Source organism: Vitis riparia, chromosome 15 (genome assembly GCF_004353265.1).
Source record: "Vitis riparia cultivar Riparia Gloire de Montpellier isolate 1030 chromosome 15, EGFV_Vit.rip_1.0, whole genome shotgun sequence".
Taxonomy (NCBI): Eukaryota; Viridiplantae; Streptophyta; class Magnoliopsida; order Vitales; family Vitaceae; genus Vitis; species Vitis riparia.
The window spans coordinates 3,844,797-3,914,895 of NC_048445.1; the positions used below are offsets into that span (position 1 = coordinate 3,844,797).

The following is a 70,099-nucleotide window of genomic DNA, read 5'->3' on the forward strand; positions in this document are numbered from 1 at the left end:
GATGAAATAGTTCAATCATTGATTCGGTGTTCAATTATTGATTTGGTAGAATGTCAAGGTCGGTTTGATTATATTTGAAGCTGTCTCAAGAAATTTGTTTGTTTTATAATGAGGTTGAGAACTTGAGAGAAGGTTCTTTGAAATTTTAATTTATTTTAGAATGATTTTGAAGGACTTTTAGACTTTTAAATAATATTAAAATGATTGTTAGAAGGAATAATTAAATCCAAATCTTCAGGATCGGGTCTTGTGTTGTTTCTCTCGTGTGTTCTTTGAATAAATGTTTTCTGCCTACTAGTTACATACAAGCTAAAGGATTAAGCATATTGGTTGGTAAATGTGTAAAGAAGTTTCCTAAGTGGGGTGATTTGCAATAGTTTTAGGCCTACATACCCGATTAAAATATGTTGAAAAACTTGAAATTATGGGAAGTGGCATTTGATTAATTGGCTTCTGACAAATTTCACAAGCCCTTATTATATGATCTGCTGTACTGACCATAAACATAGTATGAAACAACGCCTTCGTAAAAATTATACCCACTGATGCATAAATTCCCTCGTAAATGCCATAGTTTATATGCTAATTACACAGCAATGCAGGCTGAATTTCATATGAATGAATATTGGGGTGGAGCATGTGACAAATCACCTGGCCTTTTGTCGACAGTGAGAATATGTGGCATTTGCTTTTTAAGCATAGGACTTCCATTCATATACGTTATTCATATAGGAGGATTAGACTGTTTTGGAAATGAATATTGAAAACGTATGAGAAAAAAAAAGGTGTTTTTCCAACTACATGTATATGCGTATTCTTAACAACATTTAGTTTTCTATTCATATGAGACAATTGTTCAAATTCCAAAAAACAAGATACTTTCATTCCCTTTGCTTCTACATGTTAGTTTCATTTCCATTTTCTGTCCTTATGCATAGGTTATGGCGAGCAAAACAAAGATCTACATTGTCGTTGAGTTTGTTGATGGAGGAGAGCTCTTTGACAGAATTGTAAGGCTTGTTCTTTGGACTTATCTTATTCGTAAACCTCTTGTCTCAATTCCATGTAGTAAAATTATGAAGTGTGCTGACTGCTAGCGTGAGCAAGTGACCACACGTCTCATGTATGTTAACTGGTTGGCATTTGGTCTTGTACACACGCATAAGACTCTCTCTTATTGGCTTGTTGTTCTCTAGGCCAAGAATGGGAGACTTAAAGAGGATGAAGCCAGGAGATACTTCCAGCAGCTCATTAATGCTGTAGATTATTGCCACAGTAGAGGCGTGTACCATAGAGATTTGAAGGTTTATAAGATGTTTTCTCAATCTTTTCTTTTGTCAAGAGAAACCAAAGATTCTGTATTCCTTTATTTCCATTGATTAATGTACTAATTGGCATTTTTGCAGCCCGAGAATTTACTTCTGGATTCATACGGTGTTCTTAAAATATCAGACTTTGGATTGAGTGCCCTTTCACAGCAAGTGAGGGTAAATATTTAGTAATAACTGCAATAGTGCTTAAGGTTTATTTCAAGATTTGCAATTGAAATCTCTTTGCCATAATAGGGAAGCTCTTTCCAAGTTTATAATCTCTCATATTTTTGTCAAAATAATGGCCATTTGAGGTATCTTTTTGACTATTATATGCAATGAAGGTAGATCTCATTATCATTCTCCTTACTGTAGGAAGATGGGCTGTTTCACACTGCCTGTGGGACGCCAAATTATGTTGCTCCTGAGGTACCTCCCTATTGATTTATGGAAAGCAGAGGTTGTGGTGATGCAACTATTTCTATTGATTTCTTCCTCTTGATATTTCTCTTATCAGGTTCTCAATAATAAAGGATATGATGGTGCATCAGCTGATATATGGTCTTGTGGGGTCATTCTATTTGTACTTCTGGCTGGGTACTTGCCTTTTGATGAAGTAAGCCTCATGGCTTTGTATAAAAAGGTTAGGTGCTTCTGAGTTCTATCTCCTCTTTTCTGATGGTGGGAATATCATCCAGAACATTTATACATAGTCTACCCAAATTTCAGATCTGCAAGGCTGATTTCTCATGTCCATCATGGTTATCACCTGGTGCAAAGAAGCTGATAAACCGTATTCTTGATCCCAATCCTGTAACTGTAAGCTCCCAAACCTTTGTTCTGGTTTGGAACTCATCAATTCATCTGAAATCTTTAACCATATCCATTCACTTGTTTAATGCATGCATTTGGTTGTCAATTGTTTTTGTGCAGCGGATAACAATTCCTGAAATCTTGGAAGATGGATGGTTCAAGAAAGGGTACCAGCCAACATGTTTTCAGCAGGAAGAGGATGTGAATGTTGATGATGTGGATGCTGCTTTCAATAATTCAGAGGTAAGGCATTTTATTCACCTTCATGTTTCCATTTCCCTGATCTGAGGAAGTGGTGCTTGAGACATTGATGTTCTTTGTTTTTTCACGTATGTTCTTTAATTTCTTTTACAAATGCATTGTGTTGTGGAAGAGATTGAATGTCTGTTTCCCAGTGCTCAAATCTACATGCAGGGAGTCATCTAGTTTGATTTATGCCTGTGGCATTATAAAATGATTACATGGTCAACCTAAAAAATGAATAAGATGATTCTTGGTTGAAGTTTATTTATTTGTTTTACAGGAAAATCTTGTGACAGAAAGGAAAGAAAAACCTGTCTCCATGAATGCCTTCGAGCTTATTTCTAGGTCTCAGAGTTTCAATCTTGAAAACTTGTTCGGGAAGCAGGTGGTATGTTTCACTAGGTTTATTTCCTTTCAGTCATGTTAGTATGGAGCATTATGTGTATTATATACAAATGAAAGGTTTTGTGGGATCCTAGAATAGCTTGGAAGATTGGACAGTGAAGGGGTATGCCATAACTGTGTAATGGGATTGGAAGCTGATTTTGTTCAATTAATAGTTGTTTCTGTCTCAGAATCAGCTATGGCTTTCTGATTGCGGCTGTCCAGTGGTCAAATAATCCCTGCAATTAAATTAAAATTTGAATGGTGTTGCTTTTCTAGTGTTACCTAGGTGGTTCTATTTTCTGTTCTAATGACAAGCTAACTCTGTCATTTCTGACTGCTGTTTATTTGGATTTCCAAACTATAGGGTCTTGTGAAGCGAGAGACAAGTTTCACTTCCCAGCGCCCTGCCCATGAGATTATGTCTAAAATTGAGGAAACTGCAAAGCCTCTAGGTTTCAATGTTCGCAAGCAAAACTACAAGGTAATGATTTCATCTATTTCTCATGCTGCACATCTTGATGAACTTAGTTCTTTACCATGTATGATGCCGAAGTTATCTTCACTTAAAAAACAAACTAGTTCTTATGTGCAGAAGTATCATTTAATCATTCCTTATTTTAAACCATTTCAGATGAAGTTGCAAGGTGACAAAACTGGACGGAAGGGTCATCTCTCTGTAGCTACTGAGGTACTTAGTTAATCATTGGTCAATTTAAGGTCTTTTTACATCCCTTCAATAAAACAGAGACTCAATTTTTAGTTAGTGATAAATAGAGATTTGTGGTATCCGTTTGGATCCATGTCACCTTATTATTGAGACATTATGCCCTTCTTCTTTTTACTCCCTAGGTTATGAGTCATACAGATTATTTTTTTGGAAAAAAAAAATTACTTAATTGAATATCAATTAAGATATTTCATATTTTTACATAACTGAATGACAATTAGGATATTGCGTATATTTACACCACGGTTCTTTCTTCACATCATTTGCAACATTTGGAGATAGGGGTTTTGTAGCATGCGTGCCTGTCTTATTCAAGATTCCATGGATTTACATTGCTTTAGTTTCTTACTATTATCATTTTTTTGTCTGACTATGGGTATCAAATCAGAAAGCATTTTTTCCTCTGTGGGCCCTAAATGTCTCCTCAGAAATAGAGTAATACAATGCATTTGCATATACTTGAGTAATTGATTGTTTTTGAACTTCAGGTGTTTGAGGTGGCTCCCTCCTTGCACATGGTGGAGCTTCGGAAAACTGGTGGTGACACACTGGAGTTCCACAAGGCATGCTAAGCATTTAAAATTCTTCATTTCTTTTTTTCAACAGGTTCATTTATAGGAAGTTTGATATTAAGGACCAATTTGCCTTTTTCTAATTCGGTTTCCCAATTCTCTGACCAAATGGCAGTTCTACAAAAGCTTCTCTTCAGGATTAAAAGATATAGTCTGGAAATCAGAAGCGAATACTGAAGAATTGAGGTGATGATCCCTCCCTCTCTTCATGGTTATAGGGACCATACATAGCATATGCTCAATCCGACTTCCTTTGCTTGTGCAGGTCATAGCAGAAGCCACTTCTGTTGGGTTCTTAGGCCCTCGCCCATTTGTATCCAAGAATTATACAATGTACAGTGCTTCGTAGAAAGAATTCATGGATGCAGGAAGATAACAGCAATCATGCATTATGGCGTGGTTTGATTTGGTATTAGAGCAGAGAGCTGGATAATTTAAACTCCTTGCAATTGCGGCTTGTTTTCTTTTCCTTCTTTCCTCATTTTAGTTGTCTCAAAGTCGATCCATTGAGTTTTAGAACAGGTTGCAGTGCATGAGATGTGAGAATATCCTGCATGTGCTCCTAGAATGGAAGATGACATTTTGTTTTGAAGCCATCTTGTTTGACTTTTATGATTAATATTGTATTTTGATCTTAACTGTGCAAATGCTGTAGTACAATTATACCCCAATTGGGTGGGGCTAACCCGTTCAACCTTGTGCCTAACCAACCTAACCCTTGGACAGGCTTTGAGCGGGTTAGAATCCACTTAGGCTAGAAAATATGGTTTATGTTTTATAGTTATAAAATAACTATTTTCTTTATTAAGAGACTCGATTTTAGGCTTTTTTTTTTTGTTTGATAATCAGTGGAAACTAAAAGGAACCTCAGTTGTTTGGAAGTTTGACATGGTTAGGGAATTCTTAACTTAGACCTCAAGTAGCACATCATTTTAAAAGTCGGACACATTGATAGACAAGTTTCATGTAAGTCATCCAAGGATTCCAAGCTACGGACCAGCCTTTTCGACCATTCTAATTATTAACTAATCTGGAATTTACGTACGGATCCAAAAAGGATTTTAACTCTTAGAAGTGTTTGTTTTTTTATTTTTTTTATGATTTATTATAAATTTTTTATTGAATAAAAAAAATCAAAAAATATAATTTTTTTAAATAAAAAATAATATATTAATTTTTTTTTTACTTTTTAATATTGAATAAAAATAAAATACTACAAAAACAAATAACCTAACATTTAACATTATTAAGCATTAAGATTCTATTTAAAATTAAATAAAAAAACAAACACCACCTTATCCTTATAAAAACTTATAAAAAGAATTATGCAAAGGAGGAATTTTTTTGGTACTAAACGTTTAATCTTTTTATCTACAGGAATGAACTTTTATACCAGAAATCTCTTCTATTAAAGTAAATGATTAATAAAAACAAATTTCACAAATATAGTACGTATTTTATGAAATGAACCACTCCAAATCTGACCCGCTTATAAAAAACTTAGAAATGAATTCAGGAATTGGATCATAATGTGATGTTGTTCTTGACCCAAGTTGGGACTGACATGCCAAATTGAAAACCAATAAAATATTAAAAATAATAATAATAATAAAAATTGATGAGTAGGAAGTCTGTTATAACTTTTTATCAAATAGGTCAGCCGATATGTAAGTTTTATGTAATAATGTAATCCATAAACTAGGGAAGACCGAAGTACAGGAGAGAGAAAAAAAATGAAAAAAAATTCCTTTTCTTCACCTTTTGAACATAAATACTACATTCATTTTGACTTCCCTTTCTTGGAAGTTCCTTTCTTTAATGACTTCTTCTGAAGTTGCTTCTTTGGTTTCAACTTGCTTGAAGTTGATGAATCCTTCCCCTGTCGATTCTTTCTTTTCTTCTCTTTCTTCACATTGTACATGTTAATAGCCTGGTTTCCAGATGGTATACATTACAGTGATTAGCAAAAATTATATTTGGTGTTTTTTTTAAAAAATAAAAATAAAATTATTCAGCTACAAAAGCTAAAGCAAACTTTGATCTTTGACAACAAGGGAAAAAAGGGATTGAAAAAAAAAAAATGGCTCATTCATACCTTGTCAACATTGAGTATCTCATGGGAATTCTTGGAGATTAGCTTGTTCAAAATTTTTTCAGTTTGCTGCTTCTCTAGTGATCCAATTCCTGTCCCTTCCACTACCGGCAGGAACTAAATAAGAACAATGGATTATGTCAGCTCCATCAGGTTTTATAGTTAGGAAAAGAACTGAAGAATTCACTGTAATAGGGTTATGTGTACAGACCTTGCGATACTTTCCTTTATGTTTTTCAGGTTTTTCTCCAGGCAACTTCTTGTCAAATTTCCCACCACTGGCTGTTGCAGTGGCGGCCATGCTGGCTACATCCTCAAGTTCATTTTTGCTGACTTTCTTTGGGGCAGTTTGGGTTCCAGTAATAGGTAAGGCTGTGGCAGCAAGTTGAATGTGGCTGGGGAAAAACTTCCAATCAGTTCTTGAGTTGCAACACAAGGAATTCACAAGTTGCCACATTTAAAATATGTTTATGGTGTGATTTCTTATAACAAGTGGATTTTACACACACACACATATATATATATATAGAGCATAATGTCACAAGATGCTCCAAATAACCCTCCCCATGGGTTTATATAGAGGCCAAGAAACTTGTGGAGAATCCTCCATTGATGCCTATAAATAGGTAAAGGCCTCATTTGGCCAAGGCACCAAGCAAGTGAGCTTCCAAGCACTTGTAAAGCATCCTTTGAGAGCAATAAAGTTTCTTATTCTTCAAGTGTTGCTTACGTGTGCCTACTAGCTTCCAAGTTGTGTGCATCTTAGCCTAACAAGCCAAGCATCGAGAGTAAGGCTGACTTAACAAGATCAAGTGTCTTGACTTGTATAAGTGCCGCACAAGCTTAGGAAAAGACTTAAGTCCATGACAATAAACCCTAAACACAACAAGGTTGCCCTGTAAAAATCCAAGAATGGCACCTCAAAAAGGGGGGAAAAGATCCTTCAAGCTATAGCACCAAAACAAGACTAAACAAACAATGACTTTATCCAGTCCTCAATTATCATTTTATGTCATCCAGCTGATGGGTCCCCACTAAAGACATCTTCTCATCAAAAGGTAAATGATTAGACTACATTGATCATTCAGTCAACTGAAATTCTGCCAAATAGATCTCAAAACCATTTGGTACAAGAAGAAACTGATTCCATGACCGAACTGTAAATAAATCATCTGCTCAAATTGGAAATCAGCCCACACCGGGCTAACCATAATTACAAAATTGGGATTTGGAAATTATAACAATTCTGAGATCAGGGAAATAAAGAAGGCATTGCAAACCCATTGTGAGTAAAAATAAAAATTGTCAAGAATTACAGGATTAGATAGGGAACAAAAAAATTCTTTATCCTTTTCTATTTTTTTAAAAGTAAAAACAGCATACACAGCCATTTAGAATTATCTAAATTAATATGCAGGTGGTTGGTGTTTGCTCATCATATTGATGTATTTTTCATATATGCAATAAATTGACAGTGTTTTGAATAGAAAAGGTTGCAGAAAGATTCATAGAACTGATTCCTAGCCGTGAATAACTAAATTTGATGCTTATGGGTGATAAATCTAGTAGAGTTTTCCTGCTCATATCTATCAGATTAACAGTAAAAGAGAAAAACCTTGGCAAAGCACCAACTTTTGCAGCTTGTTTCAGATTCTGTAACCGATTCTTCCCTTGTTTTTCAACTCGTTTCTTCTTTTCTGCTCGTCTCTTAGCAAAAGGATCCTCTCCTGCTTCTGCAACAGAATTTCTTAATTTAATTATTTACTTATTTTTTCTTTTGGGAAACATTTTTATGTTTTTTCCACAAGAACAACCAGACAGAATTCCATTAATTAAAATTTTTAACTAGAATGGAAAAAAGGCAATAATGGCTCAATCAATCATGTACCATCAGTCATTTTGGCCTCAATAATAGGTATATCTTCATCATCATTTACACGATCATATCCATGGCGACGCTTCCAAGTACCAGTTTGCTCATCGTAAACGATTTTATCTTTTTTGCGGTTCTTTATACCTGCAACAGATTTCAAAGCAACACAACCAAGCACATTAACCTTATGCCCATGAAAACTAGGACTGAAGGCACGATTATATTGCTGATTAGGGTCATGATATGATGATATCAATCCAGAATGTCCAGATATATATAAATAAATTTAGAGTTCATGAAAAATACTGCTTCATAATGAAATATTTAACTGCCCATAGAGGAGTCAAAAATTAACTAAGAGGAACTGACCTTTAGCTTTGGCAAACAACTCCCATTTTGTAGGTGGTTTAGGCTTAGGCAGCTGAAAGAGCAAGAGTTTCACATAAGAAATAAAGAATATAAAAGAAAATAAAGAACTAGAAACGGCTTCGTTAAGTTATATAAATGAAAGGTAAGAAGTAAATACATTGGTTAGCAAGAATTCACTAAAAGTGCTGAAGGGGGAGCCACTCATAAAGAAGATACACACAAGAACATCCAACAATTTGATAAAGTGAGATGTATGATAACAAGATTGTCTAGCACGACACTCTTATGCTCACCCATGACATACAACCATTAGCTCCTAACCCTCAAATATAGATCCGATTTCCAAAATCATATTCGGTCAACTTCATTGCTTTGTTTCTCGTATTACCTTTTCAATCTCAAATTCATCTTGTAGATTCATCTCAATTTCAATCACAATCAATCAAAATAAGTTGTCCAACAATCAAGTTATGCACAAGCATCATGGGAACCAAGTTAAGCTTTGATTGTATTTAAACAAAGAAGAACTACATAGATGTCCATAAAAAAACTGAAAAAAAAGAAAAAGAAATAGAAGAACAGCATAGATAATTTCAATATCATAATCAACAACTCAAAACAGGGAATTAAGTCAGGATTTGACCACATTTCTACATTTACTCAAGTGAATTCTCCATCCTTTTTGCTATATTCTCCAGATCAAAAGCTCTTAAACACTCATGGTTAAGAATTGATTCTCTACAGCACTCTACCAACATGTATGTTCTCTATCTATAAGTAATCTATTTATAGACATCAAAAGGGACACATGGCAATCCCTGAACTAGCCTCAATAGGCATGTAATCAAGCTTACAAGTAACAAAAGTGGGGTAAAAATTATAAAAATAGTAGTTACAATCCAAAAACGCACATAGCCCATTTCAATTTCAGAAATGATTGCTATAGTAGCAGAAATCAAAATTTCGTTTTACCCATTGTATAAAAATGGCGATTGAGTAGCACTTCCAAAGCCATTTTGATTTCTAGATCTGGAAATCAAAATTTTGATAATGAACTGGAAATTGAAATGGAACTGACCATAAATAGTTGTTGACCAGATTAGGAAGCAGAAAAAGCAGTCCCCACACAATTAACTTCTAAAAATTAAATACAAGGAATAAAGATCCAATAAGGTAGTTATATGCTATCCTTCTTTTTTTTTGATAGGTATTATAAGCTATCATTCTTTACAATTCTGAAGAACAACACATATTCCAGGAATCAAGGACAAATGTGCATTGTATTAGCAACATATTTCTGAAGCAATATAAACAAAAGAAACAACAGATGTGGGATAACAAACAAAAACAAGCAGAGGCTTACATGCTTTTCTCTAGGCAATCTTGTCGTCGGTGGAGGCAACTTGACTAAGGGGCCATCTATGTCTTCAGTTGAAGGTAAGTTGAAAAGGGTGTCTGCGATTGATTGGACTAGCTCAGTGCCCTTTTGTAAACACTCCTTCACTAGCTCTTCCCTAACGATATTGAAAAATTATATTCAGTAAGCTCCACAAAAACCAAAATACATTACCAGCTGCATTCACAAGGATTCTTTAATAACCAAAAGCACCCACAAAAGAACAAATAGGTCTGGGTACATGGACACAATAAGCTCACCCCAATCTATGTAACAACCACAATCACAAAGATCTTTTGACCAAAAATGCATTCATAAAACTTGAGACAAAAATGGAGAGCTACTATAGTGACTAATGGACTACAATCATCAATTTGGTGACTAATGGAGAGCTACTATAGTGATGAATTTGATTGATTTCATAGAGTGGTTGGGCATTGGGTGAGGGAGGGAGTATTTTTTGTACCCTCCTTTCTACTTTGTGATCGTTTTACTCGTATATGACTTGTATACTCTTGCGCTCTTTTAAAACAATTTCTTACTTATCAAAAAAAAAAAAATCATCAATTTGGTGCTATACACTCAGATTAGAATCAAGCTACCAGGGTGTTATGCACAATACTTTTTTTTTTTATTGGCAATCATGCAAAATATTTTTAATTAGTCATGTAATTACAAGTTATTTGGATAGAAGCAGCTAGTAGACTTGGTGGAGAAACTTGAAAATAGTTTGCCAAATATGTCTCTTCATTCATTGCCTAATGCATTACAATTAGTTTCTATTCTTGCCTTATATAATAAAGACAGTATTTTCTAATGCACTCCAAGACCCCAAAGGACAGTTCTATTATAAGAAGCCCTAATGCAACTAACCAGCATACACTCCAAATACTATTCACCTCATAGCCTTATTTCCATTCTTAGCAACATTAACCCCACAACCACAGCTTTGCCTCCCTTAGTCTGCAGTGGGCATTGGAACTGGAACTCCAATCCCGTCAATCCAAAATTATTGCTTATTTGTGGACTTGAGGATTACTATCATTCAAATTTAGTTTCAACAACCATGGATTTGAAGTTAGGCCTTCAACTCCATGAAACCACACACATCCTACAGAAAACCTAAATCACTCCAGGAACCCAACCAATTGCCAGAAAATGCAAGAAAAGAAGGGAAGAAACAAAAAACATAATCAAAACCTCCCAACCGAAAAAAAAAATTTCCAACCACATCAAACTCCTGGTAGAGGTGGTGGGGTGCAAAGTGGTGAGCAGCAGATGGGAAGAAGAGCTTGGCCAACCTCATTGCTTGTATAATTTTTATCTGTCTCATGAAAATATGTTAATTGGATGTGATGGATACTCCTAATACTTCCTAAAAGGATGGTTATACCATTTCCTAAAGAGCTTGTTGTGATTGATTACTGCTTACAAAGGGACTAACCAATCCACAAAATCTTAGCCACTTGATTAGGTCAAATTTGGAGCACTCTATACCAAAAATAAGAAAAAATTATTGGTATCGTTAGATTATTTAAATAAATGGAAAAGCATGTTTTTTTTTAATTATCATAAGAAAAATTAAATGGGAAATGTGATCAAAATGGAAAAAACTGCACATTCTGACCTTTGTTTTTTGAAGTTGAGAAGTTGTAGAGAGGAGGAAATGTTAATTGAGTAAGACATCTTTGAATTGACTTTTGAGAAATTAAAAAGCTTCTGTCCAAGTTTAATAAATTTTTTTATACCCGATCAACTAATTTTATTAAAAAGTTTCTAGCTTAAAACAGAGCACAATATGAAAGCCAATACTCCTCATATAAGTTTCTTTATGACTCGTATAAGAAGCTATAAGGGAAAATAAAGTTTGATTTCAATAAATTCCTTCAATACTATTTTCTTAAATTATCTAACTTTTAACGAGGATAAAAGATAAAAAAATGTAATAAAATTTTATCATATTTTGGTTTTTTTTTCCCTATTTTTTCCCATCTTAATTAAATCCACCATAAAAGGCCTAGAGTCAGGTGAGGGTACAAGCTCTTCATGACAAAAAAAAAAAAAAGTCAAAAGAAAAATAAATAATAGAAAAGGTAATAAATATAGGTGAACTCCCAAAAACAAGGACACCTTACTTAACACCAGCTGACCACATGGGCTTTTTGCAAGTGGCCAAAAGGAACATGGGAGCACCCTTGCGTGGACCCATTTTGGAAAATGGTCAAGACTTGGGACTCCATGCATGCACCCACTTGCCCATTGATTGAATTGGTCCCTAAATTCTAATAAATAATTTGAAGAAACAATTACGGAATTACTTTGTTCAATTGAAAGGGCCTCATCAATGGAAAATGATGAGTTTTAATTGCATTCAAATTATACAGGTGAGAAGAGAATTGATGTATCAACAAATCTTCAACTACCAAAATGTCCTTTCCATTGCTGTGTATGAGCTGAGTTTTCAATTTTGGTGAACCAGGTCCCATCATTTAATTTCAGAAAACCATGTTTGAGATTAGGATAGGGGTCTAGCTCATGAGAGTGCAAACTGCTTGCACTAAATTTGTATGCAAGTCATTGTTGAAAAGTTTAAATATGTACATCATGCACTATGCTTTAAACTAAAATCAATACTCGTCAAGTTCAAGATTCAACTTTCTTTTCCTGTTTTTCAGTGTCCTTGATCTTTTTCCATTTTAGGGTGTATTTCATATGTGAGAATAAGAATAAAAATGAAGGTGAATCACAATAACTTTGGAAGAATGAGTCAAAATCCCAACATGAGTGAGTTTCATTCTCATTTTTGATAAATAATCTGAACATGGTAAATAATAAAAAATTGAATGAATTTCCCATTTTAGTTTCATATTCAGCATTCCAAACATGCTGCATCCATGTTTTTCACAGATGAAATGCAAATTTGATAGCATGACTAAGTTAGTTCAATTTGACCTCACATCTTCTATTAGGCTTAAAAGATCTTTTAGATCATAAAAGCTTATCTTCCTTTTTTTTCTTCATAGGTAAGATCGTAAGAGCTTATCTATCCCATATCTGATTGTATCTAAGAAGTCCTATTAAAAGATATTATGACTGAATATTCCTTTGATAAGAGTTATGGTGCAATGATTTTATCTTAAGATACAATGATCTTGATATGAAGAGTTGCCCAAAATTATATATATTTTAAAGTCCTTTTTATATGAACATTTTGAACCTTATACATGTCCTAATTCCTAAAATAAAAAAAACTAAAAAAAATCGTCCATAAATTTTGTTTTTATCTAAAAGTTAAGACTAAGGGGGGTAAACCAAATAAAAGACTTAATATAACTTAATAGTTTAATTCAAATTATTAAGCATGTTTGGTACAATAATTTAATATTGTAACTCAACATTAAAAATGACTATTAAATCAACTTAATGACTTAATATGATTTAATAATTTAAACATAATTTAACTTAAAGTCACTTTAAGTCATTAAACATTAGGAATCAAGTTTTACCAAACGCTCACTAAAAGTCATTCTAAAGCTGTAGTAATCCAAAACTAAAAAAAAATCTACTCAATCTTTTTCATATTGAAAATTTTAAAAACATAGTTTTATTAAAAATTATAATCATGATTCTCACTTCTATTATCTTTAGTGATTGAGACAGAAGTCTAGTCCACAAGACTGCAAACTGCTAACACTTCCTTGGAGAATATCAAATATGTACATCATGAATTAGGGTTCAAACTAAATTTCATTTTTTATTTTTTCCCAATAAAGTTTAGGGTTTCATTTGTCCTTCTCGGACAAATCGTTTTGAGTACATTCAACTCCGACGATTTTATACTACATTACATTTTCTGCAATGAACTTCAGAGATAAGCAGCAAAGAAAATGTAATGACCTGTCAGATGGTTCTAAACGCAGTGAAATTGGAAGACATGATTTGTGCATCAGACACTAAACATTAGACTAAAACATGGAAGTGGGCAATGGAAAATAACAAGATAAAACATTAAAATGAAACCGCACGCATCCTACAGAAAACCCTACCTGGAAGAGGGGGGAGAAGGGAAGTGGTGAAGTGGGTCGAAGGCCAGAAGGTGACCTAGGTCGATCTGATGCTCTTGTGTACCCATCACCGTCGCTCCAGCACCTCCTCTCGGCTTTAGGATTATGCTTTGATCGACCGCCGAGAAGAAGAGGTAGAAGAAGAGGCAACTGGGTTTTTAGGGGTTTTGGCTCGGGTCAGGGGTGGGTTGTTACTTCATTCTTGTTTTGCAAAGTGGGTTGAATGGCCTCTGACTCGGCCCGTCGAAGTGACGGAGCATAATGGGCTGGTACGGCCCAGTAGGCTGGGCTTGGCCACACTTGACAGCTGCGCAGCCCAGCCCAGTGGGCCCAACCTCTAATTTTAATTCTTTTTTATTCAAATGATCTCAAAAGTAAAACATAATGTAAATTTATATTTATTTTTTGGCTTCAAGATTACATCTTTCTTAGTTTTTTTCAATTTTAACAATTTAAATTTCATTTAAAGGTCAAGTAATATGTATTAATAGTTGAGTGTGTGTTAACTTTATACTTAAATCCAAGTTTTTTTTATTTTATAAAAATTTTAAAAAAATGGGCCAAGCTCGGCCCATCAAGCCCATGATTTGGAGGCCATCTCGGGTTGGAGACACTGGGTGGATTTGGGTTTAGCATGGTGGGCTCCTGAAACTTAGGTTGGTTTAGAGTGTGTTTGACAATGATTTTTTGAAGCGTTTTTAATATTTTTACACTTGAAATTTTTTATCTTTTAAGTATTAAAAATATTAAAAACACCACTATCGAACGTACTCTTAGTTTGCCCTTATAATTTAAAAATAGTTTAATATTGAAGTTTGGTAATGATACTTAAAGCTCAATTTATTTCAAATTTAATCAAACTTTCTTGACATTAAGACTAATCTTTTGAAATATTGCTTTAACTTTCACTCATAATTAAAAAAGATAAAGATAAAAGACATCATCCTACTTTATGTAACGATCGGATCAAGTCTCACATCACTAAGTTAAAATTTGAGTTCTACCTAATGTATAAGCAATAATGGGTATCAATACACATCGTATAGAGAGGGCATGGGGGTGGAGAGTATCCTAATTGAGTCACACAACGTTGAGTTAAAGTCTAGTTGTTGAGCTTGTAAGTAATTAGGCACCCTCCTATTTATAGCCCTCTTTTGAAGGGTGAGTTCTATGCAATGTAAACGTAATATTGAAGATGACACCATCAATGTTTTTCGGTTTAGTGGTCAAATTGATGATGTCATAAATATATATTAAAAATAAATAATTATAATTTTTTATAGTTGATACTATCAAATTAAATCATACATGTGTATGAATATATTAATATTTTAAATTTTATTAAACAAAATATGTATTATATTTAAATATGAATATATTAAAAATGAAAGTGTTAATGTATATTATGGGTATATTATGTTATGGGCTTTAGGCCCAGTTAGGTTACTTGTACCGCACACATATGCCTCCTATATAAAGGCACTGATGTATATTCTTTCTCCCAGGAAATACAATACAATCTTTCAATATTTCTAACATGGTATCAGAGTCACTGCTTTGACTCTTTCTTAGCAGTCTGTCTTCATTAGTGTGACTTCCTTTCTTTTTAACGCTTCCGCCATCACAACTGTCGCCGCAGCCTTTTGCCGTTGAACCTCCGACGTCATCTAGGCGTCGTCCTTGGGTTACGGACCTGTAGCCATCGTCCTTAAGGAGTTTCACACCGCACAAGATCACTGTTTTTCGCATCACCGCTGCGAATATTGCTCCGATTTTAATTTTGACGGTACCACTGAGATCGTCCAGCGCCGATCTACACATTCGTGGAAACCTCGTCGCCATCGGAGCCCGCACGCGCCCTCACGCGCCGCCCAAAGATTCGGTGACACTGATCACGCGCCTCCACTCGCCAAGCTTGTTCTGCTGACGTCATCCTCTCTGCCACGTCAGCCCTAGCTACGTCACCACTGCTGACGTGTCAGTGCCACGCTAGCCCTAAGTGACATCATCTCCACGTCATCCGTTGACCAGCTTACCGTTGACCAGCGTTGACCGTTGACTTTGACCAATGTTGACCGTTGACTTTTCCAGGGTTGACCAGGTTCTCCTTACCCAGTTTTTCGCGTAGATTTCACTTTTGCAGTCTGTTTTTGCATATTGTGTCTCTAAATGGATAAAAAGGATATTTTTCTTTCTCGCTCCATCAATACTGTATTAGAGGGAAATAAAAATTACTTATCTTGGTCTCAAGCTATGCGCAGTTTTCTTAAGGGTCGTATGCTCTGACATTATTGTACTGGTGCAATGACTATTCCTGTCAAGGGAGCAAGTGAAGGAGATGTTGTTTTTCTTAATCGCGTGATTGAATGGGATAGTCATAACCACATGATCCTCACATGGATTCAGAACACTTCCATTCCCTCTATTTCCAATTTGATGGGCAGCTTTGATGATGCAAAATCTGCATGGGATATGTTGGCCAAAAGGTACTCCACTACTCATGGATCCCTGAAATATCAGTTAGTGGTTGAATTACATCAACTCAGGCAAGAACCAGGGTAATCCATCAATGACTATTATGATAAGCTTCGCTTTATTTGGGACCAAATTGACCTTTCTAATCCAACTTGGACATGCTCAAAAGATGCTCAGCAATATGCTTCCATTAGAGATGAATTTCGCCTCTATGAATTCTTGATGTCACTTCACAAGGACTTTGAGCTCATTCGTGGTCAGCTACTCAATCGCAGTCCTACTCCCTCTCTTGATACTGCTGTAAATGAGTTGGTTAGAGAAGAAGCTCGTCTTGCAACCCTTCAAGCCCAGATAAACTCAATGTTTTGGCTATTACTCCATCTACTCCACTCATAGAGCAACCCCAGCAATCAGGTGATTCTTATGGCTCTAGCAATCGTTGCAAGCAGACCAACAAAAAGTTCTGCAACTATTGCAAGCGTCCTGGCCACACCATTGAGACTTGTTACCGTCGTAACAAATCTACTACTGCTGTTGCTAATATTGAGCCTACTCCGCCAATGGCTTCCACCTCAGTTGAGTCCAAGTCTTCTGGATCTATTATCAACCTCTCCTCCACTGAACTATAGGAGATCATAGCTCAGGCTGTTCGTATGGCTGGTAATGCATCTCTTTTCACTACCTTATCTGTTCTACCTGGTAAGTCTCAAACTTGGCTTTTTGATTCTGCCTGCTGCAATCACATGACATCTCACTCATCCCTATTCTCCAAACTTGATCCTGCACCACATCCTCTAAATATTCATATAGCTGATGGTTCCACCATGCATGGGAATAGTCTAGGTTTTGTTTCAACCTCTAATCTTTCTGTTCCTGGAGTCTTCCATGTTCCTGACCTATCCTATAATTTGTGCTCTATGGGACAATTAGCTGAACTAGGTTATCGCCTTATTTTTTACTATTCTGGGTGTATTGTGCAGGATCCGAGGACGGGGCAGGAGCTTGGGACCGGTCCTAGAGTTGGGTGTATGTTTCCCGTGAGCAATCTTCATCTTCCACTTGTTGCTCCTGTTTCTATTGCTACTGCAGCTGCTGCAGTTTCTTCCTTACCTTCTCTTGCACTTTGGCATTCTCGTCTTGGTCATGCATCATCTTCTCAGGTACAACAGTTAGTGTCTAGGGGTCTGTTGGGTTCTATGTCTAAAGACATTTTTTATTGTACTTCTTGTCAGTTAGGAAAACAGCAAGCTTTGCCTTTTAATAACAGTGAATCCATTTCTAATAGTATTTTTGAGTTAATTCATTATGATGTTTGGGGACCTTCTCCTGTTGCTAGTATTGGTGGATCTCGATACTTTGTTGTTTTTATTGATGATTATTCTCGTTGTAGTTGGATTTTCCCTATGAAATCTCGTTCCGAAATTTTATCAATATATAGCAATTTTGCAAAAATGGTTGAAACACAATTCTCCAAACGTATCAAAACCTTTCGATCTGATAATGCTCTTGAATATACTCAACATGCGTTTCAAGCTCTGTTACATTCCTATGGCACTGTACATCATCTAACTTGTCCAGGTACCTCTCAGCAAAATGGTCGAGCCGAAAGAAAACTTCGTCATATTCTTGACACTATTCGTGCTCTGCTTCTTTCTGCCAAAATTCCTGCCCCATTTTGGGGTGAAACGGCTCTTCATGTTGTTCATGTAATTAACCGTATTCCAAGTGTTGTCATCCATAATCAGACTCCGTATGAGCGTCTCTTTGGGTCACCCCCTGTCTATCATCACCTTCGCTCATTTGGATCTACTTGTTTTGTTCTTCTTCAGTCTCATGAGCACAACAAACTTGAACCTCGCTCTAGACTCTGTTGTTTCCTTGGTTATGGTGAAACTCAAAAGGGGTATAGGTGTTATGATCCTGTCTCTCATCGTCTTCGTGTTTCTCGTAATGTTGTCTTTTGGGAACATCGATTGTTTGTTGAACTCTCTCACTTTCGTTCTTCCTTGACTAACTCCTCTGTTTTAGAAATCTTTCCAGATGAGTCTCTTGTTCTTTCTACAAATACTTTTGATCCTCCTTTGGACTTCTCTCCAGATATTTTTGATGCTTCTCCTAGACAGGTTGCAGATGAACAGATTGATGACGAGCTACCCCACTTTGAGACTGGGTCCCCTACTCCTACTCTGCTTGAAGATCCTCCACAAGACATTCCACCTCGCCACTCAACCCGGGTAAGATCCATTCCTCCACACCTACTTGACTATCATTGTTACACTGCCCTTGCTACACTTCACGAGCCTTAAACCTATCGTGAGACCTCTACTGACCCTTTATGGCAGATTGTTATGAAAGAGGAACTTGATGCATTAACCAAAAACCATACTTGGGACCTGGTTCCTCTCCCTCCTGGACAGTCTGTGGTTGGTTGTAAGTGGATCTATAAGATCAAGACTCGCTCTGATGGATCCGTTGAGCGCTACAAGGCTCGTCTTGTTGCCAAAGGCTTTACACAGGAATATGGGATTGATTATGAAGAGACTTTTGCTCTAGTTGCTCGTATCTCATCTGTTCGTGCTCTCTTAGCTGTTGCTGCTGCTCGTCAATGGGACCTTTTTCAGATGGATGTTAAAAATGCCTTCCTTAATGGGGATCTGAGTGAAGCAGTCTATATGCAACCTCCTCCTGGTCTCTCTGTTGAATCAAATAAGGTTTGTCATCTTCGACGTGCACTTTATGGTCTTAAACAAGCCCCACGAGCTTGGTTTGCCAAGTTCAGCTCCACTATTTTTCGCTTGGGTTACACTGCCAGTCCGAATGATTCTGCCTTATTTATTCGTCGTACTGATAAAGGCACTATTTTGCTTCTTCTATATGTAGATGATATGATCATAACTGGTAATGACCTTAGTGGTATTCAAGAACTCAAGGATTTTCTCAGTCAACAGTTTGAGATGAAAGATCTTGGACATCTCAGCTATTTCCCGGGTCTTGAAATTACTCATTCCACAGATGGTCTTTATATTACTCAAGCCAAGTATGCTTCTGATCTGCTGTCTCAAGCCGGACTCACTGACAGTAAGAATGTTGACACTCCAGTCGAACTTAATGCACATCTGACACCCTCCGGGGGGAAACCATTGTCCAATCCTTCTCTTTACAGACGATTGGTTGGCAGCTTAGTTTATCTCACAGTTACTCGTCCAGACATCTCCTATGCTGTTCATCAGGTGAGCCAGTATTTGTCTGCTCCACGATCAACTCACTATGCTGCTGTTCTGCGCATTCTTCGATACCTGAAGGGTACCATTTTTCATGGCCTTTTCTACTCAGCTCAATCTCCTCTTGTACTCCGTGCATTCTCTGATGCTGATTGGGCAGGAGATCGTACTGATCGCAGGTCCACTACAGGTTACTGCTTCCTTCTTGGTTCTTCTTTGATTTCTTGGAGAAGTAAGAAACAAACTTTTGTCCGCTCCAGTACTAAAGCAGAATATCGTGCCCATACTGATACCACATCTGAGCTCCTTTGGCTAAGATGGCTTCTTAAGGATTTGGGTGTGTCCACCTCCTCTGCTACTCCCCTTTATTGTGACAACCAGAGTGCCATTCATATTGCTCACAATGACGTCTTTCATGAACGGACTAAACACATCGAGATTGATTGTCATTTTATCCGTTATCATCTTGTCCATGGTGCTTTTAAGCTTTTCTCCGTCTCCTCCAAAGACCAGCTTGCAGATATCTTCACCAAGTCACTTCCTACAAGACGCACTCGTGATTTAATTGACAACCTCAAGTTGGTCTCACATCCACCTTGAGTTTGAGGGGGGCTGTTAATGTATATTATGGGTTTATTATGTAATGGGCTTTAGGCCTAGTTAGGTTACTTGTACCGCACACATATGCCTCCTATATAAAGGCACTGATGTATATTCTTTCTCCTAGGAAATACAATACAATCTTTCAGTATTTCTAACATAAAGAAAATTTAATTATTTAATAATTTTGAGTGTACATTTTATTTTGTAATTTTATAATTTTAAAAATACTATATTATTTTGCTTATATTATTTAAAAGGTTTAATATACTTTACCCCTCAACTTATAGCATATTTTGCACATTACCCCATCATGTTCAAAATCAAACACATTTCTCTTCAACCTTCATAAATATCAACACTCTGCACTTTTTATTGAATGATGTTAGTTTCAATGGACGGAAATATCATGTGTTGTGTATATAACTGAATAAGTAAGGGTAAATTTGTAAATTCAATCACCTAAAAAACCCAAAGAGAGTTCTCCGTGATTCTTCATCTTCATTCTTTGTTTGAAACCCTAACCCTCGAAGCCCTAAAAACTCCAAATGCCTATTGCAAACATTGAAGGCTGAGAGTTCGATTGAAATGGATTTTAACAATAATTTTTTTTCTTGCAATGTTTTGTTTTAGTTTATCCTTTTATGGCTAAGAAAATATAGAGGAAAATAATGTTTTCCCTCTATATCTTCTCCTTATTTAATTGATTTCCTTTTCCCACCACATTTTGGCAATGGAAAATGTATTTTATTTTTCATTTTTGCATGGGTATTTATTTTTAGGAATGTTGGAAATTTTGGGTTTGTCTTTGAGTTGAAACCAATGAAGTAGTGAAAAAATTAATGTTGATTTTGGGTATGTCACTAACAAACTTGCTTTCTCCGATCTCACTTTTTAGATCCTCTGTGTGTGATGCCCCAAACCCAATTTAGGGGTAAAATTATAATTTAGAAATTATTAATTAATTAAAGTAATTTAATAAGGGTAAAAATGTCTTTTCATATTTAAAATACCTAGATATAAATTAGATTTTTCCTATTTTCTCTTTTCAGAAAACCCTTTTACAAAGAGATCAGAAAGATAAAAAAGCATAGGACTGAAGATTTGAAGGTTTAGGGTTTGAAAATCAATTTTTCAAGTAAGATTTTAATCCTTAAATTAATATTTTACATTCGTTAATTAGTTTTAAAAACTTTAAATATTCTTTGGAAGATCTCAATCTAGAGTTTGTTAAATTAATTTTTAAACAAAAAAAACTGGAAATTTATGAATGTGAATTAATTTGTGATGAAAATAGGAAAATTTAGAAAATCTCAATTAAATAGAAAACAAAATCAATGAAAAATCATTGGAAGAAAAGAAATTTTAGATTTAGAAAATAAATAAATAAATTGTCTATGTAGACTTTAGATTTTAAATATATATATATAATAAAAAATTGGAGTACGCATGTGTTGTCAAGGTGTTGACTTAAGCATTGAAAAAGATTGTATATGTAAATATATTATTATAATAATAAATAATGAGAAGAAACATGAGACTCACTATATATATATTCTTAGGGCTTTATGCGTGTAATGAAGATAGGAGGGTAATGGGTTGGTTATGTACTGAATTTGAAAATTAATAAAAATTATAATATTTAGTTTTAAGCTAACAAATGAAATATTAATAATAATAATAGTTTCTGTATAGGTTTTAATTTAATTTAAGTATATAAAGAAATAAATAGTGAGGGTAAGATTTGGAAAGAAAATAAAATTTACAATAATTTGGAAACTCACTAAATTAATTTATTATTGTTTAGTAAGTTGAAAAATAATATTGGGTAGTAATAATATTAGCATGAGAAATTAATTAGGATTCCTAATACTAAATAAAATATTTTTAGAATTTTTAAATTTATATATTTAGATAAATAATCAATAATCAATATTGTGTATGATGTTATGTTAGGTGGGAAGGAAATTTTTCAGAGTTAAATACTTCAAGATTTTGAGTGCTTATTCAAGGTAAGGAAAATTAATGTAGATTTTTATAAAAGAAAATAATTTTCTTTTTATATTGTATTTTGAAATGTGTAAAAATGTTAATTTTATCTTTTCGCATAGATCAAATATGTGTTTTGTATGCAAAACATTTTTGAGAATTTTCTTTATTTATTTATGAAAAGCGAAAACTTGAGGAGATATGATATTTTGTTTTGTAAGTTTGAATTAATAAATTAAAGTGTTTGACTCTGGATTATATGGCCCTAGTCAACGAGTTATAACTATTGACATTTCTGACCCTAATCAATGGGTTACAATAGTTGATATTATATAATCCTAATCAACAGGTTATAATAGTTGACTTTATGGCCCTAATCAACGAGTTATAATTGTTGACATTTGGTTTTATTCACCTTAAATGAAACAAATTTAAAACTAGTCACTCATTTGTAAAGTCTCACTTAATCGGGTACCATTTTTTATTTGATAACTAGAGTAAAGATATTTTGAATGCATTTGATTTGGTTTTGATGATAAATTGTTTTAAAATAAATATGAGAAAGTTTTGTTGAAAAGTTTGAATGTATTAGTATTTTGAACTCAAATTTTTTTTATGAAAATAAATATATGTTATACATCCTATTTTCAAGCATGATTGAAAATGCTTGATCCATGAAACTGTATTGATGTTCCTTATTGAGCTTTAAGTTCATGCTTCTTCGTTGATAATTTTTCAGGTACTCTCAGTTCGGACGAGGAGTGATAGTTAGGTTGGGAAATTTTTCTTTGTTAGGATTTTGGTTCAAACTTTATTTTGGACATTGTTTAGATGTTAAAATTTATTTTTCATTTAAATTATTTGAATTTGGAGTTATTTGGACAATAACACTCTAGTTGATGTGTTAGTTTTTTTTTTTTTAAGTTTATACTTGGAAATTTTAGAATTTTGTCCTATTACTTTGAACATGAATTTGGTAATTGGTAAATTTCCAGTTACAATATAAATGTTTAGGTCCTTTCCACTTTGAGCCTTTGGGCTTGAGGTGTGAAATGACTGTCATGTCCTTAGAGTGGGTTTTAGGGCATGACACCCTGGTTTCCACTACCTCCATTGCCAAGAAATTGTACACCATGGCATCAAACCCTCAAACCTCCTTATCAACTCCAGGCAACAAGTGAAGATCGTCGACTTCGGAGTGACCGGATATTGGCTAAGACCATATATCTATGTAACTCATTGGTGGGTACTATCGTATCCATGAGTCTAGATCGGATCAACACCAATCTTAACCACAACAAGTACAAAGGCTGCGTTGACAACATCTAAGCCTCGATGTGCGCATTTTGGAGTTTTATTCAGGGTGTTTCCTGTTTGTTTTCGAGCAACAAGGGGATTAGGTGAGTTTGATGTACATAATTTGTAGTTCGTAGTTGCTGGAGGTGGCATTTAGGGAGTTCAGGGACTTCATATTGCGATATTTGTAGAGGGATCCGACGATTTGGTGGCAGGCAGAAAAGCTTCTCTAGCACCCATTTGTATTTCAAAGTCAAAGAAGAATAGGACAAAGTCAAAGTTAAGTTCATCATCTTCCCCAACATCTTCCTCCTCTACGTCTATATTCCTTGATGTCTTGATTTTTTTTTTTCTCATTATTTGGAAATGGAAATGTGAGTTTTCTTTGTAGGTGTCATATGGGGTTTTGGATTTTTGGAAGGAGAGTTGGGAAATTTGGGTCTATTTTTTAATTCAAACCAATCAAACAATATAGGACTTGATCAATCAATGTTTTCTTTTGATAGTGTTTTACCAGGAAAAGCAAAGGAAAATAATGTTTTCTTTTTATATTTTCTCTTTATTTAATTGATTTCCTTTTTTCCGACAATAGAAATTGTATTTTCTTTTTCATTTTCACATAGGTATCGATCATTTTCAAGAGTGTGGGAAATTTTGGGTTTGTCTTTGAGTTGAAACCAATGAAGCAGTGAAGAATGAAGAAGAAGAATGAGTGAGGGGTGATTGAATTTACGAATCTACCCTTATTTATTTAGTCACGTGCACAACACATGACATTTCCATCCATTGAAATTAACACCATCCAATATAAAAGGCAAAGTGTTGGTATTCATGAAGCTTAGGAAGCAGTGTTTAGATTTTGAACCTAAGGGGGCAATGTGCAAAACGCATTATAGGTTGATGGGGGTAAAATGTATTAAACCCTTATTTAAATATAAATATTACAATTCTTTTTGTAAAACATATATTTTTGTTTTGTTTGCAACAATGAACAATATTATTTAATCATCCAAATGGTGTCTCTTTCATGATGTGAACTTGAAATCCAAGGTTCAAGTCTCTTAGATGTATTAGTTGATTTGTTTGGTTCGATGATGGTTCAACATGGATTTTGGGTCAAACTCTAGTGTGACTATTTAGTTGTGCGCACCATATCACTAAATTAATGCTTAACTATTTAGTTGTGCACACCATATCACTAAATTAATGCCCAACTATTTAATTGTCTGCACCATATCACTAAATTAATGCTTGATGGTTGAACTTAAAACCCAAACTGAACTGATTAGATTGGCTATCTACTTGTGCACACCATATCATTAAATTAAAACATTGGGATAAGTTCTAACCCTAACTACAACTAGTCATTTAGGGGTTTATGAAGTCACCTATTTTCATGGATGAGCTTTACTATTTGTGTACCTAATATTTTAGGTTTGACAAAATTTTATGGATATCTTAACAAAAACTTATGTACATATATAATATAATTGCACACAAGATTCATAAAATCACCTAAATTGAGGGAGGGTTACTACCTAGCCATGTATGGTCTATGAAGTCACCTGACTACCCATAGCAATCGTCATAAATGTGGGTATCTTGATAACCGGGTTCCTAAAAATTATTGTAATGGTTTGATTTTCATGGGTGAGTTTTACTTAATGTGTACATAATATCTTAGGTTTGACGAAATCTTATAGATGTCTCGACAAAAAATTGTGTACATGTGATATAATAACAAGTGAGATTCATAAAATCATGTAAATTGAGGGAGGGTTACTACTTAACCATGCATAGTCTATGAAGTCACCTAATCACCCAAAATCATTGTCATAAATGTTGGTATCTTGATAACTGATTTTCTAAAAGTTATTGTCATGGTTTGATTTTCATGAGTAAGTTTTACCTAATGTGTACATAATATCTTAGGTTTGACAAAATCTTATGGATATCTTGACAAAAACTTATGTATATGTGATATAATTAAATGTGAAATTCATCAAATCACTTAAATTTAGAGACGGTTATTACCTAGCCATGTATAACCTATGAAGTCACCTAATCACCCAGAATAATTGTCATAAATATCAGTATCTTGATAACCAATTTTCTAAAAGTTACTATCATGGTTTGATTTTCATGGGTAAGTTTTACCTAATGTGTACATAATATCTTAGGTTTGATAAAATATTTAGGATATATTGACAAAAACTTATGTATATGTGATATAATTACATGCAAGATTCATAAAATCACTTAAATTTAGAGAGGGTTACTAAATAGCCATGTATAGTCTATGAAGTCACCTAATCACCTATAATAATCGTTAGAAATGTGGGTATCTTGATAATCGATTTCCTAAAAATTATTGTCATGGTTTGATTTTCATGGGTAAGTTTTACCTAATGTGTACATAATATCCTAGGTTTGATAAAATCTTAAGGATATATTGATAAAAACTTATGTATATGTGATATAATTACATGCCAGATTCATAAAATCACTTAAATTTAGAGAAAGTTACTACCTAGTCATGTATAGTCTATGAAGTCACCTAATCACCTATAATAATCGTCAGCAATGTGGATATCTTGATAACTGATTTCCTAAAAATTATTATCATGGGTGAGCTTTACACAATGTGTACAAAAGATCTTAGGTTTGACAAAATCTTATAGATATCTTGACAAAAACCTATGGCGAGATTCGTAAAATCACCTAAATTGAGGGAGAGTTACCATCTAGTCATGTATAGTTTGTAAAGTCAGCTAATTACCCATAATAATTGTCATAAATGTTGGTACTTGATAACCAATTTCCAAGGATAAGTCTTGCCCAATCTCTACATAACACATTAGGTTTGATAAAATGTTATAGATATCTTGACCCTTAAACAAAGATAAAATGAAATCTCCAAAAAATGATGCTCAAATCAAGAAGCATTCTTCAAAGTCAAATTGATACAATTATTGAGCGAAAGGTGTACCTTCAACCGACTATTAAATAAAATCTAGATAAGATGTATTATTTTGAAGATAGAAAGGTGTAGAAGAGAGGATAGCCACATTAAACTCCTGGTAGGGAAGGTGGGCAGCAAAGTGGTGAGCGACAAATGGGGTGATGAACTTAATCTACCTCATTGCGTGTATAATTTTGTGTCTACATCTCATCAAATTTTGTTAATTGGGATGCGATGGTCACCAATAATATTTCCTGCAAGTCTGGTAGTGATGTTTACCATTTGCTAACGAGCTTGTTGTGTGATTCATTACTATCTCCAAAGGCACTGCCCACTCCACAAATTTGGCTCCTCCACTCCATGCTAAAAATAAGAAGAAAAAAGGCTTATTAACATGGTTTGACTTATTAAAATAAATGGAAAAAACACCAATAAATTTCTTTAAGTACCATAAAAAAACCACATGGGAAATGTAATCAAAGTGGAAAAATTACATCATATCTGATTTCAATTCCAAATTTTAGTCTATAGTTTTTGAATTTCAAACTCTATTCTTTTTTTCCTTATACATACCTGTAAAGATCTAAAACATGACAACGGTATGATATGGTGACAATACTGTAATTATTATTTATAAAGAAGAAAACCCAAAAGGAACTCAAATTTTTGGTGTTGTCGTATGAGAATTGAGATAGTTAAATTTTTCTAAAATAATTACCTATCTAATTTCCGATTTTGTGTAGCTTCAGTTACTAATTTTAATTTGAAATGATCGATCTCCATCAAATTTCAAAGTTTTTTAGATTTTAAAGCTAAAAGAATGAAAAGTATTCTCAAACCAAAACCTTAAATTAATATTTTTTTTTTGTTTTTCATATTTGATTCTTTGAATTAAATAGAGATAAAAAAAGGAAGAAAAAAATAAAGTTTGAAATCAATAAATTCATCCCATGCTATTTCTTAAAAGACCTGACTCAGGTGGGTGGGGAGTCCAAGCTTTTGATGAGAGAAAAAGTCAAAGGAAAAAATAAATAAATGAAAAATGTAATAAATATAGGTGAAGTCCCACAACCAAGGACACCTTAATGTAATGCCAGCTAACCACATGGGTTATTTGCAAGTGGCCAGAAAGCAAATGGGTGGACCCATTTGGACAATGGTCAAGAATAGGGTGTCCATGCATGAACCCAACTGCCCATTGATTGTACTGGCTTCTAAATTATAATAATTAATTTCAAAAAACAAAATAATATGGTACTTTGCCCAATTCAAAGTGCTCCATCAATGAAAAGAAATATATTTGTTTTAATCACATTCACATTATATAGGTGATAAGAGAATTTAAGTACCAAACATTTCTTTTAACTCCCCCATCAACTACCAACATCGTGTGTCCCTCCCATTGCTGTACATGAGCTGGGTTTTTTCTTTCATTTAATTTCGAAAAACGGTGACATACACAAATACTGAGATACATTGAGGTGACACGTTGCATGCCATGTCATGATTGAGGTGATGACGTCAGTATAAAGATAGGTGCCGACATCAGTATAAAGATAGCTTGGGCTTTGGTCACCACCTCAAACCGTGTTGGTTGGTCCATGTCCTTAGTCAATCATCAAACTAGCTTATCTAATATCCATATTCAATCAAGTGCTAAGGTTTACATTAAAATATATTTTTTTTATTAGGGTTTCATTTTTCTCTTCTATTTTTTTTTTTTTTATTAAAGAACATGATACACGTTATAAATCAAATCCTAAAAGCTTAAATTTTTTAAAAAATTGATAGTTTAATGTAGTATTAAAACTTTGTCTGATAACTTAAATCCTATAAAAAAACTTCTAAAAAAAATTGATAGTTTAATATTTAAATGTGTTTCAAATGAATGTGAATGAGAACGAAAATAAAAATGAATTACAATATAATTTGACAAAGATGAATCAAAATTTTAATAAAAAATTTGTATTATTTTTATTTTTAATAAATAATGGAACATATTTAAAAATAAAAAGTAAAAAATTAATTGAATGTTCCATGTTCATTCCCTATTCAACATTCTAATCATGGTTTGATTAACTACTTATGTAGAATTTTAGCTATGTTTGCTAAATGGTTTGTGTTTCAAAGTTGAGATTCGAACTTGATGGCATCAAGAAGTTCGATTTAGTTGCAAATCTTTTATTATGATTAAAATAGTTTTTAAGATCAAAAGATTAGGGCCTATTTGACCATTGATTTAAAAATAGTGTCCCATTTTTAAAAATAAAAAACTGTTTTTAAAGTTCATAGTAATGTTTGAATGTTATTCTTTGGAAATCGTCTTTAAAAATAAAGTGGAATAGAAAATAGTTTTAGAGAACAAATTTTAATTATATTTGATATTTTTTTAATAAAACCAAATATAAAAAATTATTTCCATTAATAATTTTTTAAAACTTATTTTAACTTTTTTTTTATATATAAAAATGAAATAATTTAAACAATGATTACAGGAAAGTAATAAGAAAATAAATATGTTAAGAAAACTGATTTTTTTTTTTTCATATTTGATTTTACTATAAAATAAAAAGGAAAGAAAATATAATTAAAATTAATTTTAGGAAAGTATTAAGAAAAAAGAAATTAATAAAAATAATTCTCTCATTATTTTATTATGAAAAAATAAAAACAAAATAAAAATCAATTCCAACCTATACATTATCAAATTATTTATTTTTTATATAAAAATAAAAAATAAAATAAATACATAAAAATAATTTGTTAATTTTAAATCTATTTTATATTTTTCTCTTTTTTTTTTTCTTTTTTTTCTTTTTTTTTTTCTCACCATTGTTTATCATAGAAGAGTGCATTAGTGGGTTTGATAGCTAGATTGAGTATTGTACAAGACATTGGTTTGATTCTATTGCAAATTTGTACATATCTATATCATTTCTATAAAAATGGATCTAAAAAGATTACTTGTTACCTTAGTGATCACTTTCATCTAAAAAATAAATAAATAATACGAAACATGACCCCCAAAGTAAGGGACCAAAAAAAAAACAAAAAAGGATGATTTTGACTTCTACATATTTTTATAAATAAAAGAAATCTATAAGGAGAGATTTGTACTCTTATCTTTCTCTACTTCTACCAATTTTTATATAATTAAAATAAAACTCCACAAAATATTGCATAATTTAAGAACAAGTAATGTGCAATGAACCACTTTGAATTTGACCCACTTATTAAAAAAAAAAAAAAAAAAAACTTAGAAATGAATTAAAGGAATTGGGTCAAAATTTTGAGGGTGTTCTTGTTATTGACTAAAGTTGAGATTGACATGTAAAATTGATATACAATGAAGCATAATAAAATAGATAAAGTAAGAAGTTATAATGTATACATAAATAAAATAAGAGTTTATTTGGTAACTATTTTTGAAAAAGTCTGTTTTAAAAACATAAAATGTTTTTAACTTGTTTTTAATATTTTAAAAATATTTTTTATATCTAGTGTTTTATTTTTAATTATAATTTTTTTATTATCAAATACGTTTTTTTTTATATTATTTGTTTTGAAAAATAGAAAACATTGTTTTAAAAAACAATTCCAAAACAAACCCTAACACACCTTCACACATAATTTCTATGTACTAATATACTAGCTTAATCCAAAAATTGTGAAGGACAATATTTCCAAAAAAAAAACAAATATTTTTTTTAATTAATTTCCTTTGCTTAATCTTATGAAAATAATAATTATTTTAAGAAACCAAAATCATAATTCAATGCATAAATGGAAGTTTTTTCAAATAGTTTTCGTTTTAAATTCCCTTTTAAGGTTACAAAAACTTTTTAATAAACTAAACAAGAGCTTTTGGCTTGAATTGATAAATTATAGTTTTTTAAAAATAATTTAACTTTTTTTGGTAACATCATGGCTGGGAATTTGTATCATAAGTCACATTCATAGGACACATGCTTCCAAAAGATTCATACCACAAAGAATTTTAATTAAATAAAATATATGATATGGAAAAAGATTTTGAAGAGTGCCACGTACCCAATGAATATTTTGGGTTTTCAAGTATATGATTAGAAGTGGCACGTGCCAAAAGGAACTCAAAAAGATTGCTTGGACCTAAGAGGCTAAGACTTTGGGCAAATAAGAGGGCCACCGTCTTTGACCTTTAATTTATTGCTTCTTGTTGGCTAGTGACCAACGCCCACCCGTCCAAATTGACATTCCCAAACTACCCTTATTCAATTCGTAAACATGCCATATCTGACAATGCCACGTGGGACCGCCTCCATGGGAAGCCAAATCAAAATACTCCAAGGGTTTTATTTCAACTTGCCACCTTTTCCCCTTAAACCCACTAATTTTATTCATTTATTTTTTAAATATAAAAATATATGAAATTACCAATCTAACCTCCTCTCTTCCCCAATTCTTCCAAAATGGTCATCTTTCTTTTCTCCTTCTCTCCTAATTTCTTCCCCTTTTTTCCACCTCAAAATAAAAAATGTATTACAAAAACAATAAAATGAAAAAGAAAGACCATGACCCACAAACATTAGCATAAAGAAAAGAAAATGCATTTTCAATCATTCATTAAAAAAATAAATAAAATAAAATAAGAAATCTCTAAAAATAATTCAAGTTTTATATATTCATAAATAAAAAATAATACTTAAAATGGTAAAAAATAATACGCGTAACATTAAAATTTAGTATATGTTCTTTTTATCAAAAAATATATAAAATATTGATTATTTTTATATAATTCTTTAAAAATAAAGACTTAAAATTTATATTTTATGACTCGATTTTTTAATTTATAATTTTTTTTTCTGCATGGGTGCACGGAAACACACCCTTCCCCAAAATGTAGTCCGAAACAAAAAAACACAAAGGAAAAAATATTTATATATCATTCTTAAATTAATTTTAAAAAGTTTTTTGTTTTTTTTTCTTTTTTTGTGCCCTTCATTTTCAAAGTGAGAAAAAAAAAATGGCAAAGAAAAAAAATAGAAATCACACTATATTTTAAAATGCTTTGAAAATTAGGACCTGTTTATGGAAAAATATTTTTTGTTAAATAAGTTTAAGGAGATTAATGTAAAATGCTTTGAAAAACAATCCATTTTTTTTTACGAGGATGGATGTAAGAGTAGATATGTAATTTCACATGCGTTTGTCTTGTTTGTAAAAACGCAAACAAAATTATTGTGTCGTAAGGAGGAGAAGAAGAGAGGCAAAAATGGAAGCCCAAAATAAAAGACAGCGACATTTCAACCAGTGACTTTCATTTTGCTTGAACGAAAGCTCCCAAAACTGTCACATGGCTACGTAGTCATCACCTACACTGTAACCACATTACCAAAATTCATCCTTGGAATTGATTTTAACACTTGGGGGCTTTGTTTTTGCTTTTTTTTTTTGTTTTTTTGTTTTTTTTTTCTCTTCTCTTTCCTTTCCTTTCTTGCATACTCTTCTTCCTCCTCATCCTGGTGGTTGAACTATATCTGATTGAAACAACTAAATTGCATTAAATTCAATACTCTGTGTACAGCTTTCTTTCTTGCACATAATTAATTATTCTATATTGGGTTGTACAGCTTTTAGTCTCTTTTCTCTTTCACATCCAACAAAGTGTTCCAACCTTGTAGCATTGCATCTGCTTCTTATATATGCTCTCTCTTCTCTTCTCTTAATTCTCAGAAAGAGAGGAAGAGTAAGGGAGGGAGAGAGAGAGAGATGGGTAGTATAGAGATGGATAAGGAGAGGTTGACAGCGGAGATGGCGTTTAAGGACTCGTCATCCGTGGTTATCAAGATCCGGCAGAAGTTGCCGGACTTTTTGCAGTCTGTGAAGCTCAAGTACGTGAAATTGGGTTATGGGTACTCGTGTAACGCCGCCACTGTTTTGAAATTTGGGGTTGTTTTGCCGTTGTTGGTGGCGACGGTGGTTCAGATCACTGGGTTGAGGTTTGATGATGTTTCTGATTTGTGGACGAGTCGGGCGCTTCTCGTTGATACGGCGACGGCGGTGACTGGTTCGGCGGTGCTGCTCTTCCTCTTGGGGGTCTACTGGGCGAAGCGGCCCAGCCCGGTTTATCTGGTGGATTTTGCTTGCTACAAGCCGGAGGATGGTCGGAAGATGTCGGTGGAGTCGTTCTTGGAGATGACAGAGGAAAATGGGAAATTCGAGGAGGAGACGGTTCAGTTCCAGCGGCGGATCTCTACCCGGTCCGGTTTGGGAGACGAGACGTATCTTCCGAGTGGGATCACCTCCACACCGCCGAATCTGTGCATGAAGGAGGCACGAGCGGAGGCGGAGGCGGTGATGTTCGGCGCACTGGACTCGCTTTTCAGCAAAACCGGTGTCAAACCCAGCGACATCGGGATACTCATCGTAAACTGCAGCTTATTCAATCCAACTCCATCTCTCTCAGCTATGATCGTCAACCACTACAAGCTCAGAACCGACATCAGCAGCTACAATCTGGGCGGAATGGGCTGCAGCGCAGGCCTCATCTCTATAGACCTCGCGAAACATCTCCTCAAAGCAAACCCAAACACTTATGCCGTCGTTGTCAGCACGGAAAACATCACTCTCAATTGGTATTTCGGGAATGACCGCTCCATGCTTCTCTGTAACTGCATCTTCCGCATGGGCGGCGCGGCCGTGCTCCTCTCCAACAAGTCCCGCGACCGGAGTCGCTCCAAGTACGAGCTCGTCCACACCGTCCGGACCCACAAGGGCGCAGACGACAACAGCTACAATTGCGTGTACCAGAGAGAAGACGACAAGGGTACAATCGGCGTGTCACTGGCTAGAGAACTAATGGCGGTAGCAGGAGATGCATTGAAGACCAATATTACCACACTGGGTCCTCTTGTCCTGCCATTTTCAGAGCAGTTCATGTTCTTCGTAACCCTGGTGAGGAGGAAGCTGATGAAGGCGAGGGTGAAGCCGTACATACCAGATTTCAAGAAGGCGTTTGAGCATTTCTGCATACATGCAGGAGGGAGGGCTGTGCTGGACGAGTTGCAGAAGAACTTGCAACTCAGTGAATGGCACATGGAGCCATCCAGGATGACTCTCCACCGATTCGGGAACACCTCCAGCAGCTCACTGTGGTACGAGTTGGCCTACACAGAGGCCAAGGGTCGGGTCTCTGGAGGCGACCGGGTCTGGCAGATTGCATTCGGATCGGGTTTCAAGTGTAACAGTGCCGTTTGGAGATCTCTGAGGGAGATTCCAGTGGGTGAGTCTGGAGATAACCCCTGGGCTGACTCAGTAGATCGTTACCCAGTCAAGGTTCCCGTCGATGCAACAAAGCCTTAGTTATCGTTCCTTTTTTTTTAAATGTTTGTAATTTTTCCTTTTTTTTTTTTTCTTTTTCGAATGTACTAAATTTGATGGTGGACCAACACCAGACATCGTCTGGAAGTGTTGATTTATTTGGTATTTTCTGGCTCTGTCATTGAGAAAAAGGGGTTAGAAAAAATCCCAAGGTGTATAACATCGGAAAATGACCTTGCTTGGATAGGTGATATTCAGATTTTCTCATTTTCGTGCTTGGAAATGATCAAGGCCTGTGCAAATTCTAATGGAACCCGGAACAACTTTTCAAATGGGCCAATTGCGACCCTGAGAGGGTCTGTCCCAATGACAAAATCATTGCCCAATTGGCTTTACATACTTCCCATCGCTTTAAACTTCTTTGCCCCACAACTTTGTAGCCACGTGAACCGGACGCGCTCAAGTCAGACCCTAATCTTTGCTATTTCTCACTATTTGTTGGTCAGATCTTGTCTACCGTATGTTAATTTTAGATCTTTTTGAGCTTTGATGCTCAATCTGGCCTAGAGTTGGGTTGGGTCAAAGTTCACTCCAATTTTTTAGGCGGGCTAGGCTTCGGGCATCTGAAGGAATTTTACGTCCTGTCAAATTTGTTGGCTGAGACTAACATTTGTTTGGGTTTTATTTATTTTTTATTTTTTACTTTTTCCAAATTTAGTATGGGTAATTTTATTCAGAAAAATATATGGTTACATAACCTAATATTAAAATTAGAATTTTTTTTTTAAAGTCATATTTTAATTTATCCAAAATTATTATTTTATATGTATTAAAAAGGAGAAAATTTAAAATTAAATTATTTTATATATACATATATAATTGGGATGATAAAAAAAAATTCATCCCATTATCATCTCAAAAAATATCATGTTAATTAGGTTAGTGTTATAATCTGGATGAGTTAGACATGTTGATAGTTAATCTAAGTTAAATTCAACTTAACCTTTAATTTGAAATACTCAATCAAAATTCAACCAAACTTTACTTCTCTAAATTCGAGTTAACAATCAAAATTCAACCCAACTTTATTTTTCTAAGTTTGAGTTAACTTCCAATAAGTCAAGTTATTCGATTGCATAATTCAAAATTCATCTGTAATATTTTTAAAAAAACTTTTTTTTTAAATATACTTATATAAAAATTTAAATAGTAAATATGACCAAATTTCAATATAACAATAACAAAATTAAAAATCAATTTATATATTTTCTAAAAAATAAAAAATATATGATATAATATAATTTGATATTTTTTTTCTTAAAAATAAATAAATATATTATAGATATTATAAACACGTTAAATCAAATTTGGATTCTTCATGTCTTGGCCCAATCTCAAATGATCGGAATGAAAAACCTAACCCAATCCCAATAGTAACCAAAACATCACCCAAATCCACCCAAATGTGGGGTTGGATTTAGGCTAGGTGGGACCAGCTGGCCCAAGTTACACCCGTAGTGAGAAAACAAGAAACGGTGTCATTTCAACTCAAAAAGGAAACGGAGGAACCGGCGTCGCTTAAACAAATGACGGGAGAGGTCGCGGCTCATCTTTTAGCTCAACTGTGAGAGGGGAGAGAGACAGAGGAAGAGAGGAAGAGAGGAAGGAGAAGCATGTGGACCGCGTCCTCGATCTCATGGAGGTCATTTTCAGTCATCCCCATCTCCAATTTTCCCCAAACTGTCGCGGTTCACTCGAATCAACGACGGCACCTCTCAGCGCAGCCTCAAGATGACGCCTCATCTAGCGCCGGAGATACCACCTTCTTCAAATCCAATCTCAACCTGAAAGAAATTGGAGATGGAAGACAGCTGAGAGGGTCAGATGTGTTGTGGGCTTTGCAGAGAGCCGCCGCTCAGAAGAAGAAGAGAATCAGTGGGAGTGGAAACAAGAAAAAGAAGAAGAGAGAGTCATCCTCTGTGGGCGGCAACAGGGGAGGCTCAGCGGAGGATTCCTTGGATTATAGCAATAGCAATTTGAAGCCCTTGTGCATAAAGGGCGATTGGGGAAGCAGGTTGGATGACTTGGAAAGGCGTCTTCAGGAGCTCTCAGATACTTGAATTGAACCCAATTTCATTGTTTTTGTCCAATACTTACTTTCTATTGGGAATATAAATTTTCTTTCAAATACAAGCATTTGACTTATTTCTTGATTTATTTCAACATAACCATCTAATCGGCCGGATGAGAGATTGGGCTAAAACCCTAACACCCCACCGTTTCTAAGAAGACTGTATGTGGAATTAATATTATGAGAGAAAGAGGTGAGATTCCTCAAGTTTCATATCATCAATTCTCATCAAGTGAACCCAAATCTGTGAGAAGGACAAGGAGCCATGAAGAACTCAAGAATCATAGAAGGAAGCTCAAGAAGCTGGGGACAAATGTGAAAAAACATTAATGCAACATAAGTGAATATATTAGAAACATTATTCGTACTGTAAACGACTCCTTGATTTAATGGTTCTAACTCTTTCTTTTTCTTGGGAAGGAAGGAAGGCTGGCCAGGTAGGGTTTGTTATTTGTTAGGCATAACTAGTCAACCAACTACAAACTATATCTATGTATTCTCCTGTCCAAAATGAAAAAAAGCAAAAACAAGAAAAAACACTACAACATGTCTTCATTCTGCTGCTCCTGCTGCTAATAGGGCCGGTACCTTCTACTGCGGTTGTCATCGCCACTTCCACTACTTCCTCCTTGTCCTTGCTGTCCGCTTGACCCATTACTGCGTTCGTTTCTTCGAGGCCTTGGAGGTGGCATCTGTACTCCAGGCTGCTGTCTGCATAATTGCCAAGGCCAGTATAAGCTATAAGAAAAACCATTCTGCAGTGGAAAAGTAGGGATGACCATAATTTGGAAGGAACTGCAACTTACAGAACATAGCCAATTCGACCATCTGGTAGCACCATTGGCACCATATGCATTCCTGCTGGCATTGGCCCCCTACCATATATCACTGGCTGTTGATGTGTGCAAATCCTTAGGTTAAAATTTAACCGATAAGGAACATAAATCAAGGGACAAGGAGAATGGTGCAAGCTCGCTAACATACCTGCTGAAATGGAGCCGAAACGCCATATCCAGGCCCTAGAGAGCCATATGGATTTCCACCAAAACCACCATACCCTGGGTGTGGAAGAAAATTTGGATGCCCAGAACTGTAAGGATGGACGCCCTCAAACTTTTTATCACTCTGAGGCTTAGCAAGGGAAACGTCCAACGCCTGGCCTGTGGTTCAAATTGAATGAATGTTTTATTTTCTGACATGCAGCAAACTCAACAAACAAGAGGTAGTTTTGAAGCAAAGTCTAGTAGCACTAGCACCCAACCAAGAATTACTATTCTCATCTTACAATTTTATCTATATGTTGAAATTTGAAGACATAAATTATGTGCGACAGAAACCATCACTATGTATTTTCTATTTAGTACTTGGGAGAAACTCTGCTAGCATCTCTAATGTCCAAATATCTTCTTGAACACAAATCTAATCAGAATAGATTGATGAATGTTGTTAATTATCCTCATAACGGCAGCATCTTCACCATAAATTACCTTCAATAGCTGTTGTAAAATTGTCCAACTTTTTTTTTTCTTCTCCTAAAGAGATTATTCTAGAAATATAACATTTACTCTATCTTAGAAAAATATTGAGAAAAAAAATTTAAAATAAATAACATGCTAAAAGACATAACTAAGGCAATGAAAGAGCTTTTTTTTAAAATAATTTTTAGGGTGAAGATGAGAGTATCAAATGCTTCATGCAGCTTTTGATGTCATTTCAAGCTTTATATTTTCCTTTATATTCATTTATTTTAAACTGAGGGGGCTGTTCAGGGAGTCTAGAGAACAGTTCAGCCCCATCTAGAATAGTCTTGTCCCTCATTTAAATTTTCAGACAACCTTGGTGTGAGAAAAGTACCATCAATTTCATGTTTCTCTGTATCCTTGACAGCCTTCAATGCACTCGACCTTTCAGCAAAATGGATGAATCCAAAATCCCGTTTGCTTTGACCAGATTTGGCAGGTGGCATAACAACTTTTGTGACTTCCCCATGGCGTTGGAACAGTTCCTTCAGTTGTTCAGTAGTAGTATTTTCAGGAATGTTTTTCACATAAAGAGCCTTTACCTGAGAATCCCAACACAAGAAGATCAATTTTTTTTAAGACTAGCAGCTTACTAATTTTCCATCACATAGGAAGACATTGTGAAGCAAAATAAGGTCTCCACCAGTTCTCCACAAAAAAAGGATCTAGTTGATTCTTTAATCTCTCCACAAAAAACAGCTACAATTAGTCATTTGACTAAAAATAAGTAAAATAATTTGAAGAATTTGACTTAAAAGTCCCCTCCTGTTAAAAGTTCATCTCAGGTACTCACAATCAAGGACCTGAGGAACCGTCACAAACCTAGGAGGCAGACTATTTTGTTTCATCTTGTTACTACATTTGATTCATTAAGATCCAATGATCCACATTAATGCAGATTATAGTTTTAATTATTTTCAGGTTATCACCTGAGTGACTCCACAGGCCGTGAATGAGCACCTATGTGGTTATGCATACGCACTGGGGCCACACGTTACAGAGCAAGTTGAGCCTTTATTAAAGGCGCATTTTGTATTTCACTTTTAAGAACAATGGCTATTCTTATTGCTTTGGACTATACCTGTGCGGCAGCAGAATGATCAGATGTACTCTTTGGATCAGCCCAGCTAACTGTCGGGGTATTGCCATCTAGCTTGAAATTTGAACTAGACATTTTCTGCCTCCCATAATCTGCACAAGCATTGTTGTAATACTCAACAAAAGCAAAACCACGATTACGGCTTGGATTTTGAGGATCCTGTAATTAAACAAAAGGCATTAGACTCTCACACAAGCATTCGTCTATTCATTCTTAAAATAAGGTGGATAGTCAATTTCAATTCAAAACTGCACCTTTATAAGTTCAATGTTCTCAGCACCAGGACCAATATCCTCAATGACTTTTCTGAATTCATCATCTGTCCAGCTCTTTGGGACATTGCCAATGAACAATCTGTGTTTAGATTCAGATAGAGAACATCTTATTGTTCTCCCCTGCAGCAATTACATCCAGGAAAAATTGACATAAGAAAAGGAATGGAAGACGGTCTGGGCTCAAGGACTGAATTATTCTAAACATCACAAGAATTCACCAAAAACAGTTGGACTATCATAAAGCACCAGGATACCTTGAATTCTTTACTATGTAACTCTTCAATGGCCTTCTGTGCAATCTCCTTTGTTTTGAAGGATATAAAAGCATAACCCTTGCTTTCACCTGAATCCCTATTTTTCATCAGCCTTACCTGCAAAATTATTATGAAATTGAAACCATATTGAAAATCTCCAACAAAGAAAAGTCATATATGCTGCAGTTTTCACCTCCAAAGCTTCGCCAATCGGTTCACACAGATCCCTCAGATCTACTTCCAAGGCTTCTCGAGGAAGCCCACCAATGAAAATTTCAGAACCATGAGGAGGAAGGGCAAGAAGTTGAGCATGCTTCTCTTTTTCATCTTCATCAACAGAAGCAGTAGGATTTTCTTCATCTTTCAGAGGTTCATTAGCAATGTGGCTTTCGTCCACTTCCAGCAATTGATCTTCGCCACTGCCCCCAGCTTTTGAATCCTCATATTCTTCTTCAACATTTTCATCACCGCCTCCCTCTACTCCATCTTCTATTTGTTCTTCAACATCATCATCCATTTCTTCCATGTAATTATCATCATCAAGATCCACCCTATCCTCAACTTCTGTGCCCTCTGCCATGACTGCTTCACGATCCAGACCTTGGCATAAAGAAATTGGACTTCACCTGCTCCCAAATTACCTGCAAGCTTGCATGGTAATTATGGAGGGTGAATTGAAGCCATAAAATATGCATAATGCACAAATATGGCACAGGCAGGCAACAGAGAGAATGCAAGGCCAAGAAAACTCGCAGTGTCAGAAGAATTTCATGGTATGTTTTGGGTAAGTAGCAAAATTAACAGTGTAAGGAGAATGTTCAGAGGATTCTCCACCTGTCCCACCAACTCCCCTGGCTACATTTAGTTGATGAGAAATTGGTGGAAAGGAGAAGAAAAATCATAAAAGAAAATTTGTATTGATTTTAGTTCTACAAAAAGAGAAACTCAACAAAGTGTCTTAAATTACTTGACTGAGTTTTCGTTGAAGCCCTTTCTTTTCTTGTGGGCAGTTCATAGAAGTCAAACACCAGAAATGTATGACTTCAAATTCCTTTCACTTTTCTTTCTATCAGATGTCAACCAAACAGATAACAAAAAGAGGCTTCTCCCCGGTGAAAATTCTCACAAAAATGGAAAAAAAATTAACACCAACCATTCCATTTTCAAAATGAGGTAAACCTAAAATCAAATTGGCCCAACAATATGTCATCTAAAGCTGAACATACGTTTCCATATAAGATCTGAGAATGAATATAAATAAAAAGAAACTAATTCACACTCTAAGATTAAACCAGAGCCCATGAATGTATATATTCATAGAAGGATACAGAAAAACCCAGAAATGTGATTCAATGTTCCTTGGAACCGCTGTGTAGTAAACCGTGAATATACATATTCATAGAAGCACATAGAAAAATCCCAGATATGTGAATCAATGTTCAGAGGAATCATATGGGCATGGAACCCAACAAAACTTGCAAAAGAAATGAAGTGCAAAATAATGCAATCTAAATAAGGAAACCATGGCAATATGGACTCTAGAGAAGATTGTATCCAACCCTAAACCTTATTGGAAAAAAAAATATATATCACAAAACTGAAAGGAATCTAATCTCAAAAAAAAAAAAAAAAAAAAAAATGCTGCAAGCATTAAAACAGGAAATTCAGTCCAAGATTTTTCCTTTCCAGTTCTTTTCCCACGATTTCCCAGAAAGCAAACGGGCGGTGATTTAAAAAACAACAAATTTGCATAAAATGAGCTTGGGAGAAGCACGGGAAAAGCAAATCAAAATTGGGGCAAATGAGGAAAAAAAAGGAGAATTTTGGGAAAATAGAAAGTGGAAAATATATGGAAGGAAAAACAGAAGATGTCAAGTGAGAGAAAGAGAGAAAGAGAGAGAGTGGTGCATACCAGTGGATTTATTTTGTGGGCTGTGATTTTCCTTTTGGATTTTCTTTCACTTTCTCTTTCTTTCTTTCTGTTTCTCTCTCCCCTAGGGCTGTAGATTTTATCATACAAAATGACCTTCCAGAAGCCCCCAATTGGTAAAGCGTTTGTCTACTTGGCCGGGCTACCCAATCACATTTTGACACGTTTTCGCCACGTCCTTATCGGTTTGTCCTCCAGGTGTGATTTTGTCTTTTTCCACTTTATTCAAGATGCATTTATATCAAATCAGTATTTAAAAAAAAAAAAAAATTAGTATTTACTGAAACAAATTTGGTATTTTAGACCGTTGGATTTAGTCATATTAAAAATTTAAATTTGCATGGACTTATATCGGAGAAGAAATATTTAATGCATTAAATATAAAAAATGTAAACATAATAAATTTTAAAAAAATTCTTAACATAACAAAGAATAATTAGAAGTCTTTAATATCATAAAACATATTAAATATATTTATTTAAGAAAAAAGTGGGTTTTGACTTATATTTAGTTTAACAAAAATATTAAGATTATGTTTGGTTCTAAAAAGCATTAAGGAAAAAAAATGTTAAAAAAAATTATTTTTTCATAATAAAAAATATAAAATGTAATTAAAATTAATTAAAAATTTATGTATTTTTTAATCTTTTAATCTTTATATAACTGAGTGAAATAAGTCAAATCAATTTGAATAAACATAAAAAAGTTAATTCATTAATTTAAATTTATTTTTTATTTATTTCACTTTTTTTTTTTATTATATTTTTTTCTCTATTTTTTTTCCCTTACATTTTCTTTCAATATTTCTAGAACAAACATAGCATAAAGAAGGAAAGAAAGAAAGAAAAATTGTTAAAATTATGTTTGGTTTCATAAAATTTGAGAGGAAATATGATGAAAAGAAAATAGATAAAAAAATAAAAAATTAAAAATATATTTAAACTTAATAATGTTATAAAATATAAGATTTTGTACAACTATGGTAACTTGTGGATGATCATTCATAAATGTCTTTTGTAAATCCCTATAAAAGGGAGAGACCCCTAATAAAATTTTAGAGAGTTTTCCATGCATTCTATTATTTCTTTCTTGCTTTCTTCTTCTCTCATTATCAACACGAATAATCTCTACAAAAGAAATATAAAGATTTTTCTTTATTTAGAGAAATAAGAAAGACATTTTTCTCTTTAGAGAAATAGAAAAATATTATTCTCTTTTAAGAAATAGAAAGACGTTATTCTCTTCAGAGAAATAGAAAGACTTTTATCCCTTCTTTCTCACAAAAAGGTATGTGATAAACTTATATCATGATTTTCTACTTTATCACCCTTTGACTCTCTATTTTCACTTATTTTATTTGAATGCATAAATATGTACGATCCCTATAACCAGAAGTTATGAGATAAATTATAAATTATAGGGTAAATTCATAACCAGAAGTTATGAAAAATATGTGCAATCCCTATAGCCAAAAGTTATGGGGAAAATTACAAAAGTACAAATACATAATCAAAAGTTAAGTATATGATCCCTAATTATTTATTTTTAATCATACAATATAATTGGAAGTTATACAAAATAATATTATATAACTGGAAGGTATAAAATGAATAGTTCATAACTTGAAGTTATACACAAATTTATGTAAAAAACGGTTCATGGTTTGAAGTTATGTGCAAATTTAAATATTTTCTTATTCTGACAAAATAATCATGACATGAAGCCATGAAATATATTAACTTTTAATTTCTTTTAATTATATTGTGTAACTAGAAGTTATACATAAATAGTTCATAACTTGAAGCTATGTACAAATTTGAATGTTTTATTGTGTTTATATATGCTCTCATTGCTTTTACACAAGTTATTAAGTTAAGTCATCATCAATGACTAATATTTTTCCATTGATTTTAACTCTTTCTCTATGATAATATTTCTTCAACTTTATAAAGATGATATCTTTATGACAATGTTTTATTATTTGTTATTTTGATGAAACTCTTGTTTCATTAATTGGACAACATTGATGATAAACAATTTCAATACTATATTAGGTGATAGAAACCTGATTAAAGATTCCAAAAGAGTTTATACCATGTCACTACTAGTATTTGATTCTATGTGAATGACACTTTATATGATGCTAGATCCAGAAGAATCTTGTAAGACCAACTTGGTCCCCCAAGGTAAAAGGTCGTATGGATGTATATTATAAAACCAAAAATTTTTATTTAGTGACTAGTTTACTTATACACTTAAAATGTAGAATGACATGTTGTACAAATTATTATTTTAATGAGACAATTTCTTCACTGTTAGGGGGAGAAAAGCCAGTTTCAGAAGAACGATGTGAAATTATTTGGAATGCATTGACTTTGACTGAAATTTAAAAGATTATTTATTTGCAAAATTTTACAAATCAATTACCAGATGCATTCATTGATACAAAGAAAGTGACAAAGTCATATATTCCAACTGCAAATACTCTAGCACAGATTGATGTCTCTGTAGGACAGTTAACAAATGAATCTAAGATACACCTGAAGCGTTGTAGACATGTCGGCTCAAAGGATATAACTCCCTGAAAGAGGAAAACCCAAGAAAAACTTGACACTCTAAAAGAGGCCATCAAAATGTCTGATCAATTTAAAATTGATAAATCTATAGCCTTAGAAAATGCACAAATAATGTAGAAAGCGCTTGAAGAGGCACATATTGAATAAGAAGCCCCTGAAAAGGCACATATTGAACGAGAAGCCCCTAAAGAGGCATAGGTACCTGAAAATTGTGAGATCTTAATAAGTTATGTATACACGGGAGAAAAATGTGATCGAAATAATATTATTATTAACATTATTTTCACTTTCCAAGTGACCTCCGATAGCATGAGAAATGATGAAGATCTTGAACCACGAAATGTAGAAGAATGCCGACATAGAAATGATTGTCCAAATGGAAAGAAGCTATGCAGGCAAAATTAAACTCATTAACAAAACAAGAAGTTTTTGGACCTATAGTCCAAACACCTGAAGATGTAAAGCGTGTTGGGTACAAATGGGTATTTGTACGAAAACGCAATGAGAATAACGAGATCATAAGATATAAAATGCGATTAGTAGCACAAGGTTTCTCATAGAGACTTGGTATTAACTACGAGGAAATATACTCTCCCGTCATGGATGCAATCACATTTTGTTTCTTAATTAGTTTGGTAGTCCCAAAAGGACTAGATATGCGTCTCATGGATGTTATTACAACATATTTATACGGATCCATGGATAATGATATATACATGAAAATCCCTGAAAAATTTAAATTGCCTGAAAAAAATTGTACAAAGCCTCGTAACATGTACTCAATCCAGTTACAATGATCCTTAAATGGATTAAAGCAATCTGGACGCATGTGGTACAATTGCTTTAGCGAATACTTGCTAAAAGAAGAGTATACGAATAACCCTATATGCTTATGCATCTTTATTAAGAAATTAGAAATCAGATTTGCAATTATTGTAGTGTATGTTGATGACTTAAATCTTGTTGGAACTCCTGAAGAGCTCACAAGAATAATAAATTACTTGAAAAAAAAAAAATTTGAGATGAAAGATCTTGGAAAAACAAAATTCTGTCTCGCCCTGCAGATCGAGCATTTTCCAAATGAAGTTTTAGTACATCAATCAACATACATTAAGAAAGTTTTGAAGCGTTTTTATATGGATAAAGTGCATCCTTTAAGTTCTACAATGGTTTTCAAATCACTTGATGTGAAAAAGGACTCATTTCGTCTTTGTGAAAAAGATGAAGAATTACTTGGTCCTGAAGTACCATATCTTAGTGCTATTGGTGCACATATATATCTTGCCAATTGTACACATTCAGACATTGCTTTTTCTGTCAATTTATTAGCAACATACAATTCCGCTCTAACTCGAAGACTTTGGAATGGTATCAAACATATATTGCGTTATCTTCGTGGAACTACTAATATGAGTCTATTTTACTCAATGAAATCAAAACAACAATTTCTTGGATATGCAGATGCAGGATATCTTTCAGATCCACATAAAGGTAGGTCACAAACATGGTATGTGTTTAATTACAATGGTACTGTTATTTCATGAAGATTTGTCAAACAAATAATGGTGACCGCATCATCAAATCATTTAGAAATACTAGCAATTTATGAAGCAAGTCGTGAATGTATATAGCTAAGATCTATGATCCAATATATTCGAGAATCATGTGGACTCTTCTCTAACAAAGGTGACCCGACATTATTATTTGAAGATAATGTTGCATGCATTGCACAAATTAAAGAATGATACATTAAGGGTGATATAATTAAGCATATATTGCCCAAGTCTTTTACTTTCATTAACTCCAGAAGAGTGATGAAATTACTATTCGACGAATAAGATCAAATGGCAATTTAGTATATCTATTCACAAAGACATTGTCAACTACAATACTCAAGAAGCTCATTGGAATACGCGGACTCAAAGATTTCCATGTTGTGCTACTAGAGAAAATATAATCATGTCTACATGAGGGGGAACTAATTGATAAGAATATCACTATGCTACACTTTTTTTTTTCCTTCGTCCAGGTTTTGTCTCATTGGGTTTTACTGGCAAGGTTTTTAACAAGACAGTTGTAGTAATCCAAAAGAATATTGTACTTTTTTTTTTTTTCTTCACTAGGGTTTTTTCTCATAGGGTTTTTTCTCTAATGAAATTCTAGAGAGTTTTCCCAGGCATTCTATTATCTCTTTCTTGCTTTCTTCTTCTCTCACTTTGTTTTACAACAAATAAATTATTTGTATATGCTTATTTAAACTTATTTTACTTATTTCCCTTTATATAATAGAGGTTAAATAATTTTAAAATATATAAAATTTTGAGAAACTTTAATTATATTTAATTATTTTTTTTGTATTCTCCGCAATAAAACCAAATATGAGAAAATTTATTTTTCTAAGCTCTTTCCTTAGCACTTCGGAGGAAAATTATTTTTTTATATTTAGTTTTACCATGAAAAATATAGTAAATAAAGCAAAATATAATTAAAATTAGTAAAAAATTAATATATTTTTAAATTACTATTTAATCTTTAGATTTGAAGAGTGATGTAAAAATCATTTATTAATTTTAAATCTACTTTTTATTTTCCCTTATTTTTTCTTTCCTTATACTTTTTTTTCCTTGACATTTTACTTGAATTAAAAAAAAATTAAAATGATCAAATATCTTTACTTTTAATCATTTTAATTAATATTTATTATCATTAATTTTACTTAATATTTACTTTCCTGAATATTAAATAATCAATTTTGTATTGTGCACCCATAAATAATTATAAAATATTTATTACAAAAATAAATTATGGTTGTGTAGTCATGGATATAAAGAGATTCTCAGTAGAGTTAGAAAAATATGCCAAAAGAGAATTGAAATTCAAAACAATTTAGTTATTTTTATTTAATTTTAAAATTATTTTTATTTTTAAGTTGTGATATTAAATTATTTAACAGCTTAAATTAATCATTTAGCCATATTTATGAAAAATTATTTATTTTTCCTTTCCCATAAGAGAGCCAAAGTCAATGGTTCATAAATTCATAACTAATTTTTATCATATTTTGATTTTATTTTATGACTTTTACATAAGACTAGAGAATTTGAATTTTCTCTTCGTTTATTTTCCTCACACTCTCCACAGTCCAAATGGAGCCCCATCCATCACCCATCACTCTTCTTGAATCTTCAACCCATGTTTTATGAAGTTCTAAGCTGAGAAACAATGGAGCTTGAGGCCACACCATCTGTAGGGAGAGAGATGTGGTTTACCTGGAAGGTTGGAAGGCTGGAACCGGAAGGGATCCAATTAAAGTACTGCCCAAAACCCAGCTGAGTATCTTGTGATTTTTGTGAAGAAAAACCAATATTTATTCCCTTACCCTATATACTTGCTTGTAAATATCAGTTCTGAGTCTGTTTCAGATACTGTTTCAATGGTATGTTTCGTCCCTTGAAAGTGTGCAAACCCTGGCGTCCTTATAAACCTTGCCTGGTCTGCAAAAATAGCCCTTTTCGGGGGCACAGTGGGAGTCCTCTGAGCATATGCATAGCCCCTCTAGAGCACACCCTTTCTTGAATATGGTCACCCCTTTTTTCAGTCCAAGAACTTGGTCTGTCCACTCACTGGAGAACAGTCCTAATGGGTCATACCTTTCTTTAACCTTCAAGAATTTCCAGGCATTCTTGTACTTCTTGATGGCTCCATCGAACGCCAGATTCCGATTCTTCGCCCAGTGTGGCAGTCCTCCATACTTGAACAACCCCATCTGCTCTACCTCTTCCAGAATGTCTTCATAAAGCCTGGGAGTCATGGGGTCTTTGCTTCTGTAGTATGTGATATCGAAGTCCAGTGCGTCTTCTTGTTTGCCCAAGTATGCGGTTGAGGCCTTAACATATCGCATGAGGATTCCATTGTAGAGTTCCAGGCCACACATGGCTTTGGGTTCGATCTCCAGTAGTTTCTGCACATCTCGAATGAAACTCCCGACTCGGGACAAAGCAATGCTGAATGTAGTTTGGTGAAAGAACTGTCCCTTCACCCGTGGATCCCATGGGCATGCTGTGATCCGAGCGTCCTCAATGCTGTCAAGGCAGGTGCCGGAGGCCTGGAGGCGGTTGTGATATCCAATGACGGAATAGCCAGTGAAAATGATACCTATTGGTATATATAGAACAACCCAATTCAACCACCGGAGGGCAAAATATACTACAAACACACATGAAAGGAACAACACAGAATGGTTTAACATATACATCTAAGCAATACCATTGTTGGTTAAGCCATATGCTGTGCGACTGAGGGCCAGTGTCATCAGCTTTGCAGCCGTGCACTTCCCATCAGCATTGCCCTTGAGTTCTTGGTTCTCCTCTAATACAACAAGTAGGGAATTACACATTAGAATGAAATTGGGAAGTAATCAGATGGCAGTCTATATATATATCTATGCTTGTCAGCTAACCTGTAGTTCTTAAAAGAGCCAGTGCCAGTGAAGATGTGGAGCGAAAGCCAGTGAAGTCATTTAGGCCATTGCCTGAGGTGTTGGAGGGGACGCGATCATCGATTCGGTAGACTGCCTTTCCTTGACTAGGGTACCATGTGATATCTGCAAACTCATGCCGGTTGCCGAATGTTGCTGCTTGATCAGCCAAATCTGAATCGTTCTTCATTGTGTAGTTGATGGATCGCTTGAAGAGGGGTTGCAGTCTCAATGTTGCCTATATAATGTCCCCATTGTTTAATTTCAATATTTCTATTACTAGTACACAGATAAGTAACAATAAAAGAAGGCTCTTTACACCAGATCAGATACCAAAGAAGTGGAGGTTTTCTTCCATTGATGGTTCAATGGAACATGCCTAGGAATTTTGATTCACAGATAGGAACAAATATGGAAATTGATTGATGGTAAGGTCTAACAACCTATACCATAACTGGTTCTTAATGGTCTGTACTTTTGGCATTTAGCTCATTGGAGAGGGAAGCTCCATTTTGATTCTTACTATCCACACTGCCTTTTAGTGGGAGACAGCTCATTCCCAGTGAAATGGAATTCCACTAATTAAATTAAAATTCTGCCTTTAATGGTAGATTGTGATGGGCTGCATGCCTGCAACTATTGAATTTATTATCACCCAGTGGGAGGGTTACCATTTGCAATAAATCTAATTGAAAGTGCTCCTCCATTCTCTTGAAAACTGTAGTTTATGGTAATAAAAGCCCTATTCTATACGCCAACATGCGGTGCAAGTAAATTGTAATCACCAACTCAGAGTCACACCCCACTGTGGATATTCAAAACTGATCAGGGATCTCAGTGTTCATGAATGATGGAGAATTTTACTGCACTTTTATAACTATCGCTGCAGGGAGTACAGGATCAGTAATGGAGAAAATCAATAGAGATGCGCCAAACACCAAGTCAAAAACCAGATCATACCTGGGAAATAACTCCAAGAACTCCAATTGAGACCTTTGCTCCATTGAGATCTTCATGGCTGGTGTCAAGTGTCCGGACTTGAACGTATCCATTTTCACGCCCAGCTGGGGTGATGATTCGAAGTTGCTCAACGTATTCATGAACTGAACTCCCCTTGCTCCACAACGAGCTTCCATGTGCCCCACTGCTGAGTAGACCGCCAATGGTCAAGCCCCACCAGTATGGTGCGTAAGGCAATGCCAACCCAGCCTTGGCAGCCTCATCGATAACCTGCCTTAGAGTCGCCCCACTCTCTATACTTATTGTCATTGCTGATGGGTCGATATTCAATGTGCGGTTGAGGTACTTGGTGCTTATAAGAAGTCCATCCTCGCCATCAGTGCAAACTAGCTTAGGAATGCTGTGAGAAAAACGAGTTACTGCCTTCATCTTGGTTCTGTCCATGGCTGCCTTTGCTACAACTGATATAAGCTCTTCTTCTGTTGTGGGGTACGCCACAGCTGATGCTCGACATCCGCTTCGATCAGGGAAGGCGCCATAGGAGTTCGTTATCGTGCAGTTTGTGTTTTTGGATGCACACTTGATGGGATCCTCAGGAGGACTGCAACCCGCCATACATAACAATAGGCACAAGCATTTTAGACGGAAAATTTGGCGAAACTTTGGCATGGCTGAGAGATCGGTTGGCCAAGATTTCTCTGGTGAATAGGATATGTAGTCACAGATAGTATTGTAACACACACCAGCATTAGTTTGGCGTAGAAGGGTTTATATAAAGGCTGATCACTTAGGCCTGACCCCGTACTGGAATGCTTTGAAGTCAAGATCAATAATGGTTTTCCTTTTTTTTTATTGAGATTTTAGAGCTAGCTGTTGGGTTTTAGCGTGGTTTTGATAAAAATGAATCAAATACTTAATTTTTGTAGGAAAAGAGTGAAGGGTAATCCATGGAAGTCGGCAGTTCAGACTTATACGTTTGGTCCTCGTGGCATGTGGGTCAGGGCATTTTAAACTGGAAGGTCGGGGGTTTTGGGTCACCACCTAACACATCTCCATATGAAAGTGAATTTTCCCACTAGGAAAATGCAGCCCACGTGCAAGTTTTAGCCAAAATGCTTCTCCTCATCTGGGGTAATTTGTTTTTAATGACGCAACACCCACTTTAAGTAATGGGAAAAAATTCTCCTTTTGGGTGTTGGTTGAGATTTCAGGCCGTTTTTTAAATTCCTGTTGTCCCATCCATCCCTGTTTATAGCTAGGAGCTTCCACTGAGTTGTTGGGCAGTTACATTTTTTATTTTCTTTTCTTAAATGGGATGAAAAAGTAGAGAAATATGTCACAATTCCATAAGAAGAGGGGCTTGAGCCCCAAATTGTTTTGAAATATCCCATTTTTTCCCTATGTATTTCAATTGAAATATGGAAGCCTGGACCATAAAATGTTGGAGTTAAGAATGGGTTGACAACTTGACATTACCTAAAGGGGATTCTTTTGATCCTGAGATGTTTGAGTTACAGATCATGGATATGATACCTGAAAAGTTCAATCATTTTTCAAGAAACCATTCAGGGCCCTGTGGTGCTTGGAGACATTTGGCAGAAGCAACAAGGCATGGGTGGCAATTGTGGAGGAGAGTGGGTGAGGATTTATCAGTCTCCAACATCATCATTGAATTTTCAATACCCAATAGACAGTCTCGGAGTCATCATTCTGCATCTCAACTTCCGAGCTAATCAGCCAAGGCCACGCTACTACTCATGACATGAGAAAAAAGGCAAGAGGTTGCTTTTAGATTCCATGCTAGTTTGTTGTAGAAAGACCTCACCAGGAGGCAGCAGGGGTAATCAATTCCACCATCATTATGAATCTCAGTGAAGAAGTCAGAGGGTACCCCCTCTTTATTATTTGTTCTTTTGGGTGTGCCTGGGCTGATACTTTAATGGACATGGAAAAGAAACAAAAAACTATGATAAGCTTTTTCAAGGCATCAGAAATGGGTGGAGAGTGCAGAAAAGGATGAAGTCAGTGCCAGAAATAGAGCATTTTGAAGCATACAAAAAGTAGAGAGATTATTAGAGGGTTAAAAAATGAGCAAACCTACTGGAGATCTTGGAATAAGCATTTTTACAAGATCGTTGAGGGTCAATCAAATGGGTTAAGGAAGAATTCCATCAAATAGAGATTATCCAAGGGAGGAAAGCCAAACTTTGAAAAAGCAAAAAAGATACACAAAACCCAATCAAGCACTCAATCCTCTGCTCTACATTTCATGCCAACAACCAACCCCTATCATATATCAATCTATAATTGAATGAAAATTTAACAAGTTGTGGGTCATCTTTCATGGTCCTGTCTTCATCATTAATCACCTCATCCACCTTCTAAGGTCACTGGTTGAAGAAGGGGAGATCTCCCCACCAAGACTGTCTGTGCAGCAAGAAGAATAGTTAGACTGTTGTTCCAACCCCAGATATCCTCCACCCACACTCTTGAAACTTGGACTCCTCAAGTTATGTCCATAGCCTCCATAGCCAATTCCACCACTGTAAGGATCCGGGGCAGGGAAGGAAAGGCGTTTTCTCGCAGAGCCGGAGACAGAGCCAGGGCCACCCCGTTCCCTCTCCGGTGTTGACGGTCTCTGCCTTGGTGCACTTTGTGACCGAACCCGGGCCTTAGTAGACTCGGTAGCTGCCATGTAATTTGGCAATGCAGGACCACCACTGCCACCACCACTAGTAGTAGCGCCCCTTCCTTGTTGATGCAATCCTCCATTGTAGTAGTAATTAGACCTTAAACTGGGTGTTTGAGAGGTGTGAAAGCTTCTGTCTTCTCTTCCACAGCGAGGACTAGCCGACCGGACTTGCAGAGGCCTTGTTTTAGAGGGAGATGGTGTGATAGGAGATTGGTGGTGGGATACGTTTTGGTGGGCTCTATGAAGAGGAGAAGCAACAGAATGCGAATTGGGTCTTTGGAATTGGTTTGGTTGGTACTGGTTTTGATTTGATCTTCGGAAATTAGGAGCTAAGTAGGAATAAGGTTGGGAGGTGTCAATTTCCAGAGTCTTAATGGGGTCCCTCTGGTCAGTTGAAGCTCGTCCCCTGCTCTCCCAGGGCTTCGTGGCCATCCACCGATCCAGCCATTTCGGTTTCTCTTCAAGCTCATCCTCATTCCCCATTGACGGGCTCCTACCAGTTCTCCATATCTTTCATAAGGAATTTCAAAAAATCGCACCAGTCACCTCATCAATCCAATTACACAAAAACAAAGTCAAGAAATCCCAAAAACAGAGAGGAATCCAGAGACTAGTGTATGAAACCTGTTGGGACAAGGCCTGAGATAAGTTCTTCTCACGCTTCAACGCAGCTTCCTTTCTGGTCTGCAACATGGCCTTCACTTCCTCAATGGTATGTGGGCGTTCATCCCAATCATCAGCGATGCTACTTCCTTCTCTCGACTGCCATTCACAAACCCAATCAAAATTACGGAAGATTTTAAAATTGCTATGAAAATCTGGCGTTATGAAGAGACCACTTACAATTGATTTTCTCTCTGCAATGTCCTGAAGATACCGGGATTCCCACAAACTGTTTGTATCGCTGAATGTGGATTTTCGACTTCCCTCGTGGGAAAGTCTCAGGCGCTGATCGAGCACTCGGGCCTGCACTCGAACAAGAGCCTGCATGCATCGGAGGGTCATCTTTGCTTGCTTTCTGACGTTGTGACCTCTCACTAAAGCTTGCAATTTTACCAGTCCTTTAAGCGCACGGAGAGCTCTTCTTGCCTTGAAGCACCACCACAATTATGTCATCATTAGTGAGAATAGCGAAGAAATAATGTTTGAGTATCATTTGAAAGCATTCTAAAAGAGAAGATTTGTCAATCGGAAGTGTTTTGATTGCTTTTGAAAGCAACGTTTGCGTCGATGTTGCTTTAGAGAAAGCAAGAAAGTGGACTACTTTCGAATGGAAAGCAATGAGTAAAGCTATTTTTTGCTCCTTACGAGATAGCCTCTGAAAGCAGTCTGAATAACAATGGCAGCGTAGTTTTCTTTGGCATAGTGATTGGACGGCCTGGTGAGCCGAGCGACCTCCACTGCCGCTTGGGCGGTGGCGACGGCGGCCTCGGCGGCGGCTGCGGTAGCCACGGCCATCGCAATCGCATGGCGTTGCTCGGCGGCGGCAGAAGCGGAGACATCATCATTCACCGGTGCAACACCACCGCCACCGCCGGCGCTGAAGGAAGCTGCAACCTTTGACTGGGTTTGTGGCGATGCGGTTTCTTGGTTCGTGGGTTTCCGGAAGATCCATCTCCGCTTCTCTCTCTTCTGCGCAAAACCCAGCAAACACCACCATTACATCGATCTACCCACTCATTCAAACAGACCAAAAAACAGAATAAATTCAAAATTTTCAACAAGATAAAATCTCAAACCTTTTCTTCGTCTTCCTCCTGGTCATGTTCCTCTCTTCTTCTGCCACTCCTCTTGTCAGTCTCTTTAGTAGGAGATCTGAAAGCCCTTTTCACAGCAGTCAACCATGAGCTTCCTCCCTTCTTCCCCATAACCCAGCCGCATTTACAGCAGCCCTGCTAAACCCAACTCCACAAAACAAGAAGCAGCTAGTCGAGAGTTGATAAAAGGTGTGTAAATCTGTACGCCTAACTGCGTGGCAGAGATGTAATAGATTTTTGGTGAAATACTAGTGGCGTATTTTTGTGGCATGGGAAAACAGTAATGGTAGTGTCAGATGGTGCGTCAACAACTATGCATAAACATATTAAATACAACGTGAGAGAGAGTCGTGAGACCCAAGGGTGTACTGTGTAGTGACTCTCAGTGAGAGAGAGAGAGAGAGGGAGGGAGGGAGAGAAGTGATCTTACTGATATATATCAAAAGCTTGAAAGTAGTGGAGGAGAGAGAGGCATGCACAGCAACCAAAACACCCTTTATTGGTAAGGCTTTTCTTTTACTTTATGGAGGGATAAAGCTTCGAGTTTCTCGCCTTTTCTTCTTAAAAGCAACTGATCAGCTCTCATGGCGTCACGTGAGTCACGTGGCAAAGGGTGGTGTGGGGGTGTGGATGGAGGAGACTGGAGAGTGGAGACCAAGTGGGTGAGGGTGAGGGTGAGGGTGAGTCTCAAGCCTGGTTTACTGGGTCTCCCTCAAGAGCGCCCCCCATTGTATCTACCCTTAAATTTTGGGTAAAAAATATATATGAACTTACACGGAAGACTGGTCAAACTGTACTTGGATTCTTTTTGTTTTGTTTTACTGAGTCCTCTCATCCCAGAAGCCAAGGGGGGAAATAAAGAAAGTGACTGTTTTGGACATAGGAAAAAGGCCCTGTTATTTATTCATTTACGAGATATTGACCACCCCCACTCTGCTAATGTTTGTTGTTTAAAGACAGCTAATGGCCCAAATATTAGGTGGAGGGAGTTTAGTTTTGCTGTGTGGGGCTTGAATTTAGGGTTGCCTCTCAAGTTCAGATCTACCCACATGTGGGCTGTGGCCATGGGGCCCTAGGGAACCAATCTATGAGGTGGGTGACACAGTGATTGGGTACTATTTTTTCATGGAAGACTGATCTGGTGTCCAGAACTGGTAAGGTTTATTAAGAGATAATGTCTGTTTGAGACAATAAATAGATGACCAAACACATTTTTCTTTGTCGAGGTAGTGATCCACATTGCCATTACTACTGCTGCTCTTATCCATTCTAATGATTGAATTATATGTCCGGTTCTAACTCCTAACATGAAACTATTAATTTGATCCTGGAGCTGAATATGACCCCTCTGACTCCTCTACTTCGTCTGCATTAGTCACATCAGACCATTAATTTTGATCCAGAAGCTCAACATCAGGCCTTCGTCCATTTCTTGGAGCTGCATCACATTTACATCAGCCATGTAGATACCTCATTCAAACATGGTCTTATCAGGTGATGTTTTGGGACATAGGATTTACTTTTACTGTTTTACATAACCTTCTTGGGGCACACTAGACTTTCTGACTTCATAAATAGGATGGTGGTAATAGGCCAATTTGAATTCACTGTGAAGAATAGAGTAGCAAATGAACTTATCTTGAATGAAGAAGGTTTTTGACTTTTTTCTAGCACTCCTCCCCTGCAATGGAGATTCACACAGTTAGTTATCTTGCTACAGCAGAAGTCTCCATTTGGGGTTCTATCCATTGCGAAGAATTCAGTCACATTATCTTTTTGTAATGAATTGGATGAGTGGAGAACCGGAAGATTACATGTCTTTCAATTTCCGGCAACTTTCACTAGCAACAAAGCACAAGGGATGCAGGTGCAGTTTATGAAAAGCTTGACCAACATGAGTTCAAGGACAGATTTTTTTTTAATATGAATTAAGAATGAAACTTGACTGCTAAAAGGATTACATAAACAAATTGGACCCAAGATACCCTATCCGCCAGTAGTAAGAAAGCAACTATAACAATATGCAAGGGGTATATTTTTAATCTTATCAAGGGTTGCAATGTGCTTACTTTGGAACTGAAAATTTGGGAAGCGCCATCGAAAATGACAAAGTCCTGCCACATAGAAGATGATGCTTATGTTTTCTCAGCCCCACCACCTCTCCCACCCTCCTTCGCACTCCATTTTTTTCCTTTTGAACTGGAATCTTTTGTTCTTATTAGAATCAGAACAGAATTCAACAATAAATCGAAAAGGCAACCCAATAAAAGGATTTTTTTTTATAAATTTGACAAAAATTATGATAAATTTGGAATTATTTTTATCACTATGGTAGTTTAGGAATTATCTTTTTAAACTATTGTAATTTTGTCAAAAATCCCCCAATAAAGCCAAACCAAAAAGTTCCCAACTGCTATATATGTCCCTTCCCACCACACATAACCCCCACAAAGAAACAAAAACTAAAAAGGGAGGTGGAGGGGTAGAGGAGGGGAAGAAGAAGCAAATCCCAGAATACTGCATCTACAAATCCGAAGTCAGAAAACCCACAATAATGGATCCACCCCAGAGCAGAGAAAGAAACCATTACCTTGGTGACTGATATGGGTCCTTTAGATCTTGCTCTTAAACCTGATAATAAAAATGAATTAACCTGAAATGTCCAGGACTCATTAGTCTTGGGTCATCATTCAAGACATCAAAAGCCTTAAATCAGCTGCATTTGGCCATCAAACCCCGAAGTACTAACGCACAAAATAGAAACAGTAAATAAATAACCAAATAAGATACTACTGGGATTCTTTACCTTCCCTTTAACCCTCATGCAAATTACAGAATGATTCTAAGAACCCTAAAACATTATCAGTTTTATGATAAGAAACAATGAAGAAATCCCCTGAAAATAAAACATAGCGCATACATTTCCAACCTTTGGAAGACAAAACAATTGCCTAATGACTCCTTAGTAAAGCCTATCAAAGCCATAGCCAAACTTTGTGGGGAAACAACAATTTACAATTATTCCACGATTTACTTCTCACGTGTCTGTTCAGTAATGAGCTTATGAGTTCTAATCATCACCTATCTTTCCCTTTTCTATGTCCAAAAACATGCATTTGCAGAAGTTTATCTGAAGAGTTGGTGCTATTTTGAGCCACTTATCTTTGTTGCAGATCAAAACCTTTTTGTTTTTTGGTATCAATCGTGGGCAATGAATTTCTGGGTTCTGTCATACATGTTTAGTTCATTTTCTAGTTTGTTCTTTTTTTACCCTTCCCCTCTTTTCTAAGTTCTGTAGCCAACCTACACGTTCTTCTAAATTGACCACATCAAACCATTAATTTGTTACAGGAACCTATATGATCTATATGTACAATTTTCTGTAATGACATTAATTGCAAGCTTACACCATCTCTCTGATCCAAGGGCTCAGCATAACCAGAAAATGCATTTACATAACCTCAAATAGTGCCTAGCTATGAGGCCTAACTCCAGTACAAGCAAGAAGCAGATGACATCACCTTATGAAGACCAGAAAGCTACCAAGGCTGACTGTCATGAGCTTGATTACTCTTATGACAGCCCCCTCTCAGAAGGAGAACCCTCAGCTGTTGATGCTCTCTTTTGTGAAAGTAGTTTGTTGTGCCAGTTCTGTGCTATGATGAATGCACAGAACCAGAGAGGTTTGCTGTCTCCAAAATTGATTTACATGGGGCAAGCATATATATACATATGCACACACAATGTTTGGGGTTTGATAAGAGGATGTATCCATGAATATCACTGGTGTTCTTGCTACTGCTATCCATTATAATGACTTAAATATGTGTAGTTCATAATCTTTGGAACTACCCTACACAAAATTGATCTCACAAAATCATTAAATTATAGCTCTGTTCAATTTTCTGTTAACTTCATAAAACCATTGACAAGCCTGATCAAACCTGGTTTTTTGGGGTATTGGTTTGAGACAGATTCCATTTACCAAGCATTGATAGCAATATCACACCATTACTTTGATTCAAGAGCTTAACATGACCTCTCCCCCAGTTCCTTTGAAAATGCATTTATCCTCAAATAGGCCTGATACAAATCTAGTCTTATCATCTCAACTGGGGCTTATATTTCAATTTCCATTAACTTGATTCCAAACCTAAGCATGAAGTCCTTTTCCATTTTCTGTAACTGGATTGCATCAACCATGCAGAGCCCTGATGCAGCTAGGTTTAGCAGATGCAATTGCAGAATCGAGACAATCAAAATCACTGAGTGGAGGAGTATAGGGTATTTTTAACAAGTCCCAAAACTAGAAGAATATGATCATGCACATGCCTGTATGCTAGATTCTGAGTCTATAAATAGGATTGACAATGAGCCTACTTGAAGAAGAAAAAGATGGCGAATGGCCATCAAAATTCTTTTCATCACCACCCTGAACCCGGGCGTGTTGTGCAAATAGAGGCACCTAGCCATGGGGACTTAGTTCAATACAAGCATGAAGTAGGTGATATCACCATAGTGGTTGCCTCCAAGTCATGCTCCAGTGAGGACCTGAAAGCCATCAGGGCTTACTGTCATGAACTTGATTACTTTTATGAAGGTCCCCTCTCAATAGAAGTACCATCAGTTTCCGTTAAGGAAAATATGGAGAGTACCTCTGGCCATAAGGGGACAACCAAGAAGTAAAAGGCTGGCTATGGAATAAGAAAACTACTTGTAGCTCTGTTTTCTGCATATGCATGCTTGTTATCTGTTTCATTTTTCCCTCATTTTCCTTTCTCTTCCCAGTGTCTAATGCTCTCCTATTTTCCTTTCTCCTTTGTGTCTAATGCCATCTTTATGGTCGCAGAAGTTTGTTCCTGAGTCAGTTCTATGCTATGATATAATCAAATAAGAAGTATGTTCTTGTATCACTTATTGTAGTATTATATAATCAGGATGAATTGTTAGAACCCATCGATCCCTAGGAAAACACAGCCAACCATCATTAAGAAGTAAAGAGCATGGAAGTATAATTTGTTCATTCCATTTACTTTCCTAGTTCATAATATGTACTATATTGTAAAATAATGGAGCATGGAAGTAAAAGTAGTACATTCCATTTAAGATTGACTGGAAAGATCAATTTCCCTCCCCAGATCCTCCACTGAAATTGAGGAAGATACTCTTGACTGCTTCAAACACCTCTTCAATAGACCTTTCAGCATCAATCTAAGAAAAGAAACGAAAAGAAAAAAAAAGGGACATATTAAATGCAGATTTTCCACAGCATCGGTTCTTGCAATATAAAATTTCATAATGAAAATCACCTTCTGAACCTTTCTCTTGGAACTGTAATAATCAATTACAGGGAGAGTGGATTCAAAATAAACTTGAAAACGTTTTGGTATGGCTTGTATATTATCATCAACTCTTCCCTTTAAAATGACAGAAGAAAACAAGATTAATCAATTTTTGCATATAAATCACAAACAACAAACACACTAGGAAAGTAGCCAACCTGATTTCTATTCAAAATACGTCTCGTCAGCTCCTCTTGTGAACAATAAAAAAATAATACAAAATCAGGTTCCACTTTCATCTGCAATAAATTTGGAAATGAAAAAAAATACAACACTAAAAATAAATTAATAATAGATGAATATGAAAGGAAAAAAGGAAAAAAGGAAAAGAAAGGCCATCAGTTACATAATCATTATCATGAGATAGGATGAAGAGATTTCCAAATTAGAAAGTAGACCCATGATAAATAGTAATATAAGCAACAACATATTTGGCCTACAATATTTTCAAATGCAGTGCGGTTTTCTTCATTGCGAGGAAAGCCATCAATGAGAAATTTGTTGTTTGTGCTTCCCTGCATTGCCTGTTGCAGCAGCTTGACTGTTACCTCAGAGGGAACAATTTTTCCTTCCTTCTTATAGTCTGTAACAACAATAATGTTAGAGGGAGATGTTATGAGATAATAGCCATGAAAGAGAATTCAGTCTACATTTTATCCTCAACACAACAAATAGCAACAACAAAATTAACCACAGTATTATTAAATTGATAAATAAGGAAGCTAAGAATCATTTTTCTATTTAATTTTTTAAGATGGGAAAACTTGATATACAGACCCATTTTCTGATCCTGACTCAATTTCAGCCTGTAGAAGATCACCAGCACTAAGATGAGTAAACCCAAACTGTTTGACGATCAGGGGACATTGAGTGCCCTTGCCACTGCCAGGACCGCCTATCAAGAGGATGACAAGCTGAAATGAATGAAACTTGCAGACAAAATGTGGTAATTTTAAGAAAAAGTAGAGGGCTACCAAGGTGTATGGCAATACATAAAGTGACCTAGTCTTCCTTGAAATCAATTAACAGTCATGGTTTTTTCCCTTTCACTTTTTCCTTTTTTGAATCACGAGGAGCTCTAGATGGGCACGGGGGAAAAATACAGGAGACTTACTACTAAATATTCATAGAAGTTGCAAAATAAGAGCTTCTAGAGGACTCTAGAGAGTTTTTGCGGACAAAAGTTGGCAACACAATATAATCTTTCTTTTTCTTTTTTCTCCCTTTTTTTCTTTTAAAGCTATTTGCCTCCATCACTGCTCATAGTATCATAAAGTGTGGATCGTTTAGCATAAAATGAAATCTTCAATGTGACATTGCCACCGGAAATATGGGCAGACAATTAAGCATTTCCACAGGGAATATCAAATAACTGTTGGAGCCATATCAATCTGATGATTTAATTGAATAACTCTGGGAACCATTTCAATCATGAATATAGTGCTAAAAAAGAATTATCCAGTTGGGAACAAAGTTGCACCAACACTCAACTCAATTAACACTTAGGTTGCAAAACATTAACTCAGGTTAAAAATAACTAAAGACAGAAGTACTTTTGAAGTTCACTTCCATTGAAAATTAGTCGTCATTCAGAAATATGTTATACAATTGGATTGAAATCTCTTTGTTTACCACTGAGCTCTGGCTCATTGATTTTCAGGATGTTTGAAACTGAAAGGATAGCTGTTCAAATTTCACATAAATATATCAAGCCCTTCTTAGTTCCCAAAATTCTAAGTAGCCATGCGCAATTCATGAAAAATTTAATCAGTATCAATTGGAGAACAACAAAATTCTAACAATCAATTAAGAATAAAACTCAATTGCAAGAAAATTGCCTGAACAAATTGGATCCAACCTTTCCTACTCATGCAGATAACATGGAAGTAAGTACAACAATAAGCAGTTAAAGATTCTCATGAAGGGATATGATCTGCTACCTTTTGAATGGGAAATGCTGGAGACGCCATCTATAGGATCAAAATCCTGTAACATAGACAATGGTGCATATGTTTTTCTTAGTTCCTTTCTTTTTTCTTTTTTTTCTTTTAAATCATGATTGCAAAACTTCATTGTTTGTTAAGACTCTTTAATTCTATCTCATGACTACCAACCTGATGGTTCATCAATCAAAACCAATAAAGAAAAAATTCTCAACTATTAGATATCCCAAAAGAAAAAATAAAATAGGATCTACCATCCAGTAGTAAATCAAATTATTAAACTGAAAGAAACAAAAGCACGTGATTGCACCAGTCCCGTAGCTTCAATTTGAGCATGAAGTCTACCTAAACCATTGTCTAATGAACAGAGACACTCAACAACAACAAGAAGTCCACACAACAATCCACCCCTCTTCCCTAACCCCCACACAAAAGTGAGAGAAAAAAAAAAGGATGATAGAAAAAAAAGTTCCTTTGAAGATCATAATCCATACCTATCCCCTTTCCTTAGAGAAATTATATTAAAATCTAAATTTGGCTTAGACACTCCTTATTTCTTGTCTAGAACACACTAAATCAGAAAAAATCCAGGAAATTGCACATATCAACAACACTGGAAGACTCTAGGACTTTTTGTTTCTTTTCCTTTTCCAGTTAGTTAATCAAATCCAAGAAAAACCCTAAAACACCTTGGGTTTGGAAATCACTCACAGAAAGCCTACCAAAAAAAGGGGAAAAAAAATTCACTAATCCCACCAAATTGTTTTTTCAATGGACAAACTAAGATCAACAATAATTTTTTTTTTTTGGGCTAAAAATAAAAAAGAAGCTAAATTATCTTGCATGAAAACAAGAAGCAATTAGCTTTACCTGCTCTGAAACCTGATAACAAAGAAGCATTAACCTTAAATATCCAAATACCCAGTTAAACTTGGTTCATCAAAAAAACCCATCAAAAGTTCAAAACATCAAAAGCCCTAGGGCCTACACCAATTGCATTTAAGCCATCAACCCCCAGAAAATAGAGCATACAGAGAATGAAGTGGTGAGTTACATTACCTTACACTACCTAAATCACAATGCTTGTACCCTGAAATTCCTCCTAAAAATATTTAATATAAAGGCAATATTTTTCAGAATCGGTTGAGTTCTTAGGCTATATGAAAAAAATGAGGGAGACCCAAATAAAATAAAAGGAAAACAAAAAAGAATAAGCTTTTTCTCCAAAGGGAAAGAATAATAATGCATGAAACAGAAGAATCCAGCAACGGATTTAGTAAATTTTCCGACAATTACACATAATTTCCATTTCATTAACAGAAAAACCAAAGCACTGCATTCTGGAAAAAACAACAACAACAACAACAACAACAACTACAAACAAAAAACAAAACAAAACGGGAGAAGACAAGCCCACTTCGATCAAAACCACAACGCAGAACAAACGATGCTTCCTCGAAATATGTCTGAAGCTATTGCGAGAAAACAGAAAAACAAAAGCCCTAGACGAAAAACAGTGGGCAGAGATCACGACGTGGAGGGGTTTGTTCATGGAATCTCCCGCCATGCTTGGTTGCAGCCACAGGAAAGAACCTTTTCAAATTTTTTACGTAAAAAAAAATTTTAAAAATGTAAATAAATAATAAATTTTAAATTATTATTATTATTATTTTATATTGAAGAGTAAAAAATTTAAAATATATTTAAATTATTTTAAAGTAATCTGTAAAAATAAATTTTTTCTTTTTAATTTTTTTTGGAATTTTCTTGTTTTTATTTTTGATTAATTGTCAGTAATTTTTTTTATTTCTATATAATTAATTTGGAATATTCCTAAAATAAAGCTATCAATTAACAGGGCTCTTGAAAAAAACTGTAAATTAATGATATTTGTTTTCGTCTTATTCCAAACAATTAATGGACCAACATCATGTTTTCCATAGCAAAGAAAAAAAATGAAAAACATTCTTGGCAATTAAAAAAATATTTTTAAATCAACTTTTACTTTACAAAACATTAAAAAAACATATTTAAAAATAAGTTAAAAATATTTCAGATTCCTAAACGAATTTTTGTTTTACAAAACATTAAAAAATAAGTTTAAAAAACTGTTGTTAAAAATTATTTTTTAAAATAATGACCAAACAGGGTCATAATGTTTTTAAAAAACATTTTTTTTAATTTTTTAAAATTGTTTTTACTTGTATTTTTAGAGTTGTTTTAAAAAATAATTACGTACATATATATATATATATATATAAAAGGAATCATTAAAAAAAACATTAGATATAAAAATTATTTTTAAAACATATTTATAAATATTAAAATATTAAAAATATTTTAAGTTTTCAAATAATATTTTATTAAATAAAATATTATAGAACAATTTTTAAAAATTATTCTAAAAATCTGTTTTTAAAATTATTTTATGAAAACAATTACTAAATAAGGTGTTAATAATTTTATTAGGAATTTTGGAAAACACGTTGTGCCACCCAACGGAAGCCATTATCGGGCCTGAATGGTTTGTGGGCCCCAGAACTGCAAGTCCAACTATCAAGGCTTAGAAGTAATTCAAGCAAGCCCAAACCAAGACCACATGATCCAAATTAGTTGTGAGCCCAAAGCCCATTGGTCTAAACAATGCCTATGTAACTGGTAAACACATGTCATTCCCATAATGGTATCAAGAAAATAATAAATAATAAATAATATTTTTATTATTATTTGTAAGGATGTTATTATTATATTTAATAATTAAATAATTAATTTCTTATGCAGAATATTTTTTTATAATAAAAAAATTACGTTTTTTTATACATAAATATCCTCAATCAATATGCCACATAACTTCTTAATTTTTATCCTAATAAAAAATATATAGAAAGAAAATATAAGGAAAAATATGTCCTTTGTTAAAAATAAAAATTATATAGTAAAAGAATTTATAAGTATAAGTTTCATATAAAAAATTACTTTATTTGTAATATAAAAAATTCTTTAAAATAATATATAATAAGTGAAAATTGAAAATATTTAGGATCTGTTTGATAGTGTTTTTTTAAATTTGTTTTTAAAAATTATTTTTAAAATAAAGAACAAAAACCAGTTTTTTAGAATTTTTTTTAAAACAAGAGTATTTGGCAAGATGTTTTAAAAATAAAAAATAAAAAAATTACTTGGATAAAAAAATTTGTATTGTTTTTAAAAATAAAGTCTTATTTTTATTTTATAAAAATTTTATAAATTCAATTTATATTAATATGAAATAAAATTTATGTTAAATCTTATTAAAAATAAATAAATTTATAATTATATGCAAGTTAAAGATAAATAATTTTTTTAATTATGAAACAATTTTTTTTTAATGAAACAAAAATAATTATAAGACAAAATAATTTTAATATTCATTTTTAACATAAGTTGAATAAATACTTTAATTCATTTTTTTATTTGGACAAAATAGATAAATATTGAATTAAAAGTAGCTAGAAAAAAAAAAAGCAAAATATATATATAATGACGTTTGCATTAGCTCAAGTAGACGTGAGTCTGTGACCAGGCCTCTTTGTCCATGAATAAGACTGTCCAAATGCTTGAGCTCATCACAAACAGTTGATTAAGAAAGCAGAGAGAGAAGTAATGGTGTCTTCAAACTTCTAAATTTCTAAAATTAACTTTTCAAAAACTCTTTTAATCAAATGGCGGAATCATATGATAATGAAATGAAATTCAAATCATACCCGTTTTCATTATCAATGGTTTAGATTGTATAGCAAAATCTAATAACTAAAAGCCTAATATGGAGTAAATTGAAAAAAAAAAAAAAAAGAGGTTATAAAATTTATAAAATAAATAAATAAATAATAATAATAAAATTTACAAAGAGGTTATGAAAATATTTTCAATGTTTTCAAAAAGTGTTATAGTTAGAATAAGTAAGACGTAAAACTTACATTTCTTATTGATTTGCATTTTTGGGTATTAGTATAATATTATTAAATATGACATCACAAAACAATATTTTCAACACCAACCATAACTGAAATAAAAAAAAAGTCATTGAATCATGATTCTTTTGGCCAAATTAGGGTATAAGTGAGAGTGGAAACTTTGATAATGTCAAATCAACTTGGTTTTCAACAATTGTTAAAGGGTCAATTTGATTGGAGAATTATGAAAACCAATTTAATTAATTTGTTTTTCAATTTTCTTACCTTCTAATTGATATAAATAAATTAAATCGATATTTTAAAACTTATATTTTCACGAGTTATAATTGTTTTGTGTTGAAATATCCTTTATATTATTATACATATATTTTGGAGGCTTTATTAAAGTAATTTATTGTTATTTGATCATCGTTAAATAAATTTTAAATCAATTTATTTTATTTTAACCTAAATGTTTTGAATGTATTTTGAACTTTAAATACAAGTTAGGTTTAAAAACTAATTAGACTTAAAATCTAAATTAATTTGCATTCAGTCAATCAATTAAATTGAACTAAACTAATCAATTTGTGAGAAAACAAAAGTCACCCAGGAGGGGGGGGTGAATTGGGTTTTTAAAATCTTTTCAATCACAATAAATTCAAACATAATATAAGCAAAATAAAGAGATAGAGTTAAAGAATTCAAACTCGGGTTTATAGTGGTTCGACACTTTCTTACCTACGTCCACTCTCCTCAATCTCCTAATCGAGTGAGGGTTTTACTAACTTGAAGCTTCAACCAAGCTTTCAATCTTCTTACACTTGGATTCCGGCTCCAATGGGCTCTTACACAATCTCTTCAAGATTCAAACCTCTTGAAGGCTTTAACACTCAGATTTTTACAAGAAATAATCCCTCAACCTAGCTTAAGGATAGCTCAAATACAAGACAAAGGTAGGATGACACACAAGAGTGTACTAAAGGATATGCAAGTGGTGATTTAATGCACTATGAAAGAAATGAGAGTTTTTTTTTATCAAGAACAGGTAGGTAGACTATTGAATGCAAGTGTTCTCTTTTCAATAAATGAAGTGGAGCTCTCAATTTATAGGTTTCTAAGCTCGGGAGTCAAAAACAGCAAAAGGTAACCTCGTCCGGTTGAGCTAGGGGTCGACCGGTTCACTAGCCGTTGGAGCATTTAATACTTGACAGTTTACCGTTGCCTCGACCGGACCTCAACCGGGAAAAGAAAGCCATTGGGAGAGAGAAAAAGTTTTTGGCATCCCTCGACCGGACGAGCACAACCGGTCGACCAGTTCCTCAACCGGTTGAGCCAGTTGGCCATAGCCTCGATCAGTTGAGCATTTTTTGCCCCAAAAACCTATTTTTTTAATTCATTTCTTTTCTAACACTTAGGCAAGGTCTTTAGGTGAATTATTAAGCCAATTATAAAACATTTTGCCTAAGGTACATTAGTTAAAAACTCGGATTTTAATGAAATTGAAGTTTTAAAGAATAAACCGAGTTTTCTAAGTTGCATGAAACGTGTGAAAATCCTAAGTGCACTCATGCATTCATCTTACATTAGTTTCCTATTATCACAAGTCTTCCAAGCATCTTGATCTTGTATCCATTTGGTCATTTGATGAATTTTCGAGTTCATGCTTGAGATTCTTAATCATTAAACCAATTAGTTACTTAACTATGATTTGTTATCATCAAAACCCGATTAGGAGAACCCTTGGGCTAACAATCTCCCCATTTTTTATGATGACAAACCTTGGTTATCTAGGAGAGAAAAAAAAAATCTCCCCCTCAAACCAATCATGGATCAATCAAACAATTTTTAATAGGAAACAATGTAAAACACGAAAATTTGAATAGGAAGCAATGGATCATGAAAATATCATATCATATTTATATGGTAACCTCACATGTACACGAAAACATATGCTAAACAAGATATATATGACAATGATGACAATGACATGCATGAGGGTCTCTTAGATCCTATATATTTCTACCAATTTGGCAACATAAAAAAGAAACTGAGGGGGAATTGTAGATAAACTCAAGGCTGAGGGGGTAGAGGAGGAAACACAAAGCGGAGGTAAGCCATCATCTCTTCATGCTGACTCACCTGACGACTCTCAATGCGATCAATGCTCTGTTGGAGATGCTCGAATGTAGCCTACTGCTGATCCATACGCTCCTCGATATGCTCAAATCTCTACTGGAAGTGCTCAAATCGAGAAGTGAAGTCAGTCTAATACTGATCTATGTGTTCCTCCATAGAGTAGAAACGAGTGTCATGGACTAAAGTAAGATCCTCTATACGAGTCCCAAAGGAGTTGATTTGAGCTGAGACATCCGTCCAAGGCGCATGATCAAGAGCGTGAGGTGCCTGAGATGGTAGCTCTGTGTGAGGAAGCTCGGTAAATGATGGTTGAGATGATGGTCCTGCTGTGTAAGATGACTTAGTCATCATAGGCTCGGAGAAAGTGGCATCAACATGAATACCCTTTGACTGAGGTGGAGGCGGAATGTCAAGCTTGGGTCCTCTCTGCTCAAAATCCCTCTGAAGGTCTAACTCATCCTCCATTTCTCTGATTTCGGCCTCCTCCTCTGCTCCGGGATGCATCTGTCCCTGTTCCCGGGCCTGTCGCTCAGCTCTCCTAACCCATGAGCCATCGGGTGCCTTCTCGAACTTCATTCGCCCCAAGGACTGCTCATCATAAGTGTCATAGCTAGTAGGAGCCTCAAAGTCTGTCTCTCTGCTCAAGTCTACCCCGGCATCCTTGAATACAGGGGTAAGGAAACGGTCGTAGGGGAGTACTCGGGTCGTGCTCTCAGCGTAGGATATCATATGCATCATCATCAGATACCCTACGTGAATCTATCTCCCAGTCAGAATCGAGTCCACAATGAAGGCCTCAAGGTAGGAGACCTCGTCTCGATGTCATCCTTGTGGCAATAAGATGGGGCAGATCATGTGATGAAGGACTCGGCTGGGCACGGTCAGACTGTGTGTCGATGGTTTGCCCATCCCCTAGGCATCTGCAAGTCCGCACAACCTCTAAACAACCTCTCTAGGCTCAAATCCCGGCACAGTGGGCCACGCTTTGGCCTCATAAACTTTGGAGTCCAACTGAAGGAATGTCGAGAATGCGGCAGATACTTTCTGGGCTCAATCTGATATCAACTCCTCTAACTGTGGACAATATCGGTCCTCTAAGCCCATAGGTCACCTGTGAATAAAAAGTCTGCACCAGAGTTTGGAAGATCGGCTCGGAAATCATCACAACTGGCAGTCATCCCATCCTACTGAAGAGTCCCTCAAACCCGAAGTGTTGAAGTTGGGAGAAATTGATACTTCTCCCTAGGACGACTTTCCTCTGGGCGAACTTTTACTTGTATCGTTGATAGTCTTCAACAGAACTGAAGAGGGCCATGTCTTACCTCGCCTTTCGGCGAGCCTCCATCTGCTCAGGCTGAGATGGCTCAGCAGGACGTTTGCCCTGAGCCCTGGAGGTCCCCGTCTCTCGCCTCGGAGCCATCCAATGAACGGAATAGAGAGAAAGAGAAGTCTAAAGGGAGAATGAAACCAAACAAGAGAGAGCAAACACTAACCCGAAGCCCTAGGCACACAGAGATGAAGCTGAACCAAGCCCGATGTGCGCGGTATAGAGAGAAGACGCTCTCAAAACTGAAAACCCTAGGTTTCAGATTGAAACTCTAACCTCAAATGCGTCCCAAAATCCACTCCAAAGCCTGCAAACGGTCCAAGATCTTGCCAAAACTAACTTCTGGAAGCAGGGATGTGAAGAGTCTTCAAGGTATGGAGAAGAACAGGTGAAAAATGAAGTGCGGGGGGCATTTTAAATTCCCAGCCTCGAAGAACTGGTTCCTCAATCGGTTGACCACTTGGTCAACGGTCCAATTTTTTTGCATTTTCTTGTCTTGTGATCCTCCCCTTGCCATTTTCAGTTGAAATCCCCAATTTTTTTATGTCCGATGCCAAGGGAATTTTGATTTTTGGTCAAAATTTGACATTTTTCCTAAGATTATTTCTATATGATGCATATGATATGAATTTCACACAATCATAAGGTATATTCAATCAAGAATTCATCAAGCAATCATTTGATCATAAAGAAATCACCTCTAGTTGTCTTCTAATATCAACAAATTGCTCTTCACTTAAGGGTTTTGTAAAAATATCGGCAAATTGATCTTTTGTGCTTACAAATTCAAGTGTAATGTCACCCTTTTGTGCATGGTCTCTAAGAAAATGGTGTCTAATCTCTATATGCTTAGTCCTAGAGTGTTGCACCAGATTTTTTGAAGTGTTTATGACACTAGTGTTATCACATTTAATAGGAACATGCTCAAAAATCAAATTGAAATCACTAAGTGTTTATTTCATCCAAAGAATTTGTGTACAACATAAACTGGCTGCTATGTATTCGGCTTTTTCCATAGACAAAGCTACCGAATTTTGCTTCTTACTATGCCATGAAACAAGTGAGTGTCCTAGGAAATGACAAGTCCCACTAGTGTTTTTCCTCTCAACTTTACAACCAGTAAAGTCGGCATCCGAGTATCCAATTAATTCAAAGTTATCACCCTTAGGATACCATAAGCCTATGTCCATTGTCCCTTTTTAAATATCTAAGAATTCGTTTTACAGCACTTAAATGAGATTTTTTAGGACAAGATTGAAATCTAACACACAAGCATACATTATACATGATGTCAGGTCTACTAGCGGTTAAATATAGTAAAGAACCTATCATGCCTCTATACATAGTTAAGTTGACGGACTTACCTTTCTCATCCATGTCAAGCTTGATGGATGAACTCATTGGAGTCTTCATTGTTTTGGTTTCCTCCATATTGAACCTTTTGAGGAGATCTCTTATATACTTTGCTTGATTGATGAAGGTTCCTTCCTTTAGTTGCTTGATTTGAAGTCCAAGGAAGAAGTTAAATTCTCCCATCATGCTCATTTCGAACTCACTATGCATGCATTTAGAAAATTCTTCACAAAGAGAGACATTAGTAGCTCCAAAAATGATATCATCAACGTATATTTGCACTAAAAACATGTCATTTTCTTTGGTTTTTATGAAAAGAGTTGTGTCAATTTTTCCCATTTTAAAACCCTTTTTCAAAAGAAATTTACTCAATCTTTCATCCCATGCTCTAGGTGCTTGTTTCAAACCATAAAGTGCCTTTTTAAATTTAAAAACATGATTAGGAAAGTTAGAACTTTGAAAATCGGGTGGTTGTTCAACATATACCTCTTCATTTACAAAGCCATTTAAGAAAGTACTTGTCACATCCATTTGATATAAAACAAAGTCTTTAAAACATGCAAAGGCAAGTAGCATCCTTATGGCTTCCAATCTAGCTACGAGAGTAAAGGTTTCTTCATAATCTATCATTTCTTCTTGATTAAAACTTTGGGCTACCAATTTTGCTTTATTTCTTATAATTATGCCATTTTCATCCATTTTAT

The 70,099-nt window shown here is 35.1% G+C and overlaps 8 protein-coding genes across 15 annotated transcripts in view; 3 read left to right on the top strand and 5 right to left on the bottom strand.

Moving 5' to 3' along the window:
- Positions 1–4,699, top strand: part of LOC117932103 (CBL-interacting serine/threonine-protein kinase 9) — a 5,288-nt gene extending 589 nt beyond the window's left edge. Inside the window, exons 3-15 of one of the 2 annotated variants that reach the window (XM_034853146.1) lie at positions 939–1,010; positions 1,197–1,304; positions 1,407–1,487; positions 1,686–1,739; positions 1,828–1,953; positions 2,040–2,129; positions 2,244–2,366; positions 2,647–2,751; positions 3,118–3,234; positions 3,385–3,441; positions 3,969–4,043; positions 4,168–4,238; positions 4,318–4,699. In XM_034853146.1, coding sequence (XP_034709037.1) covers positions 939–1,010; positions 1,197–1,304; positions 1,407–1,487; positions 1,686–1,739; positions 1,828–1,953; positions 2,040–2,129; positions 2,244–2,366; positions 2,647–2,751; positions 3,118–3,234; positions 3,385–3,441; positions 3,969–4,043; positions 4,168–4,238; positions 4,318–4,324 — 1,086 coding nt within the window. In that variant the 3' untranslated portion in view covers positions 4,325–4,699. Of the gene's footprint in view, positions 1–938; positions 1,011–1,196; positions 1,305–1,406; positions 1,488–1,685; positions 1,740–1,827; positions 1,954–2,039; positions 2,130–2,243; positions 2,367–2,646; positions 2,755–3,117; positions 3,235–3,384; positions 3,442–3,968; positions 4,044–4,167; positions 4,239–4,317 lie in introns of both variants that reach the window. The other variant, XM_034853145.1, reaches the window with a different exon arrangement.
- Positions 4,700–5,658: 959 nt separating this feature from the next.
- Positions 5,659–14,013, bottom strand: LOC117932792 (ribosome biogenesis regulatory protein homolog). The gene is made up of 8 exons (XM_034854122.1): positions 13,829–14,013; positions 9,750–9,900; positions 8,387–8,438; positions 8,033–8,161; positions 7,760–7,877; positions 6,356–6,539; positions 6,148–6,261; positions 5,659–5,982 (listed from the first exon to the last, which is right to left on the bottom strand). The coding sequence occupies exons 1-8, from the start codon at positions 13,912–13,914 to the stop codon at positions 5,833–5,835; spliced, it is 984 nt and encodes a 327-aa protein (XP_034710013.1). The 5' UTR covers positions 13,915–14,013; the 3' UTR covers positions 5,659–5,832.
- Positions 14,014–31,823: 17,810 nt separating this feature from the next.
- Positions 31,824–33,971, top strand: LOC117932514 (3-ketoacyl-CoA synthase 1). Its single transcript, XM_034853786.1, has one exon. It carries the CDS (start codon positions 32,138–32,140, stop codon positions 33,728–33,730), a length of 1,593 nt encoding a protein of 530 aa, XP_034709677.1. The 5' UTR covers positions 31,824–32,137; the 3' UTR covers positions 33,731–33,971.
- A 1,273-nt stretch (positions 33,972–35,244) lies between these two features.
- Positions 35,245–35,881, top strand: LOC117932289. Its single transcript, XM_034853472.1, has one exon. The coding sequence runs from the start codon at positions 35,362–35,364 to the stop codon at positions 35,806–35,808; it is 447 nt and encodes a 148-aa protein (XP_034709363.1). The 5' UTR covers positions 35,245–35,361; the 3' UTR covers positions 35,809–35,881.
- Positions 35,882–36,123: 242 nt separating this feature from the next.
- LOC117932288 (heterogeneous nuclear ribonucleoprotein Q) lies at positions 36,124–40,975 on the bottom strand. Of its 3 annotated transcripts, none has more exons than XM_034853467.1 (9): positions 40,880–40,975; positions 39,161–39,608; positions 38,968–39,084; positions 38,693–38,833; positions 38,421–38,597; positions 37,674–37,881; positions 36,804–36,979; positions 36,626–36,711; positions 36,124–36,530 (listed from the first exon to the last, which is right to left on the bottom strand). In XM_034853467.1, the coding sequence occupies exons 2-9, from the start codon at positions 39,545–39,547 to the stop codon at positions 36,392–36,394; spliced, it is 1,431 nt and encodes a 476-aa protein (XP_034709358.1). In that variant the 5' UTR covers positions 39,548–39,608; positions 40,880–40,975; the 3' UTR covers positions 36,124–36,391. The 3 variants fall into 3 exon arrangements, with proteins under 3 accessions (XP_034709358.1, XP_034709361.1, XP_034709362.1); XM_034853470.1 differs by having other exon boundaries at positions 39,161–39,615; positions 40,880–40,898; XM_034853471.1 differs by lacking the exon at positions 40,880–40,975 and adding an exon at positions 39,935–40,841.
- Positions 40,976–46,876: 5,901 nt separating this feature from the next.
- Positions 46,877–49,630, bottom strand: LOC117931768 (probable L-gulonolactone oxidase 6). Its single transcript, XM_034852830.1, has 4 exons — positions 48,911–49,630; positions 47,933–48,188; positions 47,740–47,841; positions 46,877–47,628 (listed from the first exon to the last, which is right to left on the bottom strand). Exons 1-4 carry the CDS (start codon positions 49,577–49,579, stop codon positions 46,904–46,906), a joined length of 1,752 nt encoding a protein of 583 aa, XP_034708721.1. The 5' UTR covers positions 49,580–49,630; the 3' UTR covers positions 46,877–46,903.
- Positions 49,631–50,987: 1,357 nt separating this feature from the next.
- LOC117932465 (protein IQ-DOMAIN 1) lies at positions 50,988–53,979 on the bottom strand. 4 transcript variants are annotated; one of them, XM_034853726.1, is made up of 6 exons: positions 53,790–53,979; positions 53,342–53,494; positions 52,911–53,234; positions 52,446–52,691; positions 52,227–52,364; positions 50,988–52,112 (listed from the first exon to the last, which is right to left on the bottom strand). In XM_034853726.1, exons 2-6 carry the CDS (start codon positions 53,468–53,470, stop codon positions 51,276–51,278), a joined length of 1,674 nt encoding a protein of 557 aa, XP_034709617.1. In that variant the 5' UTR covers positions 53,471–53,494; positions 53,790–53,979; the 3' UTR covers positions 50,988–51,275. The 4 variants fall into 4 exon arrangements, with proteins under 4 accessions (XP_034709617.1, XP_034709616.1, XP_034709615.1 ...); XM_034853725.1 differs by having other exon boundaries at positions 53,342–53,497; XM_034853724.1 differs by having other exon boundaries at positions 53,342–53,570.
- A 4,386-nt stretch (positions 53,980–58,365) lies between these two features.
- On the bottom strand, positions 58,366–59,601 carry LOC117932699 (UMP-CMP kinase 4-like). 2 transcript variants are annotated; one of them, XM_034853984.1, is made up of 5 exons: positions 59,479–59,601; positions 59,142–59,284; positions 58,860–58,940; positions 58,669–58,776; positions 58,366–58,570 (listed from the first exon to the last, which is right to left on the bottom strand). In XM_034853984.1, the coding sequence occupies exons 1-5, from the start codon at positions 59,480–59,482 to the stop codon at positions 58,481–58,483; spliced, it is 426 nt and encodes a 141-aa protein (XP_034709875.1). In that variant the 5' UTR covers positions 59,483–59,601; the 3' UTR covers positions 58,366–58,480. The 2 variants fall into 2 exon arrangements, with proteins under 2 accessions (XP_034709875.1, XP_034709876.1); XM_034853985.1 differs by lacking the exon at positions 58,860–58,940.
- Between the last annotated feature and the right edge of the window lie 10,498 nt (positions 59,602–70,099).

Coding starts and splice junctions, on each gene's coding strand:
- LOC117932289 (XM_034853472.1), top strand. CDS start 35,362: ATGTGGACCGCGTCCTCGATCTCATGGAGGTCATTTTCAGTCATCCCC.
- LOC117932699 (XM_034853984.1), bottom strand. Junction 58,777..58,859: donor GTATTTTGAATAGAAATCAG/GTTGGCTACTTT, acceptor GTCATTTTAAAG/GGAAGAGTTGATGATAATAT. Junction 58,571..58,668: donor CCAAGAGAAAGGTTCAGAAG/GTGATTTTCATT, acceptor TTCTTTTCTTAG/ATTGATGCTGAAAGGTCTAT.
- LOC117932514 (XM_034853786.1), top strand. CDS start 32,138: ATGGGTAGTATAGAGATGGATAAGGAGAGGTTGACAGCGGAGATGGCG.
- LOC117932465 (XM_034853726.1), bottom strand. CDS start 53,470: ATGGGGAAGAAGGGAGGAAGCTCATGGTTGACTGCTGTGAAAAGGGCT. Junction 52,365..52,445: donor TTGCAGAGAGAAAATCAATT/GTAAGTGGTCTC, acceptor TGTGAATGGCAG/TCGAGAGAAGGAAGTAGCAT. Junction 52,113..52,226: donor CTCAGGCCTTGTCCCAACAG/GTTTCATACACT, acceptor TCCTTATGAAAG/ATATGGAGAACTGGTAGGAG.
- LOC117932792 (XM_034854122.1), bottom strand. CDS start 13,914: ATGGGTACACAAGAGCATCAGATCGACCTAGGTCACCTTCTGGCCTTC. Junction 6,540..7,759: donor AAAGTTGGTGCTTTGCCAAG/GTTTTTCTCTTT, acceptor GTTTTTCCCCAG/CCACATTCAACTTGCTGCCA. Junction 6,262..6,355: donor ATAAAGGAAAGTATCGCAAG/GTCTGTACACAT, acceptor GTTCTTATTTAG/TTCCTGCCGGTAGTGGAAGG.
- LOC117932288 (XM_034853467.1), bottom strand. CDS start 39,547: ATGGCAGAGGGCACAGAAGTTGAGGATAGGGTGGATCTTGATGATGAT. Junction 38,834..38,967: donor TACATAGTAAAGAATTCAAG/GTATCCTGGTGC, acceptor TAATTGCTGCAG/GGGAGAACAATAAGATGTTC. Junction 37,882..38,420: donor ATCATTCTGCTGCCGCACAG/GTATAGTCCAAA, acceptor TGGGATTCTCAG/GTAAAGGCTCTTTATGTGAA.
- LOC117931768 (XM_034852830.1), bottom strand. CDS start 49,579: ATGCCAAAGTTTCGCCAAATTTTCCGTCTAAAATGCTTGTGCCTATTG. Junction 48,189..48,910: donor TTCTTGGAGTTATTTCCCAG/GTATGATCTGGT, acceptor GACATTATATAG/GCAACATTGAGACTGCAACC. Junction 47,629..47,739: donor ATATGGCTTAACCAACAATG/GTATTGCTTAGA, acceptor ATATACCAATAG/GTATCATTTTCACTGGCTAT.